The sequence below is a fragment of the Hordeum vulgare genome, chromosome 2H (assembly GCF_904849725.1).
Source record: "Hordeum vulgare subsp. vulgare chromosome 2H, MorexV3_pseudomolecules_assembly, whole genome shotgun sequence".
Taxonomy (NCBI): Eukaryota; Viridiplantae; Streptophyta; class Magnoliopsida; order Poales; family Poaceae; genus Hordeum; species Hordeum vulgare.
In genome coordinates this window covers 2619092-2677898 of record NC_058519.1, presented here as the reverse complement: position 1 = coordinate 2677898, position 58807 = coordinate 2619092, and the positions used below count along the sequence as shown (strand labels likewise).

At 44.2% G+C, this 58807-nt stretch overlaps 3 protein-coding genes across 3 annotated transcripts; 2 read left to right on the top strand and 1 right to left on the bottom strand.

Annotated features, from left to right (window-relative positions):
- Positions 1 to 246: 246 nt before the first annotated feature.
- Positions 247 to 3711, bottom strand: LOC123431394 (MDIS1-interacting receptor like kinase 2-like). The gene is made up of 4 exons (XM_045115191.1): positions 2942 to 3711; positions 2603 to 2653; positions 743 to 2530; positions 247 to 596 (listed from the first exon to the last, which is right to left on the bottom strand). Exons 1-4 carry the CDS (start codon positions 3684 to 3686, stop codon positions 247 to 249), a joined length of 2934 nt encoding a protein of 977 aa, XP_044971126.1. The 5' UTR covers positions 3687 to 3711.
- An 18993-nt stretch (positions 3712 to 22704) lies between these two features.
- Positions 22705 to 25852, top strand: LOC123431393 (MDIS1-interacting receptor like kinase 2-like). The gene is made up of 3 exons (XM_045115190.1): positions 22705 to 24514; positions 24911 to 25348; positions 25500 to 25852. Exons 1-3 carry the CDS (start codon positions 22705 to 22707, stop codon positions 25850 to 25852), a joined length of 2601 nt encoding a protein of 866 aa, XP_044971125.1.
- Positions 25853 to 56961: 31109 nt separating this feature from the next.
- LOC123429024 lies at positions 56962 to 57650 on the top strand. Its single transcript, XM_045113093.1, has one exon. The coding sequence runs from the start codon at positions 57213 to 57215 to the stop codon at positions 57534 to 57536; it is 324 nt and encodes a 107-aa protein (XP_044969028.1). The 5' UTR covers positions 56962 to 57212; the 3' UTR covers positions 57537 to 57650.
- The last annotated feature ends 1157 nt before the right edge of the window (positions 57651 to 58807 follow it).

Genomic DNA, 58807 nt, shown 5'->3' with positions numbered 1-58807 from the left:
TCAATGCATCAAGACATAACTAATGCAGAAACTTTGTACATAATTGTCACATCATACAATTTAAAAGCAAATGAAGTTGTTTTTAATGGCACTATTACATTATAAGTTTGCTAGTTCCATATATACATATGAATTATATGTTTATTGGTAGGTATAGATGCTACTACATTTTTAAGGAAGTATGTATGTAGGATTCAAAGAATAAACTACTTGATATGAATTCCTCATCCATGGCCATATGCACTACTATGTAGGAATTTTTAGGAGATCGTGCAAATAATCAACATGACCTTCACATGATTTAATAGCACATATCTCATCATTGGCTCGTCGTGCTGTTGGTCTGCGTGATGGATTTGGCTCCAAGCACTGCACTGCAACAGTGAGCATGCAATATATTTTTCTAGTGGTTTCAGTGTCTGGGAGAACAAGCCTCGAGTCCAGCAAATCCTTCATACTCACGTCATTATTCTTGGTGCCCAATGAGAGGGATGAGATAAAATCTCCTGGATGGGATCCCATAAATATCTCTAGAACTAGCACTCCCAGGCTATATACATCACATTTCTCCGTCACGTTATCTGTATATGCTAGCTCTGCAATGAATATCAATTGATTAGTATATGTGTTAAATAGGTCGAAGTTCATCATAATGATCAAAATACATTACAATGTACATGATCATATGTATGTACTACAAAAATTGTAAAATTAATTGATATATTGTTTCATTTTTATATACCTGGGGCAATATAGCCTTTCGTCCCAGCAAGCCTTGTGAGATTTTGACCACCAGTATTGAGAATTTTAGCCATGCCGAAGTCAGAGATGCATGCTCTAAATTCTGGATCAAGCAAAATATTTTTGCTTGTTATATCTCTGTGAACTATCGGTGACGAACAATCATGATGCATGTATGCCAAAGCCCGGAACACATCCAAAACAATATGTGTCCGCGTTCTCCAATTCAACTCAACCGCCCTTCCATTGTTTGTCAATATTCCTGCTAAGTCTCCCCTCTCCATATATTCATAGATAAGGAACCTTCCTTGGCTACAGGAACAATACCCAAATAATTTTATGATGTTGCGGTGACGAATTTGTACTAATGCCTTGATTTCACGATTGAACACTGCTTCGTTCACCCTACACTCATCTTTTATCATGTGTATCTTCTTCACTGCAAATATTTCAGATGTTGCAAGTCTAGCCTTGTAGACAGATCCATATCCCCCGGTTCCAATGCAATGTATATTGCTGAAATCATTGGTTGCTTCAACGATTTGCTTGAACACGTCGGCCCCATCAAAACTCCAAATCGAGAAGAGGTTTTCTTGAGTTACATTTGTGGTGTTAATTGCAACGGATTTCTTCATTTCATGCCGAACAATCAATATCACCACAACAATAACAAGAGATATCAGAGAAGGAACTATGCCTAGTACAAGTGCATTGTATGTTTTCCTTTTCTCTTTGCTCCGAGTTGCACCACTACTACAAGGTGGCAATCCTTTCACTACACCACATAACATCTTATTATGGATGAACCATTGTATTTGAGCTTCTTGGAAGATCCTACTACCTGGGACGGGTCCTTCCAGTTCATTATAAGACACATCAATGGATATCAAGCTTTCCATACTTTGAAATGATTGAGGGATGGAGCCATTAAGTTCATTGTGTGAAATATTCAAAGTATCTAGCATGACCAGGCCACTTAGTTGGCTTGGTATTGCCCCGACAAATGAATTATCACTTAAATCCAACATGTATTGTAAGTTTTGCAATAACCCTAGAGTAGTAGGGATGCTTCCTTTCAAGTTATTTCTGCTCAAATTTAATGAGTGAAGCTTTAAACAATTTCCAATTGACTCATGTACCATACCACTTAGGTTATTTGATGACAAATCCAATAGCTCCAAACTAGACAGTGCCCAAATTTCTTGTGGTATGCTTCCATGGAGCAAATTGCTTGCAAGGTTCAATTGGAACAAAAAATTTAGATTACCCATTTCACTTGGGATATCTCCTTCAAGATTGTTTAATGAAAGGTCAAGCACCCCTAGCCTAGGCAGTTGCCCCATGCTTGTGGGTATTTCCCCCGTGAGGTTGTTGCTTGAGAGGCATAGCTTGGTAAGATTACCACTTGCCCTCCAGTGAGATGATAATTTTCCAAATAGTTTATTTGAGCTCAAATCCATATAGAGCAGATTTGGATGAATTCCCAACTCAGAAATATCTCCTTTTATTTGATTCCTTTCCAGACGAACTCTAACAAGGCTTCTACATTGTACCAAACTTGATGGTAGTGGTCCAGATAGATTGTTGTCATACGCAGTAAAATTCTTGAGTCGACCACCAGAACACAACCCAGGTGGCAGTGGACCAGAGAGATTGTTGCCATCCAACTGCAGATTTTCGAGATTATTTAAGTTGCCTATTTCTCGTGGAACATGTCCAGAGAATTGATTATCATTGAGGTATAGCGTGGTGAGCTTAGTCAAAGTTCCAAAGATATTAGGGATAGGACCTATGAGTTGGTTACCACCGACATACAAACCAGTGAGATTAATCAAATTCTGAAAGGTATTGGGAATAGAACACATTAGTTTGTTATTGCCAAGATCTAATTGTTCTAGATTTACTAGGTAACCTAGTTCACGAGGAATACAACCAGAAAGTGTATTATTCAACATAGACAAGCTACTGAGGTTAATCAAACGCCCAAAGGTACTCGGGATGGAGCCTATGAAATTGTTGTAGCTAAGAACCAACTCTTCTAGATTCACCAGGTAACCTAGTTCTTGAGGAATACGTCCGGAAAGTTGGTTATACCATAGGTGCAGTCTAGTGAGGCTAATCAGACTCCCAAAGGTGTCAGGGATGGGACCCATGAGTTCATTTACTTCAAGGAACAACTCTCGTAAATTCACCAGATAACCTAGTTCTCGAGGAACATATCCAGATAAATAGTTTCCACTAAGGTACAAGATGGTGAGTTTAGTGAGATTCCCTAAATTTCTTGGAATGGGGCCTATGAGGTTGTTGTTGAGAAAATCTAACCTGACAAGCTTCTTTAGGTAGCCTAGTTCACTGGGGATGGGACCAGACAGGTGATTGGCAGTTAAGTTAAGAGTCACAAGATTCTCTAGTTCCCCTATCTGCCTTGGTATTTCACCAGAGAGTTCATTCTCCTGGAACATTAAGCACCGTAGGTTTTTCAAGGATGCTAAAGCAGGTGATAAAGGGCCCCTTATCTGATTGCGTCGAAGAATCAGGAACCGGAGATCTCCGAGCGACGCAATGCTCGGAGGGATCCTCCCGGTGAGCCTGTTGTGCGAGAGTTGGATGCTCGTCAGGGTTGCCAAGGCCGTGAAGTTGAGGGCATCGAGCTCCCCTCTCAGTCGCAGCCCCCGTAGAGAGATCTCGGTGATCACCTCTTGGTGACTTGTTTGATGCGTGCTGCACTTGATGCCATACCAGCTGCACGGCCATGTGCTAGTATTGTTTCCCCTTGTCCAGGATTGCAGCTGGGCTGGGTGGCTTTGGAGCGTGGCTTTCCAAGCAAGGAGCGCTCCTGCTTGTTCTTGTAGGAATGGCACTGCCTTTGCCTGGTGAATGGAGTCTATTAGGAGAGTGAGTGAGACGAGCATTAGGAGAGAGGAGGCCTCCATGGTTAGTCGCATAGCAGGAGTCGCTAGCTGTGGTACGTAGGAGCTGGCTCTTAAGTGTACGCCTGTGATTGTGAAACCACACATCAGTATATATATCCCAAGTTCCTGGGTACTTCTGGACGACTACCACCCACACCCAGTCATCTGAAGCTTCGTCCGCTCAGGTCGCAACGACACAAAGGTCCTCAGCAAACTAATTTTACAGAAAAAGTATCGCGCACTAGCGCGTGAGCCAGTCACGGTCACCTTGTTTTCCTTCGTCTTGGTCGTCCACTCGCCGAAAGAATGTAAAATTCTGATTCTTGAACACACACACTCATCAGGATGGGCATTCTTTGCAATATAACAGTACAATTTTGGATAGCAGGTACCCAGTTTTTGGGACTTTAAAAACAAAAATGTCACATAGTGTTTCTCGTATATATACCTTTTGCTTTGTTGCTCTTACATGAGAGGGAAATCACCATAGAAAAGCTGAGCATTGGATTCGAGGAAACTATTTCTCAGTGCTGCTCATTTCTAGAAAACTTGAGCTACAAGCTGCAAGTGCACTGAGCTTGTACCATCTTTAAAAAACTTCAGTGCGGTCGTCCCAAATTGTGACCCAGTCCCAGTTTAATTATACTTGATGCTGAAGCTACCTGTATATCACACTCAGCTTATACTTGATGCTAAAGCGACGAATTTTTGTCCAAAAAAACCAGTAAACGAATGTTATTATCAAAAAAGACCGCATGCGATATGAAATGCGAGAAGAGACCCCCACTTTTTGTGACGGCAGGTGCGCCGAATGACACGTGGCACCTGCCGCCACGGGCCGAGGCGGCTAGGCCCTGCCGCCACCCGGCGAGGCGACCGGCCGCTCAGGTGGGACCTGCCGCCAGCGCTTGAGGCGGCAGGATGCGCACCGCGTCGTACGTGCATGCATCCAGCGATCTCATCTTCGTCCGTGCGCGCTGTAAAATAGTTGACCGGCATAGTTGTTAGCTCACTCCTTCCTCTAGCTAATAAGGGACAATGCTAATGCTAGGCATCGAGAGAGATATATGGACTACTTACCAGCTAAATGGACTTTATTCTGAACTTGACTGCTAGGAGTACTTGCACAACATAGAGCTCGCTGGATGGTACGATGCAGTGCGCACCCTGCCGCCTCGAGCGCTGGCGGCAGGTCCCACCTGCGCGGCCGGCCGCCTCGGCTCGTGGCGGCAGGTGCCACGCGTCACCCGGCGCGCCTGCCGCCACGAAAAATGGAGGTCTCTTCTCGCATTTCATACCGCATGTAGTCTTTTTTGACAATAACATTCAGCTATTGGTTCTTTTAGACAAAAATTCAAGCGACATGCACACCACACACTCAGCTTTCCCTGGAGGAGTGACAACTATGAAGTTAGCAAAGCTCGAGTAATATTGTCCATAACCTGATCTCAGCTGGAGTTTCTTAGATATATTTTAGACGTGTCAATTATATAATTTCAAAAAAGTATACGACTTTTGAAAGCGTTTTTCAGCAATTTTCAAAAAAAAAATTCAATGTAAAAAAGTTTGTGTAATGTAAAAACTATGCTTTGTACCAATAAAAAAAATTTACAGGACGCTTTCGAAGAAAATATTAAGATGTTTATACAGTGATCATGAAAATATAAAAATGTTTATACAATGTCAAAAATGTTCATGTAGTTTAAGAAATTGTTTTCTGTTAAAAATGTACAACACGTATTTGTAAATTGTTACTGTGTATTCCAAAAATAGTTCCAAAGTGTATCAGAAAAAATGTTTCATGTATGCTCTAAAAATATACATTGCATGCCCAGAAAATGTTGACATGAGTGCAAAACAAAACCAGATAAAAAATGCAAAGAAACAAAATGAAAAGCAAAATACTGAAGAAACAAGGAAATAAACTAAAAAACAATGAAGAAAGGAAGAAAAACCAGTGACAAAACAAAGAAAACCAAAGTAAAAAAGAAATAAAAAATGAAGTAAAAATAATAATAAAAGTAAGTCATGAAAAGCAAATAAAAATAATGAAAATATAGAAACAAGACAAAAAGAGAAAAAAAATCAAAGAAAACCGACCAGTCGAACGTACAACGATCATTACGAGCGGCAGCGCCCATCATGCTAAATGGGCCAGCATTCTAGTATGTCGCCCATAGGCAATTCCTGTTAGAAATCAGTACATAGCTATTGCCCCGTTGCCAGTGCTGACCAAGCAAGCAAAGTCAAGGGTGTAATTGGCCAATTGCTTAGCTCATTCAAATGCTCCTTTATGTCACAAAATCAGTATTCAATAGAAGAGGGCAAGTCCAAAAAAATAGAAGAGGACGGGTATGTGGCGACAATCCTCACTCAGAGATCCAGTTATGCGGGACATATGAAGAATCGGACGTTCCAGTGATAAAAACAAGAACCCCTTATGGATTGGTCGAAGAAGGACTTGTCAATTGGGGATAAAGATGCCGCGATCAAATCATCCACTGGGGATGTATCCATTGGATGGGATAAGATAAGCTGATCCGCCAGAAGATTTGAGGAGAGGAATTGGCTCCAGAAATCTTAGTTGTTTAATCAAGCCCTCTATGCGGGTAAAGGTGGGCCCCATTATATTCCGAGATGGCATGTGTGCAAGATTAGTGGAAGCTACTAAATAACATCCATAGTGGAATGTTTGGATACTGCATTTATTTTGTGTATGTTACAACTTTTAGCATAGATATGTATCCAAAACTGATCAAAAAGAAAATCCTGCAGCGTCCATTTATATTAAGTAAACGTCAAGTTTATGTTTGTTGGTTTAGTAAACGCCAAGCTTTTTATTCCCCAAACCTCAAGAAAGAACATCACCCCCGCCTCTAAATCAGGTGAGGCAAACATCCATTTGTTTATTATTCTCGGTTCTACAAAGAACCCTGAAACATGCACGTAAAATAGGCTATCCGATACAAGTCACATACCGTCACATCCCATATACAATTAGCGTCACACATTCCATACTTGTTTAAAAAAATCAACTTGTGCCCCTCTAATTTCCTCAACTGTGTGTTTGTAAGACCTTTATGTAACAAAATAAACGTAAATATAGCAAAACTCTCATGCATCTCATATCCAATTATTTTCATGCAATCCTTATTTCTTTAACCAATCTCATGTAACCATATTTCAATGTTTGTGATTGATAGTTATAGAATCTCACACCCTGAGAAATTGTAACAAAGACCAAATACAGATCTACTAACACGGCCGGGAAAAATACTTGTACACAATATTTCCCACCAAAAAAGAACATAATATAATATGGCATGTACACCAAAACGATTTGTTTATCTCCAAAAATATATAACTAGAATCTTTTATGAGTTTAACAAAAAGGGATGAAGAAAATAGAAAGAGCATATCAATTACTTTGCGATATTTTGTACTTTCTAGAAACCCAAAGAAATGTCTTAATTTTTTACAAAAAACCAATAGTTTCACTTTAATTTCTTGTTTTTATTCTTCAAATTAAACCGTATCAAGGAAAAAAAAAAAGGTATTGTAAATGGTTTATACTGATTGGCCTATACTTTTTTTTTCTATCAACTTACAGAAACACGTGTTATGATAATTTGTGCTTGGCCAATTGCCTTACTTATTAAAAACCCTGTCTCACATAGGTAAGTTTTCGCATAGGTATTATTAGGCTCCATATAAGGCAATAACAACACTTCCTTCAAAGCAAAAAATCATTTGATTAGAATCATGAAATGCAAGAGAAACATTGTTGACATGTACAAAACAACCATATCACGCCATATGCTTAGATACTAAGACATACATTTATTAGTACAAGTTTGTCAATTACGCTTTTACTTGAGAGAAAAAAAATTGATTGCTTTAATCAAAGCCTTTGGTACGTGTCACGTTGTGTTTGTTGGATGCCCGATATAGTGTTTGTGAGAATTTCATCAAGAGTCAAAAATGGGGAACATGTGATAATGCACCAGAAAAAAGTTGGACATTCAAATTTACACAAGGATAGGTTGGCAAGTTCATGAGCTTTACATCCAATTTTTCATTTTGGACGCTGCCAAATTTTCTTTCTTAACTTCTCTAATTCTTTGTTGAATTTCAATAATTCATTTACTGACTACATTGCACAAGATATCTAATGCACTAGTGCCAATAATAAAAAGTATGTGCTTCAGTGCCAACAATTAGTTCAATGCCATAGGGTTTTCGAAAAACACGTTTTCCAAACAGTAGATAGAAGCACTCTCTGGAAATCAAAAATTCTAAACTCAGTTTCTTATGGAACTCTTGGTACGATTGACCATGTGTGGTACGTGCATATACGTCATTGACTAGCAAAATTCATATAAGTTCGTACTATCAGTAGAAAATAATTCTATAAATGATTTAATTTGGTCGATCGTGATAATCCACTTGATAAGTCCGTACAAAATCTGACATACACGGACACATGCCTGTAGGGTCTAGTCTAGGGGCACTTGAGCTTGCCGGTCTTGGAGTTTTTTAGGTTGGCATAGCAGGGGCATTCGTTACGGGTCGCCTGGCTGGTGCCGGAGGGAACACAGTTGCACTTGCCACAGCAGATGTTGCACATCCTGTTGCACATCTTGTTCTTCCAGTTCTTCGCACACCGAGCCTTGCACGCCGACGGGCAATCTGCACACAGCAAAATTCTTATCAGTTCTTATAGATGAATTATACATGCATGTATGTCATCGAATTAATCGGACGAAACATATTAATTATTAGTTGATCAAGGACATATGCATGCATTCACATCCGTACCTATCTTGGATGCCGGCTGCGCATCTGCAACCATGAGAAGGGCGAGGAGGAGAAGGAGGGCGACGGCGGCGAGAGGTTTGGAGGGTGCCATGGATGGAGCTGGCTGTTTCAGGAGATTAGGTTTACAAGCTTGGGTCAATTGTTGAACACGAGTATGCAACTTGGCCAGGCGATCGAGCAGCATATATATACAGATAAAATGGAGTAATTAACGGGGTAAATGTACAGGCGAATCCTGCATGTAACGTCTGATTTGATCCCATTTGCTGTCATTGATAAAGCTTACGTTGGTGCAAGGATTAATTAGGAACATAAAACGCTAATTAGGATGGCTGCAGATCGAGCAATAAACTGGGAAGCGTATTTGTTTCCTATTTTGTTTCCCATCACCTTAATTATTCAGTTTGCTACCTTAATCATGTCATCCGAATTAATGTATACGCCTTAAAAGCCTGAAAGATATATGGAAAAGTTTAATTCCCTACCCATGCATGATGGATCGATCGTTCGATCTGGACGGTAGACAGTTTTGATTATTCTCCGAAGTTTTCTTTTTGTTGCACCAGATGTTGTCTCAGTCTTTTTTTATACAAGTTGTCGTTTCGTTGGGCTGATGGTTGATTCGAAACAAAATGTACAAAATTTCTCTTTGGACGAGTCACACGATAGTGTCGATTGGGCCATCACACATGGTTCAAAATCCCCCACTGCGCATGGTTCCACATACCGTCACTAACAATGGGTGTGCGATTGTGTTGATATCTTAGCACTGAATACCTTAAGACCCACAGCCCATTTCTGAAACTCACTCCCACAACACCTGGTGTGCGAAGCAGCCAGACGTAACTGCTCAGTCCACTAGCACTTGAATTTCGATCGAGAGTGGTCAAAGATAGATTTCGGTCCGTGTTTAGGATTTCGGCCAAACGGATGAGGTATGACAGCTGAATTTTAGGTCAGGCTTGGGGCCTCTAGAAACGATTGATAACATGCTTAAGTAACAAGACGGGAAATGGAGTGTCTAATCTCGAGCAAAATGCACCCATGTGAATAGTAAATTGAAAAATAGTTTGGAAACAAAAAAAATAAGTTTTTTGTGTATGAACATCAACATAAGTTCTGACATCCTGCAAAATTTCACTTTGAAAAGACATCCGTGGAGGCCTGAACTAGCAAAAATAGGGACTGCAAAAAAGACGCATTTTGAAGCGCTCATTTTTTTCTCGCATACCTTTACCGATGCCTTTTCATCGCGAAATTCTCTAAGATGTTAGAAAACTCGTTGATGTTCATCCATAGAAAAAAAATCAGTCTTTTGATTTTTCTTACTTGTTTTGAGATTTACTGTGTTCATGCGGGTTCATGTGTGCTCGAGATTAGAGTAGCACTAACTAGACAATGCTTCTCTTTCGCATGGTCAGGAAGTGATTTCTTGGGAGTTCTCGAGCCCTCCGGCTAATTTGCTGCATCTTCCGCCTATCATTCCCTATGCAGAAGGGGCGCCATCCCCCATTTCCATCAAATTTTGTGACTTTGCTGCCGTAGAGATGAAGATGTTCCCGTGGCAAATAATTAGGGGATGTTTGCCTATTGGAGTGGAAATTTTGGAGAAATATGAGCCCCTCGGATGGGCGTTTCTTGCTCTAGGGCACTCTAGAGGTTGACCGCCACATCTCTTTTGATTGCCACCTTGCGAGGTCATGTGGAGTTTGCATGCATCCAATTCTTAAATGTGACAAGAACCCAACCAACTTTGCAACTTTCTTCACCATTCTTCAAAGCCTTTTGAGCCCCTCTTATGGAATGATTTGGATTTGCTTCACAACTCAGAGTGGGGGCCTTTGGACGATTTCAATAAGGTGGTCACTTGAGGGAAATTGCATGTGTCTTTGGTTGTCTAATTGTTCAAAATGGTTATTTCTTGCAGCTTTGCATTGGGTTTTCAATTTGTTTAGTTGTTGGGTGCTTTAGTTGGGGCATATGCACCCGCGATCAATGATTATGGTCTACTTGGAAGTATTATGCGGTTGCTACTCTTTTTCAATAACTTAGTATAGGGAGGCATAATATTGTTATATGAGCTTGTCATCAAAATTTGTGAAAAATACACAAAATTGAAATACGATGGACTATCTCACATGATGCTTCATAACTTCTACCACTACTTATAAAATTACAAGTTTAGTGTGTGTTTATACAATGTAAAACATTGTTCGTGTAGTTAAATAAATGTTTCATGCCATTTAGAAAAATGTTCAATTTGTACTTGAAAATGGTTAACATTAAAAAAATATCATCATATATTTGAGAAAGTTTCAACGTGTATCAAAACAGTGCTATGCGTGTGTAATGTAAGAAAAATATACAATGTGTATTAAAAATTAGACACTTACAGAAGACGAAAACCCCAAACAAATACTGAAGAAAACCTGTGAAACGATGGAACCGGATAAGAAAAATACAACGAATTTTTTTTCGCACATAAGCTTCTAAAACCAGACTGGACAGGTTTGTAGAAGCTTCCCAAAACAGCTTCTCCCAACTACAAAACTGGACAGGCCCACTAATCTGGCGCTAGTGGCGTAACCCAAAAATGGTATAACACGACCCATTTACATAGTTCTATCCTTTGGCTGGTCTAGTTTCAAGTAATTCATCTCTTAAAAAAAGATGATCAAGAAACAATGTTACCTTCAAAGGAAAATCTAAATAAAAGAGGTGAAAGATTAAAATTATCATTTTTATGCTGAAAAAGTAACTGCGGTGAAAAGAAGTAAAGAAATTTAATAAAAGAAAATCATGCAAATTTTAAAAACTAGTGATAACACAAAAAAAATGATTCATGCTATTTAGAAGCACTATAAAATAGAAAGGTGATTGATGTCTTCCAACTCCTGGTCGTAGAGAACGGGCAATCCTCCCGGTCGAACGATCATTATTTCATTCAGTGACATTTGAAACATTGCACGAGATACAAAAATGACAAATTTGACATCAATGTGATAATGGACCAAATTTAAAGCCTAGCGTCGATTTTGTGATTTTTGTGCCTCGTGCAATGTTTTGAACTTTGAGTTTAAATTCTGCAACAACATAGACCAATGTTATGTGAAGGTGCTAAAAAAATTTCAAAGAATTTTAAACATTTTTAAATGCGCTACGGGCATCTGGTGCACCGGTAGCACCACAAGCACTAATGCACCAGATACTTTCCACTTAGCGAAGGCACTGTGCTTTCTCTTTGGGTAAATGGGACCGAGAACATGTTTGCAAGCATAACCTATTCAGCTTCAAAAAAAATTCCGGGGTTGTTCAACTTCGTGTTGTTCTGAAGATGATGAATTTCCTACAAGAATCTGTAGCTGCTGCGAATAGTACTGAAGGCAGTAGAACCGAAGAAGTGTTATGATGATATTATTCTATTGGATTGGATAGGTTGGCATTGCACAGCCATATGCAAATTGACTTTTCACTAGTATTAATTATGAAATTGAGTTAACGGTAACTTTTCACTTGATTAATTTTGGATATATTTTTATAATCATTTTCAAGGGTAATCATTTTTCAAGCTTATATCGGACGTGTTGAAATTGTTCGTGACTGATTGTAACTGTCCTTTTATCATTTTTTTCTCACATACCGCTGGCCGTTGGGGATCTAACAATAGGCTGGGTACGACCACATTACGGGCTGCATATCGTGCTAAATGGACGTCCTAATATAAAAAGAAAATCAACATCCACTGTACCGAATAGAATATATTTTTGTGAATCTATCTCTGGTTAGATGGTAAGAACGATGGTATCATGATCCACCACAGTACAAGTCCTAGACTTCACTTCATGCTCGTATTTTTAGATTTATTTTCAGGCCTTCCGACAATGTATGCTCAGTGAAGGAGAAGTTGTTGTCAACTACGAAGACGTCTGCGATAACTTAATCAATCTCAAAATGATGTGACGGCTCAGTCTCTCTATGTATGAGCGGCAATTGATGCCCCAAATCTCTTCCGTCCTGAACCTCCCATGGCAGCGCCGCGCTGCTCCTGCTCCAGGACGAAGTGGGATTCACCCACGGCGGAGCCAGCCGGCGACCACTCCTCGGCACCCTCCTCGTAGTGTGTCGCCCAACCGAGTACCCCTACAACGTGTAGCTTCCTCGTCACTACTCGTGGTTGTAGTTGGTCGCTGAGGGTGGTATTTGTGTCTCGGGGGGAGGGGACTAGGTCGGATCGGAGGTCCTAGGAAGATCAAGCGACCGGAGGGCTGCTCGGATGACGTGACCGACCATGCCTCGCGCGAAGGGCGCTTCAGTGAGTTTCTGAAAATTCAAATAAATAGCGTAAAACTAACATAATTTGGGTTAGGGTTCCAAAAAACTACTCCCTCCGTCCCAAAATAAGTGACTCAAAAATGACTTAACTAGTGCAAAGTTAAGTCATTTTTGAGTCACTTATTTTGGGACGGAGGGAGTACATGATTTTATTTTTCGCTAATAACTGCTAACTTAGGGGTCAGTTGTTTTAAAAAAACCAAGATGCCCGTTGTTGAAAAATTAAATCAGTTTATGTTAGGTCAGGCCCCGCACCTAAACGATCTGTCTGGTTGACATTAACTGGCATTTGAGGCCCACATATCAGTGTCTCTTCCTCACAAAAACAACAATTGGGTCCTTGAAAATGTTTTAAAAATCAATTAGGTCCCTTCAAACATCTAAAAATCACAATAGGGTCCCTGTAAATATTTAAGAAACACCATCGAGTCCTTGTAAAGTTTTTAAAAATGCAATCGGGTCCCTATAAACTTTTAAAAAAGCAATCGGCTCTCTCCCATGGTCATGCGCCCACATCCATGCTTGTCGGCCAGCAGCCATGCATGGCGTCGCCACGAAGCTCCCTTCCATCGCGCAGGCTGCGAGTGGACGACTACGTCGCCCTACTGGGCGCGGCCATGAAGGACCCCATCCAGGGAGGCCTCCTGCCGGAGTTAGCCGCACATATTACCCGCAACCCTGACCCACTTTCGCCTAGGCCCTGCACAAGCGGTGTTTATTGGGATTGGCCGACAATGCGGGGCAGCGCCCCTGGCCGGTGGCGCCAGGGCTCCATGGAGGGTGGCATGTCTAGTGCCATGGCTTTAGGCCGAGGTGCGCAACACGTTGGGTTATAGGCCACGGGAAGGAGTGGAGGTTCCGGGGAGAGGAGGTAGTAGTGAAGGTGGAGGAGCGGTCGGCCGACGTCGACGAGGTGGAAGGAGGGATGACCGACGCTGGTGGAAGTAGAGGCGGCTGACCCTCCGCCGCCCTCTTGGGAAAGAAAGGAGGCATGCAGGAGTGAAGAGAATGAGGATCAGAGACACTGACATGTGGGCCCACATGTCAGTTAACGATCAAATAGACAGTTTGTTTAGGTGCAGGCCGAGCCTATCATAAATCGGTCTAACTCTTTAACGACGGGCATTTTGGATTTTTTTTAATATCTGATTACTGAGTTGGCAATCATCAGCGAAAAAATAAAACCTTGTTGTTTTTTGGAGCCCTAACCCGAATTATGATAGTTTTATGCTATTCACTTTAAAATTCACTACTTAGATTTCTGGAATTTGTTCTGGCATCATTGGAAACATCCCACACCAACACATCTTGTTATGATTCTGCTTCTGATTGCAAGTATTTAGCCAAGCTAGTACGCGTTGATGTGTTAGCTATGGACTATGGTAAGAGAAAGACGTAACAGCTTCCGGGTGCCCCTAACGGCTACATCCTCATAAACAGTAAATTCATAGAAAAAATCACAAAATCTGAAACTTTCAGAGATCAAAGATTTGATGTTCTTACAAAGTTTCAGCCACAAATAATAATCGTAGAGCCCTCACCAAAAGAATTACTTCTCAAAAATGATTTTGTTTTTTAGGTGAGGGCTCCTCAAATATAATTTGTAGCTGAAACTTTGCAATATCGTCGAAAGTTTGATCATGTTTGATTTCCCAATGTTTCAGATTTTTTTATGGTGTTTTCAAATAAAAATGAATTTGCTGTTCATATAGGGTCTAGGGGCACCCGGGAGTATTAGTTAGTTCTGAACTTCTGATAGCAACTTCAACAAGAGGCGGTTCGCTGGGAGCAAGCTTAAGGTTGTGTTTGTTTGGGTTCGCAAGTCATTGCACGGTCATTTTCATGCTTAGAACTAATGTTTGCTTTTTTTTTTGGAAAAAGAGGTTAAACCCCCGACCTCTGCATCAACCGATGCATGCAGTCATCTTTATTAATTATTTTACAAAGGTCTAATAAGAGTATACATAAATCCACCCAAAGCCACCACTTACACCTACAACTCGATAATGTGGAGTGCTCTCACTCCACATATCTAAGACCGGTGTTGTCGTCAATCCATCCACATAACGTATCGGGAACAACAGTCGGTGTAGCACACCTAAAACGTCATTTCTTCTTGTGTTTCTTCCTTTGACTGCCAGATATTTCTGAAGTTCCATTTCTTTGTAGTTTGTACCATACATTTGATTTCCTCTCTACTCTCCATATATCTCCTCTGGTGCCTCTTGCATCTGGTCACCTCTTGCCTGATGTCCTTGTGACTACCACAATAATTTACTAAATCATCATTAGGCCTTCCATTCATTCAAAGCTATGAAGAACACTTGAGACCTAGACGGGTCTCATGCCCAAGAGGATGGTGAAGATAGAAATCCACGGACAAATAGATCACCATAGATCGATCCAAGCAAGAGTGTACGGATCACGCTCCCTTGTTCATAATCCCTTCCATTATCCAGCCATTACCTATGCTCTCTTGACATCCCGTGGATCAACAACCGTAGTGATAGACTGGACAAAAATATTACAGTTTCGTAATTCAATTACGTCATAATTTGCAAGCAGGGGAGGTCCCTTCTCAAAATCATAGGAGAGTACAAGCACGACACCTAGAAATCACAACTGAGAGAAACAAGGAGGCATCAGGTGAGGAGTAGAGGAGGCATACCATAGACTTGCGAAGTCGTCGGGGAACCAGAGTAGTGGGGGAACGGTGGTGGCGGCTTCATCCCAATCGCCCCCGCCGCTGCAAGAGAAGGCTCTTCGCTTCCTATTCGCGCTCACCAGCAAGCCAAAAAAATAGAAGGCTTAGAGAATTGGGCTGAATCCATGGGGAAACATTGGATTAGCAGCAGGGGAGAGGTAGAGTGGTGGGTCCAGTGGCGGCATCCTTCCCCGTCGCTGGTGGCGTCTTGGAGCAAAATGATCTGTGCACGATGGAGAGAAGGGAAATGAGAGAAGACGTGTACTCGTGCTTGGAGGGGATGCCTTCTTCACTCATGCGAGAGAGGGATGTCGTGGCTCGAGTTTGGCGTCGACAGTGGCGGCGGCGGTGACGACGACGATGAAAGAGGGGACCTCGGGCAGAGAGAGACGAAAGGACAGTTGGATGTGCGTCGCATCCAATGGATCCCTTTAGCGAGGCCTAGTGCACCCCGTTCGCTGGAATGGGCTAGCGGCTAGCTGACGGCCCAATGCACCAGAGGCCTCCGTTTCAGCCTCTGGAGTAGCAACCGCATACGACAGTTGGGCCAGTATTAGAAACATGCGGGACAGATGCTTTTAAACACGAGATCTGACAGCCAAAAATATCCAGATCGCAAAAATGGACGGCCAGAAACGCAAATCGCTGTGAGGCCAGGGATTAGGTGCGGTTTTACTGTCCTTAATGTATGTCGTTGCTTCCATTTAGCGGTGTCATGTGAACATCGACTACATCACACTTCATCATACTTGGGCCTAAGGGAAGGAATTATGGAGTAATAAGTAGATGATGTGTTTCTAGAGTGACAGAAGTTTAAATCCTAGTGTATGTGTTATTCCGTAACGGAATGATTTGGATCCATTTCATGCTATGGTTAGATTTATCCTAATTCTTCTTTCGTAGTTATGGATGCTTGCGATACGGGGTAATCATAAGTGGGTTGCTTGTTCAGGTAAGAACAGCACCCAAGTATCGCTCCACCCACATATCAAATTATCAAAGTAACGAACGTGAACCAACTAAATATGATGAACGTGACTAGACTACAATTCCCATGTGTCCTCGAGAGCATTTTTCTTTATATAAGAGAACTTTCTGACTTGTCCTTTGCTACAAAAAGGATTGGACCACCTTGCTGCACCTTTTCTACTATTGTTACTTGTTACAAATTATCTTTATACAAAACTATCTATCATTGTAACTTACAACACTTATAGAGAATACCTTGTTGAAAACCGCTTGACATTTTTTCTGCTCCTGATTGGGTTTGACACTCTTACTTATCGAAAGAACTACGATTGATACCCTATACTTGTGGGTCATAAGGAAACTCCATTGTCCATGTCACACACATACACACACACACTCTCTCTCTGGTTTATGGCGAGTTTTCGGTCAAATTTCGTGTGAGGTCGAAACTTGATGGTTTCAGATGGGCTCTGGTGGCCGTATATGGGGCAGAGCAACCGGAGCTCAAATCTGATTTGCTCGCTGATCTAGTAAGAATTTGTGGAGATGAAACACTGCCAATTATGGTGGGGGGATTTTAATATTATTAGAAGATAAGATGAAAAAAAACAATGATAACTTCGATGTACGGTGGTCACTTATGCTCAACATGGTTATTGAGAGTCTCGACTTGAGGGAGATTGACCTCACTGGTAGACAATTCACATGGACGAACTCATTATCGGTACCAACATATGAGAAGTTAGACCGGGTACTGACCAATTTCGAGTGGGAGCAGAAGTATCCGCTGGTTTCAGTACGGGCTTTACAAAGATCAATCTCAGACCACACACCTCTCATAGTTGACTCAGGGGGTGCCAACTATGCGGGAAATAGAATTTTTTTTCTCTTTTGAGCTAAGTTGGTTTGAAAGAGAAGGATTCATGGATCTCATAGCTAACCAATGGGCTAGGGATTTGGGTGGATCTACGAATATAGAAAGATGGCAAAACAAAATCTGAAACCTGCGCCAGTTCTTGAGAGGACGGGCGAAAAATTAGAGCGGTATATATAAAAAGGAAAAAAGAAAGACTCATTCGTCTGATTGATGAATTAGATGTGAAAGCTGAGTCTACTCAGCTCAATCTGACTGATAGGAATAACTAGAGAAGCTGGGAAGAATTTGCAAAAATTACTGAGAGAGGAGGAGATGAAATGGGCACTTCGAGCTAAGGTGACAAAGGTGGTTCATGGGGACGATAACACACAATTCTTTCACATGATTGCAAATGGAAAACATCGAAAGAAAAAATAACCCAACTTGAGCAAGATGAAGGAACAATAATAGTTCATGAGAATTTAAAGCTATATATATATATATGAGAATTTAAAGCTATATATATATATATATTTGAATATTACAAGAAATTATTTGGTGCACCAGAGGAGACTTGAGTATCTTTGGATGAAAGCACAACTCATGATATAACTCAACTCAATTCAGATGAGAATGAGGTGCTATCAGCCCCATTTACCGAGCAAGAGGTGTACGACTCAATAGCACAAATGAAACAAAATAAGGCTCCGGGGCCGGACGGGTTTCCGACAGAATTTTATAAAAAATGATGGCATGACATTAAAGGGGGTTTGTTGCCTATGTTCAAAGATTTATTTAATGGCCAGTTACAGTTATTTTTCACCTTAACTTTGGAACAATTACGTTATTGTCAAAGAAGGCGGAGGTTGTACGCATCGAGCAATTCAAACTGATATGTTTGCTTAATGTCAGCTTCAAAAAATTTACAAAGGTTGGCACGAATAGGTTAACAAGGATAGCTCATTCAGTAGTCCAACCAACGCAGACGGCCTTTATGCCTGGGAGACACATCTTAGAGGGTGTTGTTGTCCTGCATGAAACGTTGCATGAAATCCATACAAAGAAGGGTTATCTTTAAAGTGGATTTTGGAAAAGCATATGATAGAGTCAAATGATCATTTCTTCAACAGGCCTTACGTATGAAAGGATTCAATGAAAGATGGAGAGATTAGGTTGATACTTTCATACAAAAAGGCAGTGTGGGGGTTAAAGTTAATGATGATATTGGCCATTTTTTTCAAACACACAAGGGATTAAGACAGGGTGATTCCATGTCCCTAGTGTTGTTCAACATTGTAGCAGACATGTTGACAATACTCATTACTCGGGCCAAAGAAAAGGGCCAAGTGGGAGGCCTTATTCCACATCTGGTAGAGGCATGACTTGACAGCTCCACCGAAATTCCGTGTAAGACGAAGCCGCTCCACGTCCTGCCTCAGTCTGCCATCGCTGCTCCACAAACGATGCTCCCAAGAGAGAAACGGCACCGTAGTACCGTCATCGTCCGATCTGGAAGACCATATCCTAGGGTTTCCCCCGAAGCAGTGTCCACCACCAGCAACCGTTTACGACCCACACAGTGCCCACCACCACTCAGCCCTCAAGGCGACGCCTTCAGGAAGGTCACGACATCAAGGACGGCGCCGCCGCCCACCGGAGTTAGGGTTTTCACCCGAGAGGCAAGGAAGGGGAGCAGAGGAGCAGATGTATACCGACGTCTCCAAAAAGAAAAACGGCGCCCTTGAGCGTCCTCGTAGGAGAGAGACCCGCAGGTAGGGCCCCGGCAACCACGCCGGCACCGCCAAGAACCCGCGGAAGAGAGGCCCATAGATTAGGGCCGGAGGACAGCGGCCAGATCTGGCGTCGCCGGCCGCCATAGCAGCCACCGACGGCTAACCACACGAGGGTTGTCACACGGCCGGTCACACGAGGCACGCCCGGTCAGCAGGAGAGTTCCGCCGCTCACCACACGGCCCAGAGGTGCGCCCGCGACGACGCGCCGCTGCCCGCACCTCCACCTGCGCCCCTCATGGGACAACCCCTCACCGTGCGAAGGGGAGCCGTCGGGGCGTGCCGCCCTCGCCCCCGCCTTTGGCAGACGGGCGTGGCCGCCACCGCCGGCACCGGCGGCGGCAGCGGCCGAGGGAGGGAGGAGATCGGCCGCCCGCTCGATCTAGGGTTGGGACCTCCAGAGTCGCTCGTGCGAGCGACCCTGGAGGCGGAGGAACGGAGGCGGCTCTCTGGCTTTTCAGAAATAATGTTTGCTAGGTAGGAAAGTGGTTCGCATTCTCCGGTCGCAGGTTGAGTAGCAAATGCAACAAAGGAAGGGTGTCATTCCGTCAAGGGATTGAAAATTCAAAGCAGTAAGTCTTGGTTCCACACCGGCTCTTCGTTTCCCATGCTCCTCTTATCTAGACTAGCAGCAGTGGCTAGATTTATAAATTTCTTCCAGGCCAGAAAAGATGAGATGCAAACTTGTGCGCGTCTCTCTTGCTTTATCCAGTCTCACATTCAACTCTTTGATCGGAGAAAATAGCGGCACGGCTTCAGTGAGAAGTAATCTACAGAGACTCAAAATGTCATCAGGTGAGTTCTATGAAAAGTTTCAGATATATATTGTCTTACCTGGCTCTTGCTGATTGACCAATGTGTATCACATTGCTTAGGTTCAGGGGCGGGGGGTTCTCAAACACAAATACATGCATGGACGTAACATTTTATGCTGCTATGGCTGAGCTTGCTAGTAGATCCATAAATTACCTGGTGAAAAGATACCCGAGGCATAAAACAAAATTTTGAATATCCTGACGAATATCAAGAAGGTCATGCACATAACTTGGCTCATGGCCACTCCCGGTTTGGAAGGCACTGCCTGATCTTTTACTCCTTGTCATTCCTAAAAGTGCAGGTTTGCCGAGCAGGAAGGGATTTTTTTTAGAAGAAGAGGTTAAAAGCCCCTGCCTCTGCATCGGTCAATGCATACAACCATCTTTATTAATTATTCAATAAAAGTATGACAAGAACATATATCAAGCCATCCAAAGTCACTATTCACACCTACAAAGTCGATAATGTAGAGTGCTCTCACACCCCATAGCTAAAACCGGTGTCGTCGCCGATCCATCCGGATAACTTGTCGGAATAGGTGCAGCAAACATAAAGTATACACCACATGCACATGTTTTAGAAGCCGTCATCATCATGGAACCACAGACCCATTTTCGATAAAGAGATCTGCATGCATCATCCTTGCAAGTCCGCCATCCGTCGATGCCACCACGATGCCCAATGACACAACCTCCCTACACGCAAACTGTTGAGCACGTAGCAGTCGCCGCCGGTACACCATAGTGTTATGCCGCCAAGTACCACCAGTCGACGCAGCTTGAAGTCTCTGGAAGATCGGTAGTGCGTAGCACCTTCTGAACAAGCATGGCATAGCCTAGGACCTATCGGCCAGACATGACTTGACATATCCACCAAAGCTCCATGCAAGACGAAGCCGCTTCACCTCCTGCCTCTGTCGTTCAGCGCTACTCCACAAACGATGCTCCCAAGAGAGAAACACCGTAGTGTCGCCATAGTCCGATCTAGAAGACCAGATCCTAGGGTTTCCCCCGAAACAACACGATTGGGTCGACAGTAGTTACACTATGATGCCTTCATCAAGGTAACGGCGTAGAACGCCGACATCGCTCGCCATAGGCTTGATTTTCACCGGCAACAGTGTCTCCTGCGCTCACAGCCTGGACTAGATGATGGATCTCGAGATCCAACCACCCAGCCTTTAGGCTGACCACGTCCGACAAATGAGATGACAACTACCACCAAGCCCAGGGTCACCGCCTCAGGTGTCTGTGTGACGATGAAGGAGAACCGATCTAGGGTGGGAAACACCAGATCCGCCGCCACCAATCGCCATGGCCGGCCCCATGCTGCCCAGCAGCCGTGGTGGCCCATCCACGGCCGAAATCCCATCGGACCACCGCCCAATCATGAGAAATCCGCCTTCACGTCGGGCGGCCGGGTCGTCGTCGCGTCTCGGCAAGAGCCCACCGTCCGTCGGGCGAGATCTGCTCAAAGTTTTAAATAGCCGGCTATAGCCAGGCTATAGCGGGACTATAGATGTTTGAGCATGTGCCGCTATGTGGCATAGCCCGCTAAACTTACAAAATAGCCGGCTATGGCAGGCTATAGCCTAGCTTTTAAAAAAAAGGAGGCTAAGCCCCGGCCTCTGCATCGAGTGATGCATGCGGCCATATAATAAGAACAAGTCTTCGAAAAGTACAAATAAGTCTTACAAGATAAAATAGAAAAGATACACGGCACATGATGTGCCACAACCGGGGATGCACCGAGGCCTAGATGACTATCCACCTATCCTACTAATATGACGCCATCCAAACCGGTTGAAGATAGCCTGAGCTACCATCTTCCATTGGACACACCCAGCAACCATAGGCTCCCTGGCTTCCACATGGGTGAGTAATGACCATGTGCGGATCAAGGCGGTAGCCCTGAAAATGACCTGCAAAAAATGAATATGTTGATGTTTGTTAAAAACCAAGTCACTTCTACAAGTCCATGTAGCCCATAAAAGTGCACAAGTTCCTACTCGAATAAGCTTAGCAGTTTTAACATCAGCCCCCTTTAACCACGTCCCAAATAACGAGTTTAAACTGTTAGGGGGCTTGATGTTGAAAGCAATAAGAATCGATCGTCATAAAAGTTTAGCCATAGGACAACCAAGAAAGAGGTGATTGATAGTTTCATTATTCTGACATAAGCTGCATCTAGTATTACCTCTCCAGTTACGTTTTGCCAAATTATCCTTTGTTGATTTTGAGGGTCGACGCTATTTTGCATAGCTCACTATTTAAAACACTGGATTAGCTCGCCGGCCTCCATCGGTGGCCGCGGGGAAACACGGAGGGAGGGAGGGTCGGGGGAGGCGACAGCTAGATTTCTACCGAGCCGCCCCTAGAGATGACGCCAGGGCTGATCGGTTCAAGCTACAGCGGGCGACCCTAATTTTGCCAACTCAGGGTGCAAGTAAGAATGATTCAGAAAAGAAGTCTTCATGGAATTCAACGTTCATAACAGTCAAGTCTTGGTTTCACACTAACACTTTGTTTTCTTATTATGCTCCTTCAAGACTTGAAGTCACTAGATAGCCAAATTTCTTCAAAATTTCTTCAGATCAGAAGTCACTTGAAGTCACGCACGTCTCATTAACTTTATACTGTCTCACGGAGCAGGTGGCTAGCTATACCGTGCAGCTAGCTAGCATATATATGAATGAAGGTGACAAACACCATAGCCTGAAGCTTCACAGCCATACACCAAGAGCTACTCCTGCTATGCGTATAGCCATGGAGACCTTCCCTCTCCTGAAACTCATCCCACACGCTCTCCTACTAGTCTGGCTTCTGCCAGCCACGGTAGTGCCATCCCTCCTGCAAGAACAAGCAGGAGCTCTCCTTGCCTGGAAAGCCACACTACAAAGCCACCCAGCCCAGCTGCAATCCTGGTCGACGGGAAACAAAACTTCATGGCCGTGCAGCTGGTACGGCATCAGCTGCAGCATGCATCAACCAAGGCACCAGGAGGTGATCACCGGGATCTCTCTACCGGGGTTGCGGTTGAGAGGGGAGCTCGACGCCCTCAACTTCACGGTGTTGCGTACTCTCACGAGTATCAACCTCTCCGACAATCAGATAAGGGGCTCCTTTCCACCTGCTTTAGCATCGTCCTTGCCAAACCTGCGGCACCTAATTCTCCAGGATAATGAGCTTTCCGGTGAAATACCAAGGGAAATAAAACACCTAGAGGGTCTCGTGAGGCTGAACTTGTCAAGCAATCTCTTGTCTGGCCCCATCCCTGGTGAACTAGGCTTCCTAAAGGAGCTAGACACTATAGATTTTTCCAAGAACAACCTCACAGGTCCCATTCCCAGAAATTTAGGGAATTTTACTAAGCTCACTACCTTGTACCTTTATGGTAATCGGTTCACCGGATATCTTCCTCGAGAACTAGGTTACCTCATGAATTTACAAGAGTTGGCTCTTGCCGACAACAAACTCATCGGTCCCATTCCCGGTTTCTTTGGGAGTTTCATTAACCTCACTGGCTTGTACCTATGGGGTAACCAACTTTCCGGGCATATTCCTCCAGAACTAGGTTACCTAAAGAATTTAAAAACGTTGCATCTTGGCAATAACAAACTCAAAGGTTCCATCCCCGAGATCTTTGGAAATTTGACTAAACTCGCTACCTTGTGTCTCGGTGGTAATCTATTCTCGGGACATGTTCCTCGTCAAATTGGTACCTTAATGGATCTTGTGCGTTTGGAACTTGGTACTAACAATCTCTCCGGTTCCTTGCCACCTGAGTTGTGTTCTCGAAGCCCGCTCCGGCATCTAACTGCATTTGATAACAAGTTGAATGGACAACTTCCATCAAGTTTGGTACACTGCAAAAGCCTAGTCAGAGTTCGTATTGAAAGGAATCAAATAGAAGGAGATATCTCTGAGTTGGGAGTTTATCCAAATCTGCTGTATATGGATATGAGCTCAAATAAACTATCTGGTCAATTATCTTATCACTGGGGAGAATGTCCTAATCTTACCAAGCTAGGCATCTCAAACAACAACCTCATGGGTAAAATACCTGCAAATATTGGGCAACTATCTCAGCTAAAGGTACTTGATCTTTCATCAAACAAGCTTGAAGGAGAGATTCCAAGTGAACTCGGTAATCTAAAAAATTTGTTCCAGTTGAGCCTGGCAGACAATTTGCTCCATGGAAGCATACCACAAGAAATTGGAGCACTGTCCAGTCTGGAGTTGTTGGATTTGTCATCAAATAACCTAAGTGGTTTGGTACAAGGATCAGTTGAGCATTGTTTAAAGCTTCGCTCACTGAATATGAGTGGCAATAACTTCAAAGGAAACGTCCCTACCGCGCTAGCGTCATTGCATAACTTACATGAACTCTTGGACTTAAGTGATAATTCATTTATTGGGGCAATACCAAGCCAACTTGGAGGTCTGATCCTGCTAGATAATTTGAATCTTTCACACAATAAACTTATTGGCTCCATCCCATCATCATTTAAGAATATGGGAGGCTTGACATCCATTGATGTATCTTACAATGAACTCGAAGGACCGGTCCCAGAGAGTAAGCTCTTCCAAGAAGCTCCAATACAGTGGTTCGTGCATAATAAGGTTCTATGTGATGTAGTGAAAGGATTGCCCCCTTGCAGTAGTGCAACTCAGAGCGAAGGCAAAAGGAAAATATACAAAACACTTGTACTAGCCATAGTTCCGGCGTTGATATGTTTTATTCTTGTTGTGGTGATATTGATGTTTCGACGTGAGAGAAAGAGATCAACTGCAAATAACACTGCTAATGTAACACAGGTAAACATCTTCTCTATTTGGAGTTTTGATGGGGCAAATGTGTTCAAGCAAATCGTTGAAGCAACCAACAGTTTTAGCATCATACACTGTATAGGAACCGGGGGATATGGATCTGTCTACAAGGCTAGACTTCCAACATCCGAAATATTTGCAGTGAAGAAGATACACAGGATTGAAGACGAGTGTTGCATAAGCAAGTCAGTGTTCAAACGTGAAATTGAGGCATTGGTACAGATTCGACATCGGAACATCGTGAAACTATTTGGGTATTGTTCCTCTAGCCAAGGCAAGTTTCTTATATATGAATATATGGAGAGAGGAGACCTGGCAGCAATACTGAGGGTCAATGGAAGGGCAATTGAATTGGATTGGAGAAGGCGGATACATATTGTGCTAGATGTGGTTCAAGCTTTGGCGTACATGCATCATGATTGTTCGTCACCGATAGTCCATAGAGATATAACAAGCAACAACATTCTGCTTGATTTGGAATTTAGAGCTTGCATCTCTGACTTCGGTACGGCTAAAATTCTCAATATTGATGGTCAAAATATCACTAGGCTTGCTGGAACGAAGGGATATCTTGCCCCAGGTAACCAAAAATCAAACCTTAACAACTATTTTTGTCGCTTGGCACTATACATATCTGTGTACATGTGAATTGTCATGTATTCTGATCATTACAACTAGCTTCTAACTATTTAGTTGCAATACATATATTAATTAATTGGTTCTAATTTCAGAGCTAGCATATACAGAGAATGTAACAGAGAAATGTGACGTATATAGCTTCGGAGTGCTTGTTCTAGAGCTATTTATGGGATACCATCCAGGCGATTTGCTCTCATCCCTCTTGTCGGACACCAAGAATAATGATGTGTGTCTGCTGGATCTGCTAGACTCCAGGCTCGTGCTCCCAGAGGCTGAAACCGCTAGAGAAATATACTGCATTCTCAGTGTTGTAGTTCAGTGCCTAGAGCTGAGTCCATCACGCAGACCAACAGCACGTCGTGCAAGTGATGAGCTATTTGCGATTAAAGCATGTGAAGATGATGTTGATTATCTGCACGCTAGCATCACCATTCCTGCACAGTAGTGCCTATGGCTATGGATGATGATTTGAGTCATTTAGTTTAATTTCTTCTCTAAAACCTACTACCTATGTACACTTCTATAAGACTTTTTAGATCACTAAGGTTTAAAATGGCTTATAAAAGTTTACGGAGGGAATACGTGCTTGCTTTAAGAGTGTAGTTTCCTCTGTAACTAGGAAGAAAAGTAATTTTTTGATGACATGTATGGAACAAGCAAACTTGTCTAATGTACCATTATAAGTCATTTTATTTTCTTTAAACATTGTACGATGCGACAATTACATTTAAATTGATGATACATCAGTTATCTCTCCATGCATTAGTTATGGTCTGGTGGTATAACTTTGAAGGAAGGCTCCCTAAGAGGAAACTGATACAAATATCAAATTTAGAACTCAACCTTATTCTGAGTGTGTTGCATGGCGAGATTGCAATGCCCATGTTTTCAACAAGAAATTATTGCCAGCATCGTATGTCATGAACCAGATCTAGGACACCTTCAAACTCTGGAAGACGCGGCGCGCGGCAACCTGAATCGCCGAGAGTAGAGTTGTCACCACTTTCTCTTTTTTCTTTTTTGCATGATCACATGGTCCAGTGATCTGAATGAAGTCGGTGCCCGTGTTGACCTTACTGAGGGAAAATGAAGCGAGAAACTCTATCTTCGTCTCCTCCTGCTTCTGTTGAAATTTGGAGGTGGGCTTTAGGCCCATTAGAGAATTTCAGAAAAATCTCCAAGGGCCCATGTAGGTGGTGGCATGACAAGGTGGTGGGAAGTTTAGTCCCACCCCGCTAGTGGAGGAGAGTTTGGACCCCTTTATAAGGGTCTCTCTTCCACATGCTATTGGAGAGTGAGAAGCGAAGGTGCCCTCGCGCACTCCTCCTCCGCCTCGCCCCGACGCGGGTTGCGGGAATGAGCCGAGCTCATACCTACGCGCTTATTTTTGCCGGTCAGGAACAGAGAATACGACTCGGTCGTGGGTTCGGCCCACGTCTCTCCACCCAGCCGCCTTTATAAGCACGCGATCGCCTACCCTAGCCGTTACGAGAATCAGATCACATCTGCCTCACGCGTTCGTTCCTTGACTGCTGCTGCCGCCGGCGACTCCGTCCCGTTTACCGCGTACGCGGTCGACGGGAGAGCAGGCCTCCGAAACCTCTCCTCTCCGGTTCCTGTACGGGAGAGGGGCGATTAGGTTTTTGGGGAGCGATCACGCGACTGCTCGCCTCCGTCCGTCTGCTTCGTCTACGTCTGCGTCGCCCTCGTCATCGCCATGTCTTCACCAAGCGAAGCTGACCGTCTCCGCGAGGAAGCCGAGAAGAAGACGGCAGAGGATACTGCCGCCGCCGCCGCTGCTGCTACGGCCAACTAGCCGATTGGAGGGTATGACTCGTTTATCCTCATGTTCGTATTTATCCTAGCAGTATTGCTTGTATGCATAGATGTATCCACTATATGCGTAGTATGTGCTGGGTTAGCTCAAGATCAGTATATCATTAGTCTAGTCAATGCCATGCTAGTTATTGTCTCGTGGATTAATATACTCGGAAAATTGCCTATTTACTCAATAATCCAAAAACCTAATGTCTGTAGGAATTTTTCGAGTAATGGTTTTGCTGCTGCACTGAAACCGGATAAGTTTACCGGTACTTTTTTCAAGCGTTGGCAAACGAGAACCACCTTATGGCTCACAGCTATGAACGTGTTTTGGGTAGCCGGTGTCACTCCTACGGAAACTATCACTCCTGAACAGGAGAAGATGTTTAAGGAGGCCACCGTCCTATTCCTTGGAGCAGTCATTAGCGTGATCGGAGATAAGTTGGTTGATGCATACTTACATATGCATGTTGCCAAGGACTTGTGGGAGGCGCTCGAATCTAAATTCGGGGCCACCGATGTTGGGAGTGAGATGTATGTTATGGAGCAGTTCCACGATTACAAGATGGTTGACAACCGTTCTGTATTGGAACAAGCTCATGAGATAATATGCATAGTTAAGGAACTTGAGGTTCTTAAGTGCAATTTGCTGGGCAAGTTTGTCGCGGGCTGTATAATTGCTAAGCTCCCCAATTCTTGAAGGAACTTTGCTACTACTCTGAAACATCAGAGGCGTGAGTTCTCCGTAGAGGACATCATCGGCCATCTGAGTTTTGAGCAGAACTCGAGAGCAAAGGATTCCAATGGAAAAGCGGTGGAAAGCTCTTCTGTTGCCAATATGGTACATCAGAGAAACTTCAATTCTCACAAGCCCAAGGGAAAGAATTCTGTCCAACAGAATACCGACTTCAAGAAGAAGGGAAAGAAGCCCTTCAAGAAGAATAAGAAGGGAGATGGCTGCTATACTTGTGGTTCAGAGGAACATTGGGAGAACAAATGCCCAAACAAGTACAAGAAGCCGGCACAGGACTCCAAGTCTGCCAATATAATTGTGGGCAACAATGAAAGTGGTGCATCTGGGTACGGTAATTTACTTACTGTATTTACAGTCTGTCAGTCCACCGATTGGTGGGTGGACACGGGTGCAAATATTCATGTGTGTGCTGACTTATCATTGTTCTCTTCTTATCAGGCCACCGGTCGCGGGTCCGTATTGATGGGGAATGGCGCGAGTGCTTCTGTTCTTGGTGTTGGCACGGTCGATCTGAAGTTTACTTCGGAAAGGATCGTGCAGCTGAAGAACGTGCAGCATGTCCCCGCCATCAAGAAGAATCTCGTTAGTGGCTCCCTTCTGTGTAGAGAAGGGTTTAAGTTGGTGTTCGAGTCTAATAAAGTAGTAGTTACGAAATATGGACTTTTCGTTGGAAAAGGTTATGAATGCGGAGATCTGTTCCGCCTTTCTCTAGCAGATTTTTGTAATAAAGTCGTGAACAATATTCATTCGAGTGTTAATGAATCTGAAGTTTGGCATTCACGTCTTTGTCACATAAGTTTCGGTGTTATGTCGCGGCTAGCAAAACTGAATTTAATCCCAACTTTCACTTTAGCCAAAGGTTCTAAGTGCCATTCGTGTGTGCAAGCAAAGCAACCTCGCAAGCCTCACAAGGCTGCAGAGGAGAGACACTTGGCACCATTAGAACTCATACATTCTGATCTTTGTGAGATGAATGGTGTGTTGACTAAAGGTGGAAAGAAATACTTCATGACATTGATAGATGATTCCACTAGATTTTGCTATGTGTATCTGTTAAATACTAAAGATGAGGCTCTACACTACTTTAAAATCTATAAGGCAGAAGTTGAGAATCAACTTGAAAAGAAAATTAAACGAGTCCGGTCTGATCGTGGTGGAGAGTACTTCTCAAACGAATTTGATTCATTTTGTGCGGAACACGGCATTATTCATGAGAGGACGCCTCCCTATTCACCCCAGTCAAACGGGGTTGCCGAGCAGAAAAACCGTACTCTAACTGATTTGGTTAACGCCATGTTAGATACATCGGGTTTATCCAAGGCATGGTGGGGGGAAGCTATATTGACCGCGTGTCATGTCCTGAATAAAGTTCCTACAAGAGATAATGAGGTCACTCCCTACGAGGAGTGGTCGAAGAGAAGGACGACGCTCTCGTACTTACGTACTTGGGGCTGCTTGGCGAAATTCAATGTACCGATCCCCAAGAAGCGTAAGCTTGGACCAAAGACTGTGGATTGCGTTAATTTGGGATATGCTAAGGATAGCGTAGGCTATAGATTTCTAGTAGTGAAATCTGAGGTACCTGACGTGAAGGTCGGTACAATAATGGAGTCGAGGGATGCTACAATCTTTGAGGATATATTTCCCATGAGAGATATGCAAAGCACTTCTAGACAGGAATCTGAGATAACTCCTGAGCCTGCCATTCCTATGGAATACTATGAACAAACACATGATGAAAATCCTGAGGAGGATGACGAGGAAGCCCGTGGTAGGGGCAAGAGACAAAGGACTGCAAAGACCTTTGGTGATGATTTCTTCGTATACCTTGTGGATGATAATCCCTCTTCTATTTCAAAAGCGTATGCTTCTCCAGATGCTGATTACTGGAAAGTTGCGGTCCGTAGCGAGATGGATTCCATCATGGCTAACGGGACATGGGAAATCACTGATCGTCCCTATGGTTGCAAACCATTGGGATGCAAGTGGGTGTTCAAAAAGAAGCTTAGGCCCGATGGTACGATTGAAAAGTACAAGGCTAGGCTTGTGGCCAAGGGCTATGCCCAGAAAGAAGAGGAAGATTTCTTTGATACTTATTCACCTGTGGCTAGACTGACCACCATTCGAGTACTACTCTCATTGGCGGCCTCTCATGGTCTTCTCGTTCATCAAATGGACGTTAAGACGGCTTTCCTGAATGGAGAGCTAAATGAGGAAATCTATATGCAACAGCCAGATGGCTTTGTGATAGAAGGTCAGGAAGGAAAGGTGTGTAAGTTGCTGAAATCTTTATATGGTCTCAGACAAGCACCTAAGCAATGGCATGAGAAGTTTAATACAACTCTGACATCTGTTGGCTTCGTTGTTAATGAAGCTGACAAATGTGTATACTATAGCCATGGTGGGGGCGAAGGAGTTATATTGTGCTTGTATGTTGATGACATACTGATATTTGGAACCAACCTCAAAGTAATTGAGGAGGTTAAGTCTTTTCTGTCTCAAAACTTTGAGATGAAGGACCTTGGGGTGGCTGATGTTATCTTGAACATCAAGCTGTTGAGAGATGATGGGGTGGGATTACACTTCTGCAATCCCACTATGTTGAGAAGATTTTGAGTCGCTTTGGATATTCAGACTGCAAAATTTCTCAAACACCATATGATCCTAGTGTGCTTATTAGAAAGTTTAAGGGCACAGCTATAGATCAATTGAGATTCTCTCAAATTATCGGTTCACTTATGTACCTAGCTAGCGCAACGAGGCCTGACATCGCGTTTGCTGTGAGCAAACTTAGCCGGTTTGTTGCAAACCCGGGCGATGTTCATTGGCGTGTTGTTGAAAGAATTATGCGCTACTTGAAAGGTACTGTCAACCACGGGCTTCACTATACGGGATTCCCATCGGTACTTGAAGGGTATAGTGATGCGAATTGGATCTTTGATGCTGATGAGATGAAGGCCACTACTGGGTATACGTTTACTCTTGGGGTGGTGCTGTTTCCTGGAAGTCTTGCAAGCAAACGATCTTAACAAGGTCGACAATGGAAGCAGAATTAACAGCATTAGACACATCTGGTGTCGAAGCAGAATTTCTTTGAGATCTTTTGATGGACTTACGTGTGGTTGAGAAGCCGGTTCCGGCTATTCTTATGAACTGCGATAATCAGACGGTTATTGTTAAAGTGAAGAGTTCAAAGGACAATATGAAGTCCAACAAACATATAAGAATGAGATTGAAGTCTGTCAGACGTTTGAGAAACTCCGGAGTGATAGCGTTGGATTATATCCAAACGGCTAAGAATCTGGCAGATCCCTTTACTAAAGGGCTATCACGTGTTGTGATAGATAGTGCATCGAGGGAGATGGGTATGAGACCCACATGAGTTGCCATGGTAGTAACCCAACCTATATGATCGGAGATCCCGTGAAGTAGGACCTGGGAAAACAAGCCAGTGGTGAACTGAGGAGAGTAACTTTACTAACCCACTCCATTGGAGATGCAATACTTGTTGGGGAACATCGCATGGGAAACAAAAAATTTCCTACGCGCACGAAGACCTATCATGGTGATGTCCATCTACGAGAGGGGATGAGTGATCTACGTACCCTTGTAGATCGTACAGCAGAAGCGTTAGTGAACGCGGTTGATGTAGTGGAACGTCCTCACGTCCCTCGATCCGCCCCGCGAACAATCCCGCGATCAGTCCCACGATCTAGTACCGAACAGACGGCACCTCCGCGTTCAGCACACGTACAGCTCGACGATGATCTCGGCCTTCTTGATCCAGCAAGAGAGACGGAGAGGTAGAAGAGTTCTCCGGTAGCGTGACGGCGTTCCGGAGGTTGTTGATGACCTTGTCTCAGCAGGGCTCCGCCCGAGCTCCGCAGAAACGCGATCTAGAGGAAAAACCGTGGAGGTATGTGGTCGGGCTGCCGTGGAAAAGTCGTCTCAAATCAGCCCTAAAACCTCCGTATATATAGGTGGGAGGGAGGGGAGGAGGCAGCCTCAAAACCTAAAGGTTTGGCCGAAATTGGAGGTGGAGGAGTCCTACTCCAATCCTACTTGGAGTAGGATTCCACCTTCCCACTTGGAAACTCTTTCCACCTTGTGTTTTTTCCTTCTCAAACCTTATGGGCCTCAGTGGGAACTTATTCCAGCCCACTAGGGGCTGGTTTATCTCTTCCCATAGCCCATGAGACCCCTTGGGGCGTGACACCCCTCCCGATGGTCCCCGGCACCCCTCCCGGCACTCCCGGTACACTACCGATGAGCCCGAAACTTTTCCGGTAATGCACGAAAACCTTCCGGTAACCAAATGAGGTCATCCTATATATCAATCTTCGTTTCCGGACCATTTCGGAAACCCTCATGATGTCTGTGATCTCATCCGGGACTCCGAACAACATTCGGTAACCAACCATATAACTCAAATACGCATAAAACAACGTCGAACCTTAAGTGTGCAGACCCTGCGGGTTCAAAAACTATGTAGACATGACCCGAGAGACTCCTTGGTCAATATCCAATAGCGGGACCTGGATGCCCATATTGGATCCTACATATTCTACGAAGATCTTATCGTTTGAACCTCAGTGCCAAGGATTCATATAATCCCGTATGTCATTCCCTTTGTCCTTCGGTATGTTACTTGCCCGAGATTCGATCGTTAGTATCCGCATACCTATTTCAATCTCGTTTACCGGCAAGTCTCTTTACTCGTTCCGTAATACAAGATCCCGCAACTTACATTAAGTTACATTCCTTGCAAGGCTTGTGTGTGATGTTGTATTACCGAGTGGGCCCCGAGATACCTCTCCGTCACACGGAGTGACAAATCCCAGTCTTGATCTATACTAACTCAACGAATACCTTCGGAGATACCTGTAGAGCATCTTTATAGTCACCCAGTTACGTTGCGACGTTTGATACACACAAAGCATTCCTCCGGTGTCCGTGAGTTATATGATCTCATGGTCATAGGAACAAATACTTGACACGCAGAAAACAGTAGCAACAAAATGACATGATCAACATGCTACGTCTATTAGTTTGGGTCTAGTCCATCACATGATTCTCCTAATGATGTGATCCCGTTATCAAGTGACAACACTTGCCTATGGCCAGGAAACCTTGACCATCTTTGATCAACGAGCTAGTCAACTAGAGGCTTACTAGGGATAGTGTTTTGTCTATGTATCCACACAAGTATTGTGTTTCCAATCAATACAACTATAGCATGGATAATAAACGATTATCATGAACTAAGAAATATAATAATAACTAATTTATTATTGCCTCTAGGACATATTTCCAACAGTCTCCCACTTGCACTAGAGTCAATAATCTAGTTCACATCACCATGTGATTCCAACGAATCCAACACCCATATAGTTATGGGGTCTGATCACGTCTTGCTCGTGAGAGAGGTTTTAGTCAACGGTTCTGAAACTTTCAGATTCGTGCGCTCTTTACAAATCTTTATGTCATCTTATAGATGCTGCTACTACGTGCTATTCGGAAATGCTCCAAATATCTACTCTACTATACGAATCCGTTTCACTACTCATAGTTATCCGGATTAGTGTCAAAGCTTGCATTGACGTAACCCTTTATGACAAACTCTTTAACCACCTCCATAATCAAGAAAAATTCCTTAGTCCATTAGTTACTAAGGATAAATTTCGACCGCTGCTAGTGATTCAATCATGGATCACTCTCTGTACCTCTCAACATACTTTGAGTCAAGGCACACTTCAGGTGCGGTACACAGCATGGCATACTTTAGATTCTACAGCTAAGGCATAGAAGACGACCTTCGTCTATTCTCTTTATTCTGCCGTGGTCGGGTTTTGAGTCTTACTCAAATTCACACCTTACAACGCAACTAAGAACTCCTTCTTTGCTGGTCTATTTTGAACTCTTTCAAAAACTTGTCAAGGCATGCATCTTGTTGAAACTTCTATTAAGCGCTTTGGATCTATCTCCATAGATCTTTGATGCTCAACGTTCAAGTAGCGTAATCCAGGTACTCCTTTGAAAACTTCTTTCAAACAACCTTGTATGCTTTACATAAATTCTACATTACTTCTGATCCACAATATGTCAACCACATATACCTATCAGAAATTCTATAGTGCTCCCACTCACTTCTTTGGAAATACAAGTTTCTCATAAACCTTGTACAAACCCAAAATCTTTGATCATCTCATCAAAGTGTATATTCCAACTCCGAGATGCTTGCACCAGTCCATTGAAGGATCACTAGAGCTTCCATACTTGCTAGTATCTTTAGGATCGACAAAACCTTCTGGTTGTATCACATACAATGTTTGCTCAAGGAAACCGTCGAGAAAACAATGTTTTGACATCCTACGTGCAATATTTCATAAATAATGCATCAACAACTAACATAATTCTAACAGACTTTTAGCATCGCTACGAGTGAGAAAGTCTCATCATAGTCAATTGTTTGATCTTATCGAAAACATCTTTGCGACAAGTCGAGCTTTTCTTAATAGTGACTTATCACCATCATCGTCTGTCTTCTTTTAAAGATCCATTTTTACTCAATAGTCCTATGACCATCAAGTAGTTCTACCAAAGTCTACACTTTGTTTTCACACATGGATCCTCTCTCGGATTTCATGGCTTCCAGCCATTTGTCGGAATCTGGGCCCACCATCGCTTTCTCCATAACTCGTAGGTTCACTGTTGCTCAACAACATGACCTCCAAGACAGGGTTACCGTACTACTCTGCAGCAGTACGCGACCTTGTTGACCTACGAGGTTTGTAGTAACTTGATTTGAAGCTCAATGATCATCATCATCAGCTTCCACTTCAATTGGTGTAGGCGCCACATGAACAACTTCCTGCGCCCTGCTACACACTGGTTGAAGTGATGGTTCAATAACCTCATCAAGTTCTACTACCCTCCCACTCAATTCTTTCGAGAGAAACCTTTCCTCGAGAAAGGATCCGTTTCTAGAAACAAACACTTTGCTTTCGGATCTGAGATAGGAGATGTACCCAACTGTTTTGGATATCCTATGAAGATGCATTTATCCGCTTTGGGTTCGAGCTTATCAGACTGAAACTTTTTCACATAAGTGTCGAAACCCAAAACTTTCAAGAAACGACAGTTTAGATTTCTCCAAACCTCAGTCTATACTGTGTCATCTCAACGGAAATACGCGGTGCCCTATTTAAAGTGAGTGCGGTTGTCTCTAATGCATAACCCATAAACGATAGTGGTAATTCGATAAGAGACATCATAGTATGCACCATACCAAATAGTGCGTGGCTATGACGTTCAGACACATCATCACACTATGATGTTCCAGGTGGCATGAACTGCGAAACAATTTCCACATTGTCTTAACTGTGTACCAAAACTCGTAACTCAGATATTCATTTCCATGATCATATCGTAGACAGTTTATCCTCTTGTTACGACGAACTTCACTCTGAAACGGAATTGAACTTTTCAACATTTTAGACTTGTGATTCATTAAGTAAATACTCATGTATCTACTCAAATCGTCAGTGAAGTAAGAACATAACGATATCCACTGCGTGCCTCGGCACCCATTGGACTGCATACATCAAAATGTATCACTTCCAACAAGTTACTATCTTATTTCATCTCAATGAAAACAAGGCCTTGCTCATGTGGTATGATTCGCATGTCACTAGTGATTCGAAATCAGGTGAGTACAAAGATACATCAGCATGGAGCCTCTTCATCCAATTTATACTAACATGACTCAAGCGGCAGTGCCACAAGTAAGTGGTACTATCATCATCAACTCGTATCTTTTGGCACCAATATCATGAACATGTGTAACACTACGATCGAGATTCAATAAACCATTGAAGGTGATTATTCAAGAAAATAGAGTAACCATTATTCTCTTTAAATGAATAATCGTATTGCAATAAGCATGATCCAACCATGTTCATGCTTAACGCAAGCACCAAATAACAATTATTTAGGTTTAACACCAATCCCGATGGTAGAGGGAGCGTGCGACGTTTGATCATATCAATCTTGGAAACACTTCCAACACGTATCGTCACCTCGCCTTTAGCTAGTCTCCGTTTATGCCGTAGCTTTCATTTCGCGTCACTAATCACTTAGCAACCGAACCGGTATCCAATACCCTCGTGCTACTAGGAGTACTAGTAAAGTACACATCAACATCATGTATATCAAATACACTTCTTTCGACTTTTGCCAGCCTTCTTATCGCCCAAGTATCTTGAGTTGCTCCGCCTCAGTGATTGTTCCCCTCATTACAGAAGCACTTAGTCTCGGGTTTGGGTTTAATCTTGGGTCTCTTCATTAGTGCAGCAACTGTTTTGCCGTTTCACGAAGTATCCCTTCTAGCCCTTGCCTTTCTTGAAACTTAGTGGTTTTACAAACCATCAACTATTGATGCTCCTTCTTGATTTCTACTTTCGCAGTGTCAAACATCGCGAATCGCTCAAGGATCATTGTATGTATCCTTGATATGTTATAGTTCATCATGAAGCTCTCACAGCTTGGTGGCAGTGACTTTGGAGAACTATCACTATCTCATCTGGAAGATTAACTCCCACTTGATTCAAGCGATTGTCGTACTCAGACAATCTGAGCACATGCTCAACGATTGAGCCTTTTCTCCTGTGCTTTGTGGACAAAGAATCTTGTCGGAGGTCTCGTACCTCTTAACAAGGGCGCAAGCATGAAATCACAATTTCATCTCTTTAGAACATCACTTATGTTCCGTGACGTTTTACAACGTTTTCGGCGCCTTGCTTCTAAGCCATTAAGTATTTTTGTACTGAACTATCGTGTAGTCATCAGAAACGTGTATGTCGGATGTTCACAACATCCACAGACGACGCTCGAGGTGCAGCACACCGAGTGGTGCATTAAGGACATAAGCCTTCTGTGCAGCAACGAGGACAATCCTCGGTTTTACAGACTCAGTCTGCAAAGTTTGCTACTATCAACTTTCAACTAAATTTTCTCTAGGAACATATAAAATAGTAGAGCTATAGCGCAAGCCACATCATAATTCGCAAAGACCATTACACTATGTTCATGACAATTAGTTCAATTAATCATATTACTTAAGAACTCCCACTCAAAAAGTACATCTCTTTAGTCATTTGAGTGGTACATGATCCAAATCCACTATCTCAAGTCCGATCATCACGTGAGTCGAGAATAGTTTCAGTGGTAACCATCTCTATGCTAATCATATCAACTATACGATTCATGCTCGACCTTTCGGTCTCATGTGTTCCGAGGCCATGTCTGCACATGCTAGGCTCGTCAAGCTTAACCCGAGTGTTCCGCGTGCGCAACTATTTTGCACCCGTTGTATGTGAACGTTGAGTGTATCACACCCGATCATCACGTGGTGTCTCGAAACGACGAACTGTAGCAACGGTGCACAGTCGGGGAGAACACAATTTCGTCTTGAAATTTTAGTGAGAGATCACCTCATAATGCTACCGTCGTTCTAAGCAAAATAAGGTGCATAAAAGGATTAACATCACATGCAATTTATAAGTGACATGATATGGCCATCATCACGTCCTTCTTGATCTCCATCACCAAAGCACCGACACGATCTTCTTGTCACCGGCGTCACACCATGATCTCCATCATCATGATCTCCATCAACGTGTCGCCATCGGGGTTGTCGTGCTACTCATGCTATTACTACTAAAGCTACGTCCTAGCAAAATAGTAAACGCATCTGCAAGCACAAACGTTAGTTATAAAGACAACCCTATGGCTCCTGCCGGTTGCCGTACCATCGACGTGCAAGTCGATATTATCTATTACAACATGATCATCTCATACATCCAATATATCACATCACATCGTTGGCCATATCACATCACAAGCATACCCTGCAAAAACAAGTTAGACGTCCTCTAATTTTGTTGTTGCATGTTTTACGTGGTGACCATGGGTATCTAGTAGGATCGCATCTTACTTACGCAAACACCACAACGGAGATATATGAGTTGCTATTTAACCTCATCCAAGGACCTCCTCGGTCAAATCCGATTCAACTAAAGTTGGAGAAACCGACACTTGCCAGTCATCTTTGAGCAACGGGGTTACTCGTAGCGATGAAACCAGTCTCTCGTAAGCGTACGAGTAATGTCGGTCCAAGCCGCTTCAATCCAACAATACCGCGGAATCAAGAAAATACTAAGGAGGGCAGCAAAACGCACATCACCGCCCACAAAAACTTTTGTGTTCTACTCGAGAAGACATCTACGCATGAACCTAGCTCATGATGCCACTGTTGGGGAACGTCGCATGGGAAACAAAAATTTTCCTACGCGCACGAAGACCTATCATGGTGATGTCCATCTACGAGAGGGGATGAGTGATCTACGTACCCTTGTAGATCGTACAGCAGAAGCGTTAGTGAACGCGGTTGATGTAGTGGAACGTCCTCACGTCCCTCGATCCGCCCCGCGAACAATCCCGCGATCAGTCCCACGATCTAGTACCGAACGGATGGCACCTCCGCGTTCAGCACACGTACAGCTCGACGATGATCTCGGCCTTCTTGATCCAGCAAGAGAGACGGAGAGGTAGAAGAGTTCTCCGGTAGCGTGACGGAGTTCCGGAGGTTGGTGATGACCTTGTCTCAGCAGGGCTCCGCCCGAGCTCCGCAGAAACGCGATCTAGAGGAAAAACCGTGGAGGTATGTGGTCGGGCTGCCGTGGAAAAGTCGTCTCAAATCAGCCCTAAAACCTCCGTATATATAGGTGGGAGGGAGGGGAGGAGGCAGCCTCAAAACCTAAAGGTTTGGCCGAAATTGGAGGTGGAGGAGTCCTACTCCAATCCTACTTGGAGTAGGATTCCACCTTCCCACTTGGAAACTCTTTCCACCTTGTGTTTTTTCCTTCTCAAACCTTATGGGCCTTAGTGGGAACTTATTCCAGCCCACTAGGGGCTGGTTTATCTCTTCCCATAGCCCATGAGACCCCTTGGGGCGTGACACCCCTCCCGATGGTCCCCGGCACCCCTCCCGGCACTCCCGGTACACTACCGATGAGCCCAAAACTTTTCCGGTAATGCACGAAAACCTTCCGGTAACCAAACGAGGTCATCCTATATATCAATCTTCGTTTCCGGACCATTTCGGAAACCCTCGTGACGTCCGTGATCTCATCCGGGACTCCGAACAACATTCGGTAACCAACCATATAACTCAAATACGCATAAAACAACGTCGAACCTTAAGTGTGCAGACCCTGCGGGTTCGAGAACTATGTAGACATGACCCGAGAGACTCCTTGGTCAATATCCAATAGCGGGACCTGGATGCCCATATTGGATCCTACATATTCTACGAAGATCTTATCGTTTGAACCTCAGTGCCAAGGATTCATATAATCCCGTATGTCATTCCCTTTGTCCTTCGGTATGTTACTTGCCCGAGATTCGATCGTTAGTATCCGCATACCTATTTCAATCTCGTTTACCGGCAAGTCTCTTTACTCGTTCCGTAATACAAGATCCCGCAACTTACATTAAGTTACATTGCTTGCAAGGCTTGTGTGTGATGTTGTATTACCGAGTTGGCCCCGAGATACCTCTCCGTCACATGGAGTGACAAATCCCAGTCTCGATCTATACTAACTCAACGAATACCTTCGGAGATACCTGTAGAGCATCTTTATAGTCACCCAGTTATGTTACGACGTTTGATACACACAAAGCATTCCTCCGGTGTCCGTGAGTTATATGATCTCATGGTCATAGGAACAAATACTTGACACGCAGAAAACAGTAGCAACAAAATGACACGATCAACATGCTACGTCTATTAGTTTGGGTCTAGTCCATCACATGATTCTCCTAATGATGTGATCCCGTTATCAAGTGACAACACTTGCCTATGGCCAGGAAACCTTGACCATCTTTGATCAACGAGCTAGTCAACTAGAGGCTTACTAGGGACAGTGTTTTGTCTATGTATCCACACAAGTATTGTGTTTCCAATCAATACAATTATAGCGTGGATAATAAACGATTATCATGAACTAAGAAATATAATAATAACTAATTTATTATTGCCTCTAGGGCATATTTCCAACAATACTCTCGGATACTGTATGGTAGGATGACTACTCTCTTAATGTGTTCTAAAGCTTATATGTAAGCAAGATGCTGTCCTACAAAGAGATCTTTGGAGGAACACACCTATATGAGCTTGACTGCTGGTCACAGTCTATGAGGTTTGGGTGATCTCTAGTAAACTCATGAATAGGCCAGGAGTGTGACTAATATGCTCCACCCGAGGGGTCACCTTCGGCAGTCTAGTACTAGTAAGACTTGTGGTGAAGCTCCTTTACGCCAAACTGACAATTCAAGGCATAGTCCATTGTTCAGTTGTAAAGGGGTGTAGCTACTTGTTCTAGGTGAAGCTCAACCTTAACAGGTCTTCACTGAAATGCTGGTATATTAAAACAGTGATTGGAACGAGCGAACACGATGTGCCCTTGAGATCTGGTGGGGGATTGTTGAAATTGGTAGTGGGCTCTAGGCCCATTAGAGAATTTCAGAAAATCTCCAAGGGCCCATGTAGGTGGTGGCATGACAAGGTGGTGGGAGTTTAGTCCCACCCCGCTAGTGGAGGAGAGTTTGGACCCCTTTATAAGGGTCTCTCTTCCACATGCTATTGGAGAGTGAGAAGAGAAGGTGCCCTCGCGCACTCCTCCTCCGCCGCCCGCCTCGCCACGCCACGCCTCGCCACGACGCGCCGCGGGTTGCGGGAATGAGCCGAGCCGAGCTCATACCTACGCCTACGTCTCTCCACCCAGCCGCCTTTATAAGCACGCGATCGCCTACCCTAGCCGTCACGAGAATCAGATCACATCTGCCTCACGCGTTCGTTCCTTGACTGCTGCTGCCGCCGGCGACTCCATCCCGTTTACCGCGTACACGGTCGACGGGAGAGCAGGCCTCCGAAAGACTGCTCGCCTTCGTCCGTCTGCTTCGTCTACGTCCGCGTCGCCCTCGTCATCGTCATGTCTTCACCAAGCGAAGCTGACCGTCTCCACGAGGAAGCCGAGAAGAAGACGGCAGAGGATACTGCCGCCGCTGCTGCTACGGCCAACTGGCCGATTGGAGGGTATGACTCGTTTATCCTCATGTTCGTATTTATCCTAGCAGTACTGCTTGTATGCATAGATGTATCCACTATATGCGTAGTATGTGCTGGGTTAGCTCAAGATCAGTATATCATTAGTCTAGTCAATGCCATGCTAGTTATTGTCTCGTGGATTAATATACTCGGAAAATTGCCTATTTACTCAACAGCTTCTTCTCTCTAGCCCAGTTTTTTTATGAGAAAATTTATGATATATTCATCATCAACCATAACAGTATAATAAACATATAAAATAGTAAAAAATGCATCCAGATTCATAGACCACCCAGTATGAAGGCATGTCGCATAATCACCCATCCATCCGCGGAGCTAGAAAAAACGTGTTGTGATAGACAGTCGAGAAGTCGTCGTGCTAAGGTCCAATAGGACCAACGCACCAAAAACAGCACCGGCGAGGAGGGGGGGGCTAGGAAGGAAGAACCTTATTCCATCTTCATGGATCCTCCGCCATCTCATCTTCGTGAGAAAGACGCAAACCCTAGCAAAACTATAGAAAAATATAACCGCCCTGCCTCGAGCAAGGGCCCCGATCCGCCATGCCCCCATGGAGCTAAGGCCACAGGAGACGAGTCAGGTCGACGGTGCAGCAGCCAGGGGGGTAGGTGGGAGAACCTTATTCCATCTTCAGGAAGTCGGCGCCATCTCATTTTCCTAAGAAGGACACAAACCCTAGCAAAACTTAAAAACATATCAAATCAATACCCTCCCGTCGTCAATGGGCGGGATCCACCGCAGCGTTAAGGCCACAAGAGACGAGTCAGATCGACAGCGCTGCCGACAGAAGGCCATACCTAGCCATCCTATTTTCTTGGAGGAGATGCAAAGGGGTCAAGCGTCTCTCTAGCCCACTTGTTCTCCACAAGTGACTCCTATGGTTTTGTTGTTCTCCACAAATTGTATTGATGCCATTTCTCCTCCGTAGGTAATTTAGCCAGTCTTTGAGAGTAATTCGATCCATGTGATAGAGGGAGGGATGATTGTGCTCCGCAAGAGAGACCATCATGTAAATTGCCACATGAGAGCTTTGGTTGTGTTGAGCAAAATGAGAAGGACCGGGCAATGATACGTCCATTTTGTATCATGATATCCTATTGTTATTTATATTGTTTTTTGTCATTATTCTACTTTATGATGCAATTCTAATTCATTTTTTCTCTTAATTTTCAAGATTTACATGGAGAGGGGGATTACCAGCAACTGGAATTCTGGACCTGAAAAGCTACAACAGAGATGCCTATTCTACAGAACTCTAAATGAGCTGAAACTTCACAGAGATTTTTTGTTGAATATATAAAAAATAATGAAGTAAAGACATACCAGAGGGGGATCACCACCTGTCCACAAGGCAACAGGGCGTGGCCAGTCCACTATGCCCTCCCTGATGCCTTGTGGGTCCCATATGTGGCCTCATGCCTGATGGGCACTTCGCCTAAAAGTCCTCCTCTTATTTTTGCTCCCCGGCGGAAAGTGGAGCTTCCCGACGGGGTAATCATACGTGGGTTGCTTGTTCAGGTAAGAACAACACGCAAGCATCGTTCCACCCATATATCAAATTATCAAAGTAACGAACGTGAACCAACTAAATATGATGAACGTGACTAGAGAACAATTCTCATGTGTCCCCGAGAGCACTTTTCTTTATATAAGAGAACTTTCTGACTTGTCCTTTGCTATAAAAGGGATTGGTCCACCTTGTTGTACCTTTTCTACTATTTTTACTTGTTACAAATTATCTTTATACAAAACTATCTATCATTGTTACTTACAGCACTTATAGAGAATACCTTGCTGAAAACCGCTTGTCATTTCTTTCTGCAACTGATTGAGTTTGACACTCTTACTTATCGAAAGAACTACGATTGATACCCTATACTTGTGGGTCATAAGGCAACTCCATTGTCCATGTCACACACACACACACACACACACATTCTCTCTCTGGTTTATGGCGAGTTTTCGGTCAAATTTCATGTGAGGTCGAAACTTGATGGTTTCAGATGGGCTCTCGTGGCCGTATATGGGCGGCGCAACCGGAGCTCACATATGATTTTCTTGCTGATCTAGTAAGAATTTGTGGAGATGAAGCACTCTCAATTATGGTGGGGGAGATTTTAATATTATTAGAAGACAAGATGAAAAAAACAATGATAACTTCGATGCACGGTGGTCACTTATGTTCAACATGGTTATTGAAAGTCTCAATTTGAGGGAGATTGACCTCACTGGTAGACAATTCACATGGGCGAACTCATTACCGGTACCAATATATGAGAAGTTGGACCGGGTACTAACCAGTGTCGAGTGGGAGCAGAAGTATCAGCTGGTTTCAGTACGGGCTTTACAAAGATCAATCTCAGACCACACACCTCTCATAGTTGACTCACGGGGTGCCAACTATGCGGGAAATAGAATATTTTTTTCTATTTTGAGCTAAGTTTGTTTGAAAGAGAAGGATTCATGGATCTCATAGCTAACGAATGAGCTAGGGATTTGGTTGGATCTACGAATATAGAAAGATGGCAAAACAAAATCCGAAACTTGCGCCAGTTCTTGAGAGGATGGGCGAAAAATCAGAGCGGTATATATAAAAAGGAAAAAAGAAAGACTCATTCGTCTGATGAATTAGATGTGAAAGCTGAGTCTGCTCAACTCAATCTGACTGATAGGAATAACAAGATTGAAGCTGAGAAGAATTTGCAAAAATTACTGAGAGGGCAGGAGATGAAATGGGCACTTCAAGCTAAGGTGACAAAGGTGGTTCATGGGGACGATAACACACAATTCTTTCACATGATTGCAGATGGCAAACATCGAAAGAAAAAAATAACCCAACTTGAGCAAGATGAAGGAACAATAGTAGGTAACGAGAATTTAAAGCTATATATATTTGAATATTACAAGAAATTATTTGGTGCACCAGAGGAGACTTGGGTTTCTTTGGATGAAAGCACAACTCATGATATACCTCAACTCAATTCAGATGAGAATGAGGTGCTATCAATCCCATTTACCGAGCAGGAGGTGTACGACTCAATAGCACAAATGAAATAAAATAAGGCTCCGAGGCCGGACGGGTTTCGACGGAATTTTATAAAAATGCTGGCATGCCATTAAAGGGGATTTGTTGCCTATGTACCAAGATTTATTTAATGGCTAGTTACAGTTATTTCACCTTAACTTTGGAACAATTACGTTGTTGCCAAAGAAGACGGAGGTTGTACGCATCGAGCAGTTCAGACCGATATGTTTGCTCAATGTCAGCTTCAAAAAAATTACAAAGGTTGGCACGAATAGGTTAACGAGGATAGCTCATTCAGTAGTCCAACCAATGCAAACGGCGTTTATGTCCGGGAGACACATCTTAGAGGGTGTTGTTGTCCTGCATGAAACGTTGCACGAAATCCATACAAAGAAACTAGTTGGGGTTATCTTTAAAGTGGATTTCGATAAAGCATATGATAGAATCAAATGGCCATTGATTCGACGAAAGATGTAGAGATCGGGTTGATACTTTCATACAGAAAGGCAGTGTGGGGGGTTAAAGTTAATGATGACATTGGCCATATTTTTTGGAACACACAGGGTGATTCCATGTCCCGAGTGTTGCTCAACATTGTAGCAGACATGTTGACAATACTCATTACTCGGGCCAAAGAAAAGGGCCAAGTGGGAGGCCTTATTCCACATCTTGTAGAGGGGGGAGTATCTATACTGCAATATGCGGACGATACGATAATTTTCATGGAACACGGTATGGCTAAAGCGAGGAATATGAAATTACTTTTATGCTTATTTGAACAACTTTCGAGGCTGAAAATTAATTTCAACAAAAGCGAGATTTTCTGCTTTGGGAAGGCAAAAGAGGAGCAAAATGCTTACACGCAGCTATTTGGATGTGAAATGTGATCACTACCGTTTAGCTATCTAGGGATTCCTATTCATGATAGAAGACTGACGAATAAGGAATGGAAATGTATTGAAGATAGATTTGAGAAAAAACTAAGTTGCTGGTAGGGCAAGCTTATGTCATATGGAGGGACGCTAGCACTAATTAACTCGGTGTTAACAAGCCTGCCCATGTTCCTATTGTCTTTCTTTGAAGTACCTGTAGGGGTACAAAAAAGACTAGATTTTTACAATACAGGTTGACACGTTGGGATATTATATGTAGACCAAAAGATCAAGGGGGTTTGGGCATTGAAAATTTGGAAGTGAAGAATAGATGCCTGCTTAGCAAATGGCTTTACAGGTTATCCACAAAGACCGACGGGATGTGGATTCAAATATTAAGGAATAAATACTTACATTCGAAGACTTCAGCACAGGTTACATCTAGATCAAACGACTCACCTTTCTGGAAAGGGTTAATGAAGATAAAGGTGACTTTTTTTCACAGGGTCAAACTTGTGGTTGGTGATGGTGCCTCAACAAGATTTTGGGAAGATACTTGGCTTGGGGACACTCCTTTAGCACTTCAATATCCTATGCTTTATAATATTGCACAACGTAAAGAGAACTATGTGTCCACGGTACTACAGTCGGTACCTCTTAATATGCAGTTAAGGCGAGCTTTAGTGGGAGCACGCTGGAATGCATGGTTATATCTGGTCAGAAGACTTATCACGTACAATTATCTGACTAGACAGATAGTGTTCGGTGGACTTTAGCTATGAATGGTGTATTCTCAGTAAAGTCCATGTATACGGATCTGATAAACACGGGACCACTCCCCAGACCATTATATATTTGGAATATCAAAGTGCCTCTCAGTATTAAAAAATTTATGTGGTTTATACACAAAGGGGTGGTATTAACCAAAGATAACTTGATAAAACGAAGATGGGGAGGGAGACCAAAGTGTTGTTATGGTGATCAGAATGAAATAATAAGACATCTATTTCTAGACTGCAATCTTGCAAAACTACTATGGCGCACTATTTATATAGCTTTTAATGTTACCCCACCTACAAGCATTAGCTCATTATTTATAACGTGGCTCAACAGAGTAGACATTAAAACATCGAAACTAATCAGAATTGGGGTTTGTGCTTTATTTTTGGCTATATGGAATACCAAGAATGATATAATTTTTAATGGCAAGAACTATAACAACTTTTTGCACGTTATCTTCAGAGCAATGTCTTGGATCCGTACGTGGTTGTTACTCAGCCATGCGGACTCCAGGGAGCTTACGGATATTGGGTGCAACCGATGCAAGATGGTCGCACGGGCTATCTTCAGCCGATTTGGATGGCGTGCTAATAATAGGCTAGGTGTATAGGCATCGTAGTCTGCTTTTAGCTACGCTGGATATGGCAGTTCTCTTTTCATTTCATCTTTGTTTTGATTATGAGCTTCAGAGCTTTGTGGATCTAAGACTATGTTTTGAACCTATTTTAATAAGATGGTAGCATGCATCGATAGATGCAGAGGCCGGGGGCTAAGTGTTGGGGAACGTCACATGGGAAACAAAAAATTTCCTACGCGCACGAAGACCTATCATGGTGATGTCCATCTACGAGAGGGTATATTCGATCTACGTACCCTTGTAGATCGCACAGCAGAAGCGTTAAGAAACGCGGTTGATATAGTGGAACGTCCTCACGTCCCTCGATCCGCCCCGCGAACCGTCCCGCGATCCGTCCCATGATCTAGTGCCGAACGGACGGCACCTCCGCGTTCAGCACACGTACAGCTCGACGATGATCTCGGCCTTCTTGATCCAGTAAGAGAGACGGAGAGGTAGATGAGTTCTCCGGCAGCGTGATGGCGCTCCGGAGGTTGGTGGTGATCTAATCTCAGCAGGGCTCCGCCCGAGCTCCGCAGAAACGCGATCTAGAGGTAAAACCGTGGAGATATGTGGTCGGGCTGCCATGGCAAAGTTGTGTCAAATCAGCCCTAAAACCTCCGTATATATAGGTGGGAGAGGGGGGCCTTGCCTTGGGGCTCAAGGAGCCCCAAGGGGGTCGGCCGAGCCAAGGGGGGGAGTCCTCCCCTTCCAAACCGAATCCAACTAGGTTTGGAAGGTGGAGTCCTTCCCCTTTTTCCCACCTCCTCTTTTTTTTCTCTTTGATTTTCTTCCTATGGCGCATAGGGCCTTCTTGGGCTGTCCCACCAGCCCACTAAGGGCTGGTGTGCCACCCCCAAGGCCTATGGGCTTCCCCGGGGTGGGTTGCCCCCCCCCCCGGTGAACACCCAGAACCCATTCGTCATTCCCGGTACATTCCCGGTAACTCCGAAAACCTTCCGGTAATCAAATGAGGTCATCCTATATATCAATCTTCGTTTCCGGACCATTCCGGAAACCCTCGTGACGTCCGTGATCTCATGCGGGACTCCGAACAACATTCGGTAACCAACCATATAACTCAAATACGCATAAAACAACGTCGAACCTTAAGTGTGCAGACCCTACGGGTTCGAGAACTATGCAGACATGACCCGAGTGACTCCTCGGTCAATATCCAATAGCGGGACCTGGATGCCCATATTGGATCCCACATATTCTATGAAGATCTTATCGTTTGAACCTCAGTGCCAAGGATTCATATAATCTCGTATGTCATTCCCTTTGTCCTTCGGTATGTTACTTGCCCGAGATTCGATCGTCAGTATCCGCATACCAATTTCAATCTCGTTTACCGGCAAGTCTCTTTACTCGTTCCGTAATACAAGATCCCGCAACTTACACTAAGTCACATTGCTTGCACGGCTTGTGTGTGATGTTGTATTACCGAGTGGGCCCCGAGATACCTCTCCGTCACACGGAGTGACAAATCCCAGTCTCGATCCATACTAACTCAACGAACACCTTCGGATATACCTGTAGAGCATCTTTATAGTCACCCAGTTAAGTTGCAACGTTTGATACACACAAAGCATTCCTCCGGTGTCAGTGAGTTATATGATCTCATGGTCATAGGAACAAATACTTGACACGCAGAAAACAGTAGCAACAAAATGACACGATCAACATGCTACGTCTATTAGTTTGGGTCTAGTCCATCACGTGATTCTACTAATGACGTGATCCAGTTATCAAGCAACAACACCTTGTTCATAATCAGAAGACCCTGACTATCTTTGATCAACTAGCTAGCCAACTAGAGGCTTGCTAGGGACAGTGTTTTGTCTATGTATCCACACATGTATATATGTCTTCATTCAATACAATTATAGCATGGATAATAAACGATTATCATGAACAAAGAAATATAATAATAACTAATTTATTAATTCCTCTAGGGCATATTTCCAACAGTCTCCCACTTGCACTAGAGTCAATAATATAGTTCACATCACCATGTGATTCCAACGAATCCAACACCCATATGGGGTCTGATCATGTCTTGCTCGTGAGAGAGGTTTTAGTCAAAGGTTCTGAAACTTTCAGATCCGTGCGTTCTTTACAAATCTTTATGTCATCTTATAGATGCTGCTACTACGTGCTATTCGGAAATGCTCCAAATATCTACTCTACTATACGAATCTGTTTCACTACTCATAGTTATTCGGATTAGTGTCAAAGCTTGCATCGACGTAACCCTTTACGACGAACTCTTTAACCACCTCCATCATCGAGAAAAATTCCTTAGTCCATCAGTTACTAAGGATAAATTTAACAGCATCGACGTAACCCTTTACTAAGGATAAATTCCTTAGTGACATCCTATGTGCAATATTTCATAAATAATGCAACAACTACTAACATAATTCTAACAGACTTTTAGCATCGCTATGAGTGAGAAAGTCTCATCATAGTCAACTGTTTGATCTTGTCGGAAACATCTTTGCGACAAGTCGAGCTCTTCTTAATAGTGACTTATCATCATCATCGTCTGTCTTCCTTTTAAAGATCCATCTTTACTCAATAGTCCTATGACCATCAAGTAGTTCTTCCAAAGTCTACACTTTGTTTTCATACATGGATCCTCTCTCGGATTTCATGGCCTCCAGCCATTTGTCGGAATCCGGGCCCACCATTGCTTTCTTCATAACTCGTAGGTTCACTATTGCTCAACAACATGACCTCCAAGACAGGGTTACCGTACCACTCTGCAGTAGTGCGCGACCTTGTCAACCTACGAGGCTTGTAGTAACTTGATCATCAGCTTTCACTTCAATTGGTATAGGCGCCACAGGAACAACTTCATGCGCCCTGCTACACACTGGTTGAAGCGATGGTTCAATAACCTCATCAAGTTCTACCACCCTCCCACTCAATTCTTTTGAGAGAAACCTTTCCTCGAGAAAGGATCCGTTTCTAGAAACAAACACTTTGCTTTCGGATCTGAGATAGGAGATGTACCCAACTGTTTTGGATATCCTATGAAGATGCATTTATCCGCTTTGGGTTCGAGCTTATCAGACTGAAACTTTTTCACATAAGTGTCGAAGCCCCAAACTTTCAAGAAACGACAGTTTAGATTTCTCTAAACCTCAATCTATAATGTGTCATCTCAACGGAAATACCGCGGTGCCCTATTTAAAGTGAATGCGGTTGTCTCTAATGCATAACCCATAAACGATAACGGTAATTCGATAAGAGACATCATAGCATGCACCATACGAAATAGTGCGTGGCTATGACGTTCAGACACATCATCACACTATGATGTTCGAGGTGGCATGAACTGCAAAACAATTTCCACATTGTCTTAACTGCGTACCAAAACTCGTAACTCAGATATTCATTTCTATGATCATATCGTAGACAGTTTATCCTCTTGTTACGACGAACTTCACTCTGAAACAGAATTGAACTTTTCAATATTTCAGACTTGTGATTCATTAAGTAAATACTCTTGCACCTACTTAAATTGTCATTGAAGTAAGAACATAATGATATCCACTGTGTGCCTCAGCACCCATTGGACTGCATACATCAAAATGTATCACTTCCAACAAGTTACTATCTTGTTTCATCTCAATGAAAACAAGGCCTTGCTCATGTGGTATGATTAGCATGTCACTAGTGATTCAAAATCAAGTGAATATAAAGATCCATCAGCATGGAGCCTCTTCATGCAATTTATACTAACATGACTCAAGCGGCAGTGCCACAAGTAAGTGGTACTAACATCATTACCTCGTATCTTTTGGCACCAATATTATGAACATGTGTAACACTACGATCGAGATTCAATAAACCATTGAAGGTGATTATTCAAGCAAATAGAGTAACCATTATTCTCTTTAAATGAATAATCGTATTGCAATAAACACGATCCAATCATGTTCATGCTTAACGCAAGCACCAAATAACAATTATTTCGGTTTAACACCAATCCCGATGGTAGAGAGAGCGTGCGACGTTTTGATCACATCAACCTTGGAAACACTTCCAACACGTATCGTCACCTCAACTTTATCTAGTCTCCGTTTATGCCATAGCTATCATTTCGTGTCACTAATCACTTAGCAACCGAACCGGTATCCAATACCCTCATGCTACTAGGAGTACTAGTAAAGTACACATCAACATCATGTATATCAAATATACTTCTTTCGACTTTTGCCAGCCTTCTTATCTACCAAGTATCTAGAGTTGCTCCGCCTCAGTGACTGTTCTCCTCATTACATAAGCACTTAGTCTCAGGTTTGGGTTTAATCTTGGGTCTCTTCATTAGTGCAGCAACTGTTTTGCCGTTTCACGAAGTATCCCTTCTAGCCCTTGCCTTTCTCGAAACTTAGTGGTTTTACTAACCATCAACTATTGATGCTTCTTCTTGATTTCTACTTTCGCAGTGTCAAAAATCGCGAATCTCTCAAGGATCATTGTATCTATCCTTGATATGTTATAGTTCATCACGAAGCTCTCACAGCTTGGTGGCAGTGACTTTGGAGAACCATCACTATCTCATCTGGAAGATTAACTCCCACTTGATTCAAGCGATTGTCGTACTCAGACAATCTGAGCACACGCTCAACAATTGAGTTTTTCTCGTTTACTTTGTGGACAAAGAATCTTGTTGGAGGTCTCGTACCTCTTAACAAGGGCACAAGCATGAAATCACAATTTCATCTCTTTAGAACATCACTTATGTTCCGTGACGTTTCAAAACGTTTTCGGCGCCTTGCTTCTAAGCCATTAAGTATTTTGCACTGAACTATCGTGTAGTCATCAGAAACGTGTATGTCGGATGTTCAGAGCATCCACAGACGACGCTCGAGGTGCAGCACACCGAGTGGTGCATTAAGGACATAAGCCTTCTGCGCAGCAACGAGGACAATCCTCGGTTTTACAGACTCAGTCTGCAAAGTTTGCTACTATCAACTTTCAACAAAATTTTCTCTAGGAACATATAAAAAACAGTAGAGCTATAGCGCAAGCTACATCGTAATTCGCAAAGACCATTAGACTATGTTCATGACAATTAGTTCAATTAATCATATTACTTAAGAACTCCCACTCAAAAAGTACATCTCTCTAGTCATTTGAGTGGTACATGATCCAAATCCACTATCTCAAGTCCGATCATCACGTGAGTCGAGAATAGTTTCAGTGGTAAGCATCTCTATGCTAATCATATCAACTATACGATTCATGCTCGACCTTTCGGTCTCATGTGTTCCGAGGCCATGTCTGCACATGCTAGGCTCGTCAAGCTTAACCCGAGTGTTCCGCGTGTGCAACTGTTTTGCACCCGTTATATGTGAACGTTGAGTCTATCACACCCGATCATCACGTGATGTCTAGAAACAAAGAACTGTCGCAACGGTGCACAGTCGGGGAGAACACAATTTCGTCTTGAAATTTTAGTGAGAGATCACCTCATAATGCTACCGTCGTTCTAAGCAAGATAAGGTGCATAAAGGATTAACATCACATGCAATTCATAAGTGACATGATATGGCCATCATCATGTGCTTCTTGATCTCCATCACCAAAGCACCGACACGATCTTCTTGTCACCGGTGTCACACCATGATCTCCATCATCATGATCTTCATCAATGTGTCGCCATCGGGGTTGTCGTGCTACTCATGCTATTGCTACTAAAGCTACGTCCTAGCAATGTAGTAAACGCATCTGCAAGCACAAACGTTAGTTTAAAGACAACCCTATGGCTCTTGCCGGTTGCCGTGCCATCGACGTGCAAGTCGATATTAACTATTACAACATGATCATCTCATACATCCAATATATCACATCACATCGTTGGCCATATCTCATCACAAGCATACCCTGCAAAAACAAGTTAGACGTCCTCTAATTGTTGTTGCATGTTTTACGTGGTGACCATGGGTATCTAGTAGGATCGCATCTTACTTACGCAAACAGAACAACGGAGATATATGAATTGCTATTTAACCTCATCCAAGGACCTCCTCGGTCAAATCCGATTCAACTAAAGTTGGAGAAACTGACACTCGCCAGTCATCTTTGAGCAACGGAGTTACTCGTAGCGATGAAACCAGTCTCTTGTAAGCGTACGAGTAATGTCGGTCCGACCCGCTTCGATCCAACAATACCGCGGAATCAAGAAAAGACTAAGGAGGGCAGCCAAACACACATCACCGCCCACAAAAATTTTTGTGTTCTACTCGAGAAGACATCTACGCATGAACCTAGCTCTGATACCACTGTTGGGGAATGTCGCATGGGAAACAAAAAATTTCCTACGCGCACGAAGACCTATCATAGTGATGTCCATCTACGAGAGGGGATATTCGATCTACGTACCCTTGTAGATCGCACAGCAGAAGCGTTAAGTAGCGCGGTTGATGTAGTGGAACGTCCTCACGTCACTCAATCCGCCCCGCAAACCGTCTCGCGATCCGTCCCACGATCTAGTGTCGAACGGACGGCACCTCCGCGTTCAGCACACGTACAGCTCGACGATGATCTCGGCCTTCTTGATCCAGCAAGAGAGACGGAGAGGTAGATGAGTTCTCCAGCAGCGTGACGGCGCTCCGGAGGTTGGTGGTGATCTAATCTCAACAGGGCTCCGCCCGAGCTCCGCAGAAACGCGATCTAGAGGTAAAACCATGGAGATATGTGGTCGGGCTGCCGTGGCAAAGTTGTGTCAAATCAGCCCTAAAACCTCTGTATATATAGGTGGGAGAGGGGGGGCTTGCCTTGGGGCTCAAGGAGCCCCAAGGGGGTCGGCCGAGCCAAGGGGCGGAGTCCTCCCCTTCCAAACCGAATCCAACTAGGTTTGGAAGGTGGAGTCCTTCCCCTTTTTCCCACCTCCTCTTTTTTTTCTCTTTGATTTTCTTCCTATGGCACATAGGGCCTTCTTGGGCTGTCCCACCAGCCCACTAAGGGCTGGTGTGCCACCCCCAAGGCCTATGGGCTTCCCCGGGGTGGGTTGCCCCCCCCCCCCCCCCCCCCGCCGGTGAACACCCGGAACCCATTCGTCATTCCCGGTACATTCCCGGTAATTCCGAAAACCTTCCGGTAATCAAATGAGGTCATCCTATATATCAATCTTAGTTTTCGGACCATTCCGGAAACCCTCATGATGTCCGTGATCTCATCCGGGACTCCGAACAACATTCGGTAACCAACCATATAACTCAAATACGCATAAAACAACGTCGAACCTTAAGTCAGCAGACCCTGCGGGTTCGAGAACTATGCAGACATGACCCGAGTGACTCCTCGGTCAATATCCAATAGCGGTACCTGGGTACCCATATTGGTTCCCACATATTCTACGAAGATCTTATCGTTTGAACCTCAGTGCCAAGGATTCATATAATCCCGTATGTCATTCCCTTTGTCCTTCGGTATGTTACTTGCCCGAGATTCGATCGTCAGTATCCGCATACCTATTTCAATATCGTTTACCGGGAAGTCTCTTTACTCGTTCCGTAATACAAGATCCCGCAACTTACACTAAGTCACATTGCTTGCAAGGCTTGTGTGTGATGTTGTATTACCGAGTGGGCCCCGAGATACCTCTCCGTCACACGGAGTGACAAATCCCAGTCTCGATCCATACTAACTCAACGAACACCTTCGGATATACCTGTAGAGCATCTTTATAGTCACCCAGTTACGTTGCGACGTTTGATACACACAAAGCATTCTTCCGGTGTCAGTGAGTTATATGATCTCATGATCATAGGAACAAATACTTGACACGCAGAAAACAGTAGCAACAAAATGACACGATCAACATGCTACGTCTATTAGTTTGGGTCTAGTCCATCACATGATTCTCCTAATGACATGATCCAGTTATCAAGCAACAACACCTTATTCATAATCAGAAGACCCTGACTATCTTTGATCAACTGGCTAGCCAACTAGAGGCTTGCTAGGGACAGTGTTTTGTCTATGTATCCACACATGTATATAAGTCTTCATTCAATACAATTATAGAATGGATAATAAACGATTATCATGAACAAAGAAATATAATAATAACTAATTTATTATTGCCTCTAGGGCATATTTCGAACACTAAGTTCCTCCTTTTCCAAAAAAAATGTCACACACACTCTCATGAGAGAAAGCTTTTAGCTTAGATGTGTTGCTAGCATTGTGTGCAGTCAACGAGATGATGGGGAGGAGGGGACGGGGATATGAGTTGGAGAGGATATCCCCCACCCCTCCCTCTACCCCTCCCTGTGCCCCCCCTACATCACCCCAAGCGGCGCCCAGGCGGTACCGCTTGCTCGTTCCTCCAGCGCACCTTCCTCCCTGCCCCTCTTGCCGTCGGGCAAGGCCCGGGCGGCGTGTTCTGCCTTCCATGTGTGTCCTGGCCTCCCACTCGGGGGTGCGTCTGGACGGTGGTGGTCCTCGACCGGTAGGCGGTCCAGCGATCTCCGGGTGGCTTGTATGTGGTAGAGCTGCCCCTTGGCGGCGAGGTAGTGCCGCCGGTGTGCTGATCCGGTGCGTCTCTACCGGCCCAGATCTGAGACCTTGGGACCCATCTGGGTTTTAGGCGGGCCTTTTCGGTCCTCCGACGGTGTTGCTTTCTGTCAGATGGAGATGTGCTCCTGCTGGGACGTGGACCGGCGGAGCCATGGCGTGCCTGCTGCTTCGCGGCGGCGGGGGCTTCACAGGCCCCTTTGGGGCCTAGCCGGACCTGCGGGCCCGCGGGACTGGTTTGCCTCTACTGCTGCATTCGGCCGGCTACTGCCTCGGTGGTGGAGGTCAGTTCCTCCTGCGTGTTTATAGTGCTGCTACTCCTGGTTTCCAGTTTGGGTGCGTCTCTTTCCTTCAGGCCTCGTGTATTAGCTTTGGTGAGATGGTGTGGGAAGCTTCTAGATCGTGTTGGCGTAGGATGGTGTTCGGTATTGTGGTGGGCTCCGACGCGCCCTAGGTGTGGATTGGGAATGGGAGAAATCCCTGTCGGCCTGGCCGACACTGACGCGGTGGCGCCTGAGGGTGCTGCCGAACTTTCCTGGAGGGTGTTGGGGGCTACCCTTTCCTTCTCCTCGCCACGTACCGGGGGAAACTTTTGGCAACATCGCTGTCATCGTCGTGTTCCTTCTTGGAGGTGTTGATTGGTACCGGCGCTGCCGAGTCAAGGAGCTTGGTGGGAGATCTTCGGTAGGCACAGCGGTCGTGAGGCTTCTTCGTTTTTGTTGATCAGCCGTTGTCGGTTTTGTTTCTTTTGTATTTTCTCTCTCGTTTCTTTTGGGCGTGACTATGCTGCTTTCGCCTAGCACCTATCGTCGGTTCTATTGGTGTTGGTTGCCTTGTACAGAGCGGAGGGCTTTTCCATGATATGGGTAGAAGATGTGTAGTCGATGGTGAAGGGGAGAAGAGAAGACATGCTTGCAATGGGAAGAGGAGAATATTTTGCACTAGATACGGGCAAAGTTGCACACTAAAATGAGTGCAGATGATCACATCGTTGTAGGTGTCGAGTTATATATGATCTAATGTCGAATTAGATCCTTCTTCAGTTTGTTGTGCAATTGTGACCGAGAATAGTGGGTGTGGCATTGAGGAAGTGAAACGGAAATGGGATGATTTTGAGTTCATGCATTGACATGTGGGCTAGTGTGTGATAACATGGGATTAATGTTCTGGTTGAGCCCAGCCATGTGAGAGTGGACTCGAGAGTCTGGACCAACAGGAGTAGCCTTGGGACAGCAGGTCAGTGGAAGACAACAAATTTTGATAATATCACTCGGGACGAACGTGTCGTTCCTATTTTGCCTTCCTAATGCTCTATACCAACTGTTGGTCCAGTCCGCATCACTAAGTACTTTCCGGCGACAAACAATGATTGATGTGTTATAAATTAATTAGAAAAGGGTGTCCAATCTCGAAAAGTCATGTCTATTCTATCTCTCTATTGCCAACAGGCACCTGTTCTGAAGGATGCCTCCGAATAGTCACTTCTTCTTCGCACCTCTTCCACATGTATATAAACTTGAGAATCAATAGAAATCAGGACTGATCGTCCATTACTTTCATTTAATCTCGTTTTACTCTAACACGTTATCTGCAGAGCACGCTCTGCATCTGAGCGATTTCGAGATCGAGAAGAACAAAATATCGGCGACTCGATGCGGCCTTCGCGCCGCAGGACACAGCCGCCTGCGCCACGTCGAGCGCCCGTTCGCCCGGCCGCCTCCCTTTGCCGCGTCCCATGCCCGGCCGCCGCCCAGGCCGCACCACGCCGCCTCGCCCGCGCCTGGCCGCGGCGGCCCTCGCCCACGCCTGGCCGCAGCGGCCCTCGCCCGCGCCTGGCCCCGGCACCGCTCGCCAGAGTCCGCCCGCGCCTGGCCGCAGAGCCCTTGCCCGCACCCGCCCGCGCCTGGCCGTGGCAGCCTCGCCGGAGCCCGCTCGCGCCTGGCCGCGGCAGTGCCACGCCCGTGACCTCTCAACCTCTCCGGCCGACGCCCAACGGTGCCACGCCTGTGGCCGCCCATCCGCGCCGACCGCCGGATTCTCCGCGCAACAACGCCCCAGAAGCAGCCCCGACCATCAAGCAGTGTACGATTCCCCGCGAACATGGCGCTTCATCTCCAGCGTGCATCCTAGTGCGGCCCGTCGGCTCGCATCAGATGTGCTAGCCCGGCCATCGGCCGCGTCGAGCACACCGCGACACAACGCGACCTTGGATGCATGGCATGGCGGGGTGGACACCAATGGCCGTGCCCGCATCTGCGGCCTTCCTCGGCACAACCGTCTACGACGGCGGTGCTTTCACAGTGCAACGACGCCCGCTACCAATAAGGGTCGTCGGCCTGGTTCCGCCCATCCAGCGCGCAGCACGACGACTTCATCGAGCGTGTGGCACGCTACAGCACGTAGCGCGACGGCGGGGCCTTGCCCTCCCGGCTGACAGGACGGCCGGCAAGGCGGCGCAGCGCCCCGAGGTCGCGGACCTCCATTGGGAGGCAGCGCAGTGCCCCAAGCAGCGCCCAGCGGACGACAACGGCTAATGGCCGGCGCCCAGCGTGAAGACAACCCATGGGGAAGCACGACGGCCTCCAATCGGAGACGAGGTGTTCCTTCTAAATTCTCCAAGATGGGGATTTCTTCTGCACGCAGCCAAAGCGAACTGAATCTCGTTCGTGGTCGTGGCTGTACAGAGAATGACGAGAGCATCTTATCTCTTCGTATACTTCACATTTTAGCACTTCTAGTTACCCTTAATGGCATATAAGTTCTATAACTAGCATATAGGCCCACAGGCTTTATGTTTTTACGCAATTACTACTACTTCAACACAAGCCATCAGGCTTATTGCTATTTCAGATTTTGGTGAATACCTTGTAGTATCATATTGGTTGAGTCCCAACGCATTAAGCCTATACTATTGGATGCGTCAATCATTCCATCTAGAATGGACCCAAGATACTAACATTACTTACAATAAGTGCGACAATCATGTTTTGCAATTGATTTTCTTGCTCTTGCAAATCTTGACGTAAATTCAAAATATGGATTACGCAATGTCATACTTAGTATGACTACATCGAAATTTATTTATGAATCACAGGTATTGGTGGCATCTACTGCATAATTCGCAGACTATCCATTATTACTGCAAGGTCTACATCATGTCACTTCGACAAATGATTACCTTCATAGTGATTTTCTAAAAAAAATAGATAACACAAGGTAATAGAATGATGAACATCTAGTGACAATAGTCAGACTATGTTTTCTATTATTGCAAGATCTACACCATATTGGTGATTATCTTCAAAGTGTTATTCTATATCAATTGAGGTCTACACATATAAGGCATCAGCCAAACAAGAACTTGCTCCTCTGAAGCATTTATTGTTGTTGTTCACTAAAATGATTTACTATCATAGTAAATTCATGCATGATTATTGCATGTTGAATGGTATTATCTACCAATATCAATTATTCAATCCTCTTTTTGCTTGAATATGTCATAGGGAACTACATAAATATTTGCATTTACTTGTGATTACCTTCTATTACATTGATAAAATACATGGCAATGAAGCCTACGACAATATTTCTAATTATAGTGTCGTCCATCCATCATGATGGACCACATAATTTATGACAATGATTAAGTGTCTCAACACTTTCGCAAGGTCCACATGATATCGTGGTTATAATTTCGTAGTGACTAACCAATGTTAAGCATGCAAGTCTATATGTTTTGGCAGTGACTCTAAAGTCACACACTTCCTCAAGAATGAAGTCCAAAACATTAGCAATAATTTAATCA

Coding starts and splice junctions, on each gene's coding strand:
- LOC123431393 (XM_045115190.1), top strand. CDS start 22,705: ATGGAGACCTTCCCTCTCCTGAAACTCATCCCACACGCTCTCCTACTA. Junction 24,515..24,910: donor CGAAGGACCGGTCCCAGAGA/GTAAGCTCTTCC, acceptor AAATATTTGCAG/TGAAGAAGATACACAGGATT. Junction 25,349..25,499: donor GAAGGGATATCTTGCCCCAG/GTAACCAAAAAT, acceptor TTCTAATTTCAG/AGCTAGCATATACAGAGAAT.
- LOC123429024 (XM_045113093.1), top strand. CDS start 57,213: ATGCATGGCATGGCGGGGTGGACACCAATGGCCGTGCCCGCATCTGCG.
- LOC123431394 (XM_045115191.1), bottom strand. CDS start 3,686: ATGCGACTAACCATGGAGGCCTCCTCTCTCCTAATGCTCGTCTCACTC. Junction 2,654..2,941: donor ATATGTTCCTCGAGAACTAG/GTTATCTGGTGA, acceptor CTCGTGAACTAG/GTTACCTAGTAAATCTAGAA. Junction 2,531..2,602: donor TGGCAATAACAAACTAATGT/GTTCTATTCCCA, acceptor ACCAACTCATAG/GTCCTATCCCTAATATCTTT.